The sequence below is a fragment of the Epinephelus lanceolatus genome, chromosome 19 (genome assembly GCF_041903045.1).
Source record: "Epinephelus lanceolatus isolate andai-2023 chromosome 19, ASM4190304v1, whole genome shotgun sequence".
Lineage (NCBI taxonomy): Eukaryota > Metazoa > Chordata > Actinopteri > Perciformes > Serranidae > Epinephelus > Epinephelus lanceolatus.
The window spans coordinates 15,880,807-15,941,754 of record NC_135752.1 but is presented as its reverse complement, the minus strand read 5'-3'; the positions used below and the strand labels follow the sequence as shown (position 1 = coordinate 15,941,754).

The window sequence follows — 60,948 nt, the reverse complement described above, 5'->3', positions numbered from 1 at the left end:
ATTTACCTCTGGAATGTAGTGGAGCAAAAGTCTGATTAAAGCTGTATAAAATGGATGACTTTTACATACTTTCACTTGTACAAGTTTTTTGGTATTTTCTGTTACTTTATACTTCTACTTCATGATTTCAGAGGCAAATATTGTACTTTCCACTGCACTACACTTATTTAGTAACTAAAGTTACTTTGCAGATTCTGATTAATATTATAAAATGTAGTCAACTTATCAGTTTTAATGCGTTACTATTGATTAAGGCAAGACTTTATTGATTCACAAGCTACCCAGCATTATGTAACATAATTATCAGATTTACCAGCTGCAACATTAAAGTAAAAATTAACACAACAATAATTATAATCTAATATTACAGTATAAATTATTCTGAAATTGAGCATTCTACATAATGAATATTTTCACTTAAGTACAAATTTGAAGGCAGGACCTTTACTTGTAATCGAGTATTACTAAATACAAGGTTTGAGTACTTCTGTCACCACTGGGTCTCTCACCACCACCAGCACCTCCTCCCCCTGCACCCAGCACCCTGCACCCAGCACCCTCCCCCTGTCTGTTGATATCACAGCCCGGAGAGGTTTGAATCCAGTCTCTGGCCCCAGCCGCCATGCTGAGCTGAGAGAGAGCGACCAACCAAACTTTGTCACGCTGCTGCTGCTGCTGCTGCTGCTGTACCGACGCACATCTCCGTACACACCGGGACAAAGAGGAAACCTTCTCCACGGTGAGTAACGACACAAGTTATAACTCCAGTGCACAGTTTGGTCGGTGCTAGCAGAGAAGCGTCGGGACTTTCCTGTTTCAAATTGCTCAGTTATTTCAGCAGCTTGAGCCCCGCTGTTCGTGTAAATGCGTGCTGTCGCGGACTCGCTCAGCTGCACTTGTTGCACTGTAGCCCAAACCCCCACCGAGACCCAAAAGAATTTAAAAACATCGCTATAATTGACGTTTCTCTCCGTTTTCACGTCGCAAAAACTTTTAAAAAACTTTCCCGCGACGTTGTAAAGCCGAGGTGCGTAAAAACTAAGATGTTAACGGACGACTGGCTGCTCCAAGAGTCCACGCACTCGCTGCTGTCACCGTCCTTGAAACGCAAAATACCTCCTGAATATAATATTACGTGTTCACCAGCCGTGCTCACACAAATCTTTTTAAAGATTAAACTCCCCTTGCACTTTGAAAATGCCATTCTGGCACTCAGAGGTCACTCAGGGGTTTCTACCCTTGGCATGCATAAATCAAGGGTGCTCTTTGACTGCAGCAACAAAAGACTTTTTATTGACAGCACTGAAGCACATAGCCACGTTACCACAGTTTATATGAAGACTGGCTGGAGCATCAAACCATCCAAACCCCTGCTGCATACACCGCTGTGTGTCTCATGATATGTTTGTGTAGCAGCCTGGAAGGCATCTTGAGCCTGGGTAGGAGGGCAGGCCAGTGCAGCTGGGAGCCATCAGAGGATGATCATAAACCTTTCACCTGCATGCATGTCTAGTCTAAGTTGCTGTGGTGCTTTGTGGACTGGAGAGAGTAATAAGAGGTTATGGAGCTGCTGTCTGTCTCACCATTTGCCCTCTGGCCTGGCTAACTCAAGTCCCTGTGTCTCTGTGTGACTCTCTTGGCTCCTTGCAGTATAATTCAAAGTACACCATCATCACCGTGGTCTGTCTCTTGACCTTCTTAAACCCTGCAATGAAGTCAGGCTTTGGAGAGACCGAAGGACAGATGGGTTCCTTCACAAGCCCCACTTCTAATGTGAATTGATTCGGATTACAGCTGAAACAATTAATTAGTTAGTTGATTGACAGAAAATTGATTTGAAGCAAAAATGCCTGACATAAGGTCATTCCAGCCTCTCAAATGTGAGACTGCTTTTTTAAATTCAATTATAGTGAACTGATTATCATTGATCAATCTGCTGATTACTCTCTCAGTCAATGAAACGTGCTCTATAACATTAAAAAGTTCGAGCAAAATAACCATCACAATTTCGAAAACCAGAGAGGGCAACTCCATTTAGCTTATTTTGTCTGAACCACTACCCAAAGATGTTCAATTTATTGTCATGTATTCACATTTAAGAAGTTGAAGAGCGTCCATTTCTGCTTTGAAAACAAGTTTCAATTGTAATTTTATGTCCATTGATTAATTGTTTGAAGGATTACTTCACCCCCGGAATGACCGTTTAATATTTACTCCATGTTACGTTGATTTTGTGTTTATCTTGCATGCGTCTGGTGAATGAAGAATCCAGAAATGGAGAAAAATCTTGATGAATTTAAGTCATTTGCCTCATTGTGTAACACAGCAAAACTCTCACACAACTTGCGCAGTGTAATGCACGTCTCATTTATTTGGAGTGGGAATCACCAGAGGCTCCACGATTCAATATTATCACAATACTTTAATCACGATACAATATTATTGCAATTTTAAATGTGTTGCGATATGCTCAATATTGCGGTAAAATCTTAAGAAAAAAAACTTTAAGAAAAAACTTTGTCACCATCTGTTGGATCTAATAAGAAAAAGTTTTCAGTCTGCTCAACTCGCCTCAGTCATTATTTTTTTGCAGCAAAATGTATGCATTGGACCAAAAAGCAGCTGATTATATAACTCAAGTACTAGGCTCTCAAAAGTTTAATTTGTATTTATAGAATTGATAATTAACACAATTGAAAAATTCATACTTGGCACTGTGTGACGATACAATATTGCCACACAAAAATATTGCGATACTTTTCCTCCCACCTCTATCATTTATTCAGTTGTATGCTTGGTACTTCCAAAACAACACAGAACAGCCCTTTTGACCCCTTTGGTGTTTTAAAGGGTTAGTTTCATCAGAGTCATACAATAACACAAACTAACTAACTGATTGAGGCAGAGGTAGCCCAGCAGCTCACGTGTTCGGCGAGGTAAAATTACATTTTTTGTCAGTGGAGTCTGGCTCTGAAGAGGATTATATCGCACAAGTTGAGTGACAGTTTGTTAATGGATGTCTTTATATAGTTCGGTACAGGTTAGTGAACGAAGACCCCTTTTACTTCAATTCATCAAGAATTTTCTCCGTTTTTTGGATTCTTCGTTCACTGGACACATACGAGTTTTCTTCACGAATACAGCCTTGTGAAGCAGAGGAATTGATACTCAAATGGTCACTTGGGGGTGAACTATTACTTTAATCACCTAATTGTTTCAGCTCCATATTGATTATTTGCTGAAATAATTTTTGAGGCTAAAATGCAAAAAAATTGATGATTTCGGCTTCTCAAATGTGAGGATTTGCTGCTTTCCCTTGTCTTAAGTTAAAGAATATTTTGGGAGGTTTGGACTGTAGGACATACAAAAAAAAGCTAATGGGAGACGTCATCTTGGGTTCCAGGAAACTGTGATTTATTATTAATCAAGAAAATAATCTATAAATTGATTTCTAATGAAACGTATAATTAGTTGCAGCAAGGTTCCTGATAAACATAAGAATTTGTGAAATTGCAGTGTTTGTCTTTCCCACACACTCTTTTTAACATTTGACACCGGCTCATTATGAGCCTATATATCAGAGTCAGAGTCATATGAGCCACTCATATGATTAAAGGACTGAATGCTCCTCACTTAGGAGTAAGGAAACACCCCTCATGTTATATACAGGCTTACATTGCATAAGCACTCTGGAATTTTATAACATGCCAGCTATTTAGTTTTCCCCTTAAATACAGCTGTTGTATTTTCTAAATCTGTTTTCCACTGCTTCATTAGCGGCCCTCCTCTACCGCTTAGCGTCTCACCGAAATGCATAGGCTATGACATCCCTCAGTAAGTAATTCTTCTGCCTCATCGACTTTGATTCCACAGGTCCTCAGCTAGGTCATATCAGGCATGGGGGCAGCCACCCGGATCTTGTCAATATGATGGGCTGGCTGGCGCTTCAGTGGCACCCGGGCAAGCCAGAATTATGTCAGCCAGACCCTCAGGGGGGCCCGCAGAGCTAGCCAGAACAGGATATTGCTGTGTGATCATTCACCAGCAGCAGACAAATCATTAAACCAGTGGCTGCGTGCCGCTGAGAGGCTCAGGCATTTCTGTCTGTCACACTGACTTTCCCCTCAGGTTAGAGGTTGTGTTTGCATTGCAAGGCTGTCATTGACTCTTGCAGGGTTTGGAACTGCCATTGGAAAGAAGGGTAAATATGGTAGATGTATTGTTTTGTGTGAAAATAGATGCAAATCTTTTTTCCATTCTGTTTTCACTGCACAGTCTTTAAGGTAAACTGGAGTCTTTCTTTTTGTAGACTTTCCCTTACCTGTTTTTTATAGGAGGAAATTTTTGTACACATGTTGCTTTCCCGGGACTTCCCATTTCAGGAAAGCTAATTATGCTATTTTTAACACGTGTGTGTCTGTGTTTGATTTGTTTAAATTCTATTAGTGGAGAAACTGAGCTATCTTTAAGTCGCTGTTTGTCTTTTTCCCACATTCATTGGGAGCACAGGATTCACATGCACTAAATGAAATTACACAGAACACTCCTGCTTGTTAATGATAACCACACGTAAGCATGCAAACTCGTCTGTAGAGTCCTCTTTTTAAATCAATTATCAATTTATGGGTGGGAAATGGGAATTTAGTCAGGAGCTGCGTTGCTGAAAGAGAGCTTTGTTTTAAACTTGAACTTTGTGCAGAAATGGCGCTTGTTTTGGATGTCAGGGGTTATTTACTTGGATGCCTTGTTTGGGTCTCAGACCAAGCCCTGGCTGTTTGTCAAATTTCTCTCTTGTAAAAAAAAAAGTTAGGAGCATTGAATTGGTACTGGAGTGCATCCAGTGTTGCATATAGGAGCTCACAAATAAGCACACACACTGCATTTTAGGTGTTTCTCTTTAGATCCAAATGCAATTATTCGACCACCTCAAAGAGACTTTTAGGAGACGTCACATTTCTTCACATGCTTACAGTGAGTGACTGTCAGGTAATTGAATAAGCTCTTAATGGATTTCGGGGGTGACCATTCATGAGCCCTCAGAGGCTTTCTTCTCTGCCCCTCTGCTGAGTTTGGTCGTCAGCCAGTCTCCTCGGGTAGAAAAGGCTGAAATACCTGCAAATGGTACAGGCAGTAGCACTTCACCTCCTGCTGTGGAGGTCACTGTAAAAGGTGCGATGTCTTTGACACGGACACACACGACCCCTTGTTTTTCCCTCCTGCTCATTAGCAATCTAATTATCAGGAATCTGCCCGGCAGTCGACTCTGCAATAACGCCTCACTTTAAAGGGACAGTTCACCCCCAGATCAAGATATACATATTTTTCCTTTTACCCTTTAGTGCTATCATTAATCTAGATTGATTTGGTGTGAGTAGCTGAGTGTCGGAGATATCGGCCATAGAGATGTCTGCCTTCTCTCGAATATAATGGACATTGATGGCACTTGGCTTGTGGTGCTCTACAACAATGTCTCTTTCCAGAAATGATGACCTGGTTACTCAAGATAATCCACAGGCCTTGTTGTGAGCAGTTTTATGTAGGATTTATTTTCTTTCTACCAAACTACACCGGCTAACCATATCACCACGCAGAAGAAAGCGTGCATCTACTGCTAGCTCACCTAGCACCACTGAGCTAGTTAACATTACAGTTCAATGAGGATGATGCCATTAATATCTAGGCTACATCTTGCGGTCATCAGCATGAGCCTTTCATCTTTGAGTACATGCACTCCTTATTTTGCATTGTGATACAGTTGATGGGTGTAGTTTGGCACAAAGAAAATAGTTCCTACTTGAAACTGCCAACAACAAGGTCTGTGGGTTATCTTCACAAACCGGGTCATGGTTTCTAGAAAGAGACATTGCTATTGAGTTTTTCAGTGTATTTATTTATTTATTTGGTGCTTTGAGCATTAAAAGCTGAGTGCCATCTAGGCCCATTATTTGGAAAAAAGGCAGACATCTCGATGGCTGATCAAAACAATCTAGCTTGATAAACAGCGCTACAGGTAAGCAGACAAATATGTATTTCTGATTTTGGGGCAAAATCGTCTTATTTCGAAATCATACGTACTACATACTGAAGGGGCCTCCCTAGTGTAGTGGTTGGAGCACTTGTCTTCCATGCGGAAGGACGTCCATGGCGTTGGCAAATGCATGCAGTCGCAAGAGGCTCCCACTGCCGAAAAAAATGGGATCAGATACCGTGAGGAGTCTTCAGGATAAGAGAATAACTCCGGAATCTGAGCCAAGTCCTCAACGAGGGCACATCTCAAGCTCGTTGTAGACGGGAGGTTCCAGATGTAAAAGCGGATTCATGCACTATATGCTGAAAGATGCACATGACAACAGTTTCCTTAGAGTCTTTTAGGAAACAAGCTAGGTGAGGTTGATGTATGACTTGCAGCAGCCTCATTGTTTTGGTCCTGCAGGAGTTAAAGGGTAAAGGTCAGGGGCCAGTCTGCAGTGCTCTGATGTTGAGGTGTGCTGTGCTGGCTCGACGAAACAGACATGTGGGGCAACCCCCACCTCTTCTTGAAACACACACAAACCTCCCCTGCCACACCCTTAGTACCCCAGCACCCCTCAGGCTGGAATAATTTCCTACTGGCAAAGAGAAAAGCATCTGGCTCCATATCAGCCGCAGACAGTGGCATATGTCGGCGCTTTATGTGTGCGCCCATGTGTTACTGGCCATGCATAATGCATTGCTGCATTCCTGGGATGTCTCAGCAATATTGTCTCGTGATTGAACATTGGTTTCAGATCAGCCAATACAAAAACAAACACTGGATGTTGAGCTTGGTTTCCTGTTTGTCTTTGTGTAGCGTGTAAGGTGACAATAAAGGTAAAGAACGGTCCACACCCTTCAAGGCTCAGTCGCTTTAATAGTTTCAACAGTTCAAGCATTAGCGCCAACAGGAGTATAATTGCATTTATGAAAGCAGCACAGGAACTCAGTGAAGATTCCCAAGATGCTGCACCCAAAGCTATGACTGCTTTTGCTGAGAGTGCAGGAAGCTTACTGATGCGTTGCTGCAGCGCTATTGACAGCTTGCTTGATGTTTTGAAAAGGTTCCCAGCGTTGTGTTGCTGAGAGCAGGGAGCTGGAAGGGAATGGAGCAGGGAGCTGGACTACATACAGTACATTCTGTTACTGTGGAGGATATCACTGTGTTTCACAGCTGAATGGAGAGGTGCTCTCTGTTGAAACTTGTGTTGAATCTCTATTAGACTGCACAAGTTTACGCAGGAGGTCTCTGATAAATAGGCGACTGAGTGTATATATCACCCAAGGCTAAATACAGTGCTGAGAGAGAGCAGCAGCTGGACCTGCAGTCCCCATTCACAAAAAAAGTCCCCACAACAATAGACACAACCTCACAGATGCAGATACACACTACCCCAACCTTAACCCCCTCCCCCTCATCTTCCTTCCCTTCACTCGCCACCCCAAATTCCCCCTCCCCCTCCTCAGCAATTGTGTGCATTGACGCTTTCCAGAGGCGTGATCTCTGCACCGTCGCTCCCCACTGGCAAGCAGCGTTTTGACTGCTGTGACAGGGGAAAGGCAAACCTGGGCGTTTTGTTATACACTCACATGAAGACAGCCTGCCACTGACATGTGTTTAAGTGAAACATCCCTTTAATGCAAGTGCTGTCCCTCCACCCTTTGCAGCCTGTTGTGCTTTTTTTAGTGTTTATCCTGCAAGATAGAAAGAGAGAGAGAGAGAGACAGAGAGACAGAGAGACAGAGGGAGATCGAAGGAGGGAGTGACAGAGAGAAGGAGCATGACCGGGGAGTAGAGAGGGAGGAGGTGACAGACCGCTCGTGCTGGATGATCATATTCTATTTTCTTTTTTTCATCTGTCATGCAAACCGTCGCTGACTCTCCCAGTAATAACAGTGTGACTGAGGCAGGTTGGAAGAGCCTCTCATTCAGCGTTCTCCTCTGTCAACCTGCAGGAGCTCTCCTGCTCAGATTATGGTAAGATTCACGTCGCAAAACAGCTCGTGCAAGTGTGTCGACTGCTGGCGTCTCACAATGTCAACACCTCGTTCCTCTGCCATAGCAACCAGATATGTTTTTATGCTTACTATGTGCAGCTGAGAGGGTCTTCAGGACAGGGAGTGCTATTTTTACTCAAATTGCGTTCAGGAGGTAAATAATTCAGTGTTGTGGTGGATGGCATGTTTTCATGATGCAGTGAGTGGGACTGTGCTGTGCTTTATTTGTGAGAATACCCACATATCTCACCTAGATCAGCTGCTTTTTGCTGCACTTTTATGAGCTAAGATTTCAGATGTTTAACGAAGACTGTTCACTGTTTGCTGCTTTGTTCACAGTAAAGCCGGGCACACACTATATGGATTGAGCCTAATTTTAGAGCTGAATGTCTGCCAGATTGGTTGTTGTTTGGCGTGCAGTCACTGGATCACGAAGCCTGATTAACCATCAGATTGATATCTGGCAAAATTCTTGTCAGTTCCATGTTCTGATTTCCATCATATCTGCTGTCAAGAGATCCGCTCCAAACTGCGGTGAGCTTGTTTTAATATCACTGGAGTAGTGTTTCACATGCTGTCGCTCAAACTACATAAGGTTGACACTGCTGTGATATTAAACTGAATTTAGACCATATTGTCTGCATTTTCCAGACATCTGCGGCTCCACTTTTTTCTATTTTTCTTAAAGAATGCACGAAGTAACGCTGCCTGTCCATCTTTATGTCAACATGCAGGATGCAGCCATCTTGTTTTAATAAACTTTATTGCAATTGTCTCTAGACATAACCAAGTGTGATCAGCCAAGTCGTGGCAGGTCAATGATCCGTGCAGTGTGAGCATAAAATTCGCAGGTCTTGCTGACAGAAATGCTGATTTAAAATGTGTATAAGTGTGAGTTAAAAGAACAATAAAATCACACGGTGTCTGCCCAGCTTTAGCTGTGGAAACAGTTTGGGTTTTCTTGGCAGGCTGTTGTCAGGAGTTCATAAATCTCCCTCAAGAGAGGAAGGAGTGCCCTCCGAGGTTGGACATTTCAAATTTTCCTCTACTGTGCCATAAGTTGTTCTCTCTAACTGGGCATTGAAACACTTTATAAAGATGCTTGGTTTAATTGTTTGTGAGTGTTGGGCTTATGTAGATCAAAGCTAGCTATCATGTGTTTCAAAGTGCTATCGCTGCACTTCAAAGAGCACTGTTCTTCTGCCTCTGAGTACATCTCTATCTCAGCTGTGCACTGCTAGAAACCATTCTCTCTGTTGGCATTCACATGGCCTTTATTGAAACCACCAGCTGCAGATTTCTTGCAGCACATTTTGACTGTTGCACTCTGCGTTCAGTATTTTTTTGAGTGCCAGCATCCAGGCTGTGTGTCATTGTTTGCGTGAGAAGGCATCAGTGTAATTTTGGGCTTTGGGTAAGGAACTCCTGGCTTTGCAGGAAAACACTGCATACATCATCACAGCAGCGTGCATGGGTGAGCACGTGACATTTTTCATATAAAGCTCTCATACTTGGGTGGATTGCCACATTGTGCAAAAGCATGGACTTGCATATTTCGACAATTCGGTAATGTATGGAAATGTCATTTGGAAATAGACTTGTTGTGCTTCTGGAGAGAAATGCTGTGACATTTCATCCATAACATTCTTGTGGCAACTCAACAAAGAATGAGCCCAAGAATCTCCCCTAAATCTTTCAGATTTCACCCCAATTTGTCAAAATTTCTCAGATGGTAACTGTGACGTTGGAGTTTTTCCTCCTTAGAAAATATTTCCCATAAACACAGTGGCTGAGAGTCCAGAGGAAATGGAACTCAATTGATTACTAGAGATTACTTGGGTGTATACAGCTAATGCCTGTTTCTCCGCTGAAGACAGGCGCATGGAAAAAAGAGCTTCCATTAGGCAGGAAAATGATGAGACAGACTGACAGGTAAACACTAGAAAAGAGGTCTTCTAGATACAGAGTTCAGAGTTCAGGGGTGATGCAGCATGGAAGAGGGGAAAAGAAAGCAGGGAAGACGAGGCACGTCAGCCTCTTGAGCCAAGATCCCCCCACAGACAGCCTGCCGCTGGCTGGCTCTGATGCTGGTGGCTGTCTGTCTGGGTTTGGGGCTGATAGGATTGGGTGGGGTTTACGCTCACTCCTCTTTCTCCCTCCAGTTGTAGCTGACAGCCATAAAACCATTAAGTCCTCTTTGGTTAATCAGCGGATTACTAACTGAAATAGACATATTTCGGAGGTAAAACATGATTTAAAAAGCTTTCCTTTTCTGCTTCAGGTCTATTTTGTGTATCTAACTGGGTATCTAACCTTTATCTGCTTATGGAACATAAATCCCACTCTGGCAGGTCACAATCTGTGTAATGCCAGTCCATTAACACATAACTGGGTATGATCTATAAATCTAACGTGCTGCTATCGTAATCTCTGAAAAGGCAGATAAGCTGAAGAGCTAATACCAGTTTTGGAGGTTGCACATCAGCCAGCAGGACACAGGATGCGCCTCAGCTCATCGCCTCATTAAAATTTCAAAATGTGAATACTGGCAGTGAACAGCTGCTGATTTATGTGCATTCCCAAATATGCACCATTAGCAAAGGTGTTTGTTTATAGATTACCATAAATTACGGCATCTGTCACACCCTCCTGATAATTTATATTATCTTTTTATTAGTGATGATTTATGGATGATGCAAGCTTTTGTGCCGGGTGATGAACCAGCTGCACTGATCCAGCATTTGTCATCAGCGCCTCTCAGTCACACAATGCATTCTTCATCTCTGATTGGCTTCATACTGTCTGCCTGGAGGATTTCTTGGTGCACTCTATTTATGCTAGCTAGCTGGCTGGTTGGCTGCCTTGGTAACTATGGTAACAGTATCCCCCAGAAAGTTGAAGAGACCAGGGCTTGCTAGGCTAATTGTGAGCAAGTGAAGCGTGTCTGCAAAGTTAGCTGTAGTCCCAGCAGCCTGGACCGCGGCCTGTTCGGGGGATTTTATGCAGCAGCACAATCAAAGCAATTTGCTCAAACATTTCTTTTATGAAGTATTTGTAGCTTATCAGAGGACATTTAATCATCTAGCTACTTGACCTACATACTTATAGAAGAAAACAATGTACATAATTCATGAGAAAAAGGCATAAACTTGGAACTAAATCACCATTACAAACACTTCACTAATAGTGTGCAATTATGTTGCACACTAATTATCATCAATTATCAACCTGCTTTTCAGTGTTTGAATATTTATAATGATAATTACACAGTTACACTATCGATTACCAGAAGATTAATCCAAAAGGAATCGATTCATGGTTTTATTCGTCTTCCCGGCAAAATTGGCAAACATTTCCTGGTTCTTGCTTCTCCGAGATCAGGATTTGTTTTTTCTTTATCATTAATGATAGTTGACCGAACATCTTTTTTTTTTTTTTTTTTTTCTTTCATCCAGAGGTCTAAAACCTAGCTTTTTGGATACATCAACTTGGGCTATGGCAGGCATTTGTCACTCTTTTAGCGAAATCCTAAATGACTGAGTTGCTTTTTTTCCACCTGGACCTTTATGCTCTGCCATTTCTCCTCTACTCATCATGCTCTAACCTGTGACAGGCTGTCATGCTACCATAACTGTTACACATTCACATTTATGTTGTTTTTTTGTCGAACTGCAAGCAGCACGTAGGTTTACTTTACCAAAGGTTAATGACAAAATCACTTTATGACACTGATTTCGTGTGGGCATGGCATGAGAGAAAAGTTAGAGAGATCCTGTGCTGTTACCGGCAGAGCCACTGCATGAGTTCCCACTGAGCAGTAACTTGCCAAAAGAGTCCGGGAGAAGTCCAGGGCTTAACGACACCACATTTTATGCTACAATACTGAAGCCGCTCCTCTTTTTCAAGCCACTGCAGAGTTGGTAATAATTTCCCTTTCAGCCATATTTGTTGTTGCTGTGGGTAACAGTATGACGTCAGTTTGTCAATAAGTTGAAATATCGCTAGTATCACGATATGAATTTGTCATATGATGTTAAAAATTGTGCCAGAATTATCGTGAACGAGATGATATGGCACACCCCTATTTCTCACTATTAGTTTAATAGACAAAACAATTAATTGATAATGAAATTAAAGCTTTAAATTATGTCACCTTAACAGCCCTATTTAAACTGCCTCTTCACTGTCTCTGTATTATGCAGGTGACCCACTGCTGGCAGATTTGAAAAGTAGCTGCTTGCAGTTAGCAGCTAACTCAAAAAAGCTGATGCTATTGCGTTACCTGTCATGCTCGTCACGCCTCTTTTGTCTCTGCAATGTCAGCATGCTATGTAAACTCCCACACTGGGGCAGGATGATGTTGCTGTTATTTGTTTGCTTGCAAAAATGCAAAAGCAGTGTAAAAAAAGACTTCGTAGAGGCCCCATGATACGATCACTGTGTAAATACGGTTATTGATATCATCTATTCTTGTCTGCCTACAGTAGGTGTTAATGATGAATGATTTATTCTAATCTAACATTGCTTTGTTTCTCTCTTGTAGACTGGTGTTGTGACATTTGCCCTGGGCCTTTCCCTCAACCGTTTCCAACTGTGTGAAGAAAAGTGAAAAGGAGTTTTAATGAATCAGTATTCGCTAGCCGACGCGATGACAGACAAGTAAGCAGTTTATCTTTTTTCCAGAAGTGTGGTTTGTGTATTTGTGTAAAGAGCCCACTGTACTCTGTGGCTCCTTTGTATAGCGTGAAGTAAGAAGATGATGTTGTCCCTGCGATTACACTTCTCTCGCTTTGCACAAGATTGTCTCCTGGAAGTGTTTGTGTGAGTGTGTTTTCAGTGCAGAAGTGGAGGAGAATCGGGGGGTTTTGGCAGCACAGAGAGAAGTGTGTTGTGCTGGGGGGTTGGTATAAAGACAGTCTGTTTTACCCCCGAAGACGTATGACATTTGCATCAGGGCTGATTTGCATTCTCGTTCACTGTGCTGGTATGTTGCTGCTGTTAGTTGGTCTTTATTTCCCTGACAAAACACAGTCATTTAAAAGGTTTGGAGCCTTTGCTGTTCTACCTCTTCCTTTGCTCCTTCTGTGTTCTCCCTTTTATTTCTTTTTTTGTGGATCCTTGTTCCCTCTTTTCATTTTGGACCTGCTCCCTATCTCTTTTCTCTTTTTGTCTCTTTTGTCAACTTTGCCTTTGTCTCCCACTCTGCTGTTTGTTGGATTCGATCTACACAGAGAGGACGGAGAATTTAGGTGCAGTAAGCAAAATAATCTGCTGTCAGCGTTCATAATAAGCGGAATAAGTGGTGTGGGCCAGTCAGCTGAAAGGGATAGGCGCAAAATACACGGCGAAGGCCAAACAAGGCCAGGCCTATTATGTGCTTGAGTTACAGCAAGTGAAAGGGGTAGTTAAAAAGAAAAAAAAAAAAGTTCGGCCAGCACCAAACCTAAGAAACAGGTTGTTTTTAGAATACTGTGATGGATTGTAGTGATAATGGATGCATGTGCAGGGCTTAGTGGAGAGGCAGAGGAGGTTTGTATGCGTACAGGAAAGTATAATGTTGATGTGAATTAGTGTTTGTATGCACTTAGTCAACCTTCAGCATCTCTCCATTTATTACTAATGCACCTGTTTTGAGAAAGAGAGAAAGAAAAGGGGGGAAATCTGGTGAGTCACTCTGACTTTTATGCAGCAGGCCTCAGGGTAGCACCCGCGGCTAACACCAGCACAATATAATGTCAGTATAAAATATTTAAGTTGGTTAGTAGAGCTGGATAATGCTATATTTGCCCAGTGGGGAATTTCTCTTGCAAATTAGAAGGTTGCACCACTTAAGCCATTCCCTTAAGAGCATGCATTGCAATTTTTGCAGAGCCAGACATTTAGGCTTTGGAAATTTTTAAGTGTTTTGGATGCAACATAAAAGGCAAACAAGAAAAAAAAGATGTTCTTGGAAGCTTTATCCTGCAAACAAGATGCAGCAGTATTTTTTAATAAGGCTCTGCTGAACCAAATCAAAGCAAAGTGAAGTGAAGGTTTGGAGTTTCTAAGTAAGTGATGATGTTGTTGACAAGCTGTCCCGTCGGATGAAAGGTATCCGAGCAACCGGAGAGGGGCGAAAGGGGGTGGGGGTGGTAAGTTTATTGTGCGCTTGATGCTAGTCCATGTTGTAGGATGATTGTTTGTGGTGGAAGAATGATAAATGTAACGCCAAAAGGAAGTGAGGGGAAAAGTTGGAGGACGTGCCCCCCGACGGTGATAGCGAACAAAGCCTCCCTCAACATGGGACTACTTAAGATTCATACAAAGGCTGAAGAAGACGGCCTCTTATTTTCTCTCTAACACACACACACACACGTATTCCTCCCGTTTTTCTCTCCAGCTCACTCATGAGCAAACATTTACACATAGCGGGATATCAGTGGACATTCCTGTAGATAATGTGCATTCCAGTCGGTGTTCCCAGATACATGCTAGCCTGCAGACATACCTAGAACAAATGAAATACTTTGAACTCGCAATTTTCCGCCACTTCTAACAAAATGCATACAGAAAGTGAAATGCACAGTCGTCTTCTTTTTTTTTTTTTCTCTCTTCGGTAAAAGAGTTTGCGCCTGTTGTCCATACAGATGTCGCTTTTGATTCAGGAGCTGATAATCCAGCTGCAAATGTGCCCTCGTACCCTCAAAAATGAACATGTTTCAATTGCAGGATTTTAAGTTCAACCTCCTATTGTACCAGGATGCTCCGAGATGAGGAAAGTTTCTAAAGCCAGATTTGCTCCGCAGTGCTTGTAGACAGGGATTCTTTCTGTTGAAATTCAAGCCCGCGTTAATCCTCTTCAACACACTGCTTTTGTGTGTGTATTTGTGTGCGAAAGTACAGAGTCCATGCACCCTCCATCCAGGATTTGGATGAACTGGAATTTCACCCAGTTGTTGTGTTATTTTGCCTCTCTCAAAATGATTTGCTCCAGGGTTCACTGTGTTGCATCATGTTTGAAAGTAGGACAGAAAGACAGTGTCCCAAATGCACAGAGGGAATGTAATCATATGAAAATATTTCACATGGTATATTAAAAAACATGAAAAAAACATTGTTTTTCTGAAATGCATTTGTAAGTGTAAGTTGTGGGTTGCACTGGGTGTCTCTGATCACTGGGGAAAACACAAAAAGGAAAGAAGGATGGAAAAATGCATCGTTCCATAAGCCCCCAAACCATACTCATGTTTCTTTATGTAACGGCTCCATTCTTGTTTTCCATAAGGAGAATCCTCCTCCTACTCATTCCTCCTGGTTCCTCTCTTTGTCCTCTCTCCTCAACCACTGTATGAATTTGCACGCTCGAATATCCTCTCTCATAGCAAACCCTGTTTTCTCTCTCTTCCTCTGTCCCTCTCGTTTTCCTTCCCTCCCCCACCTGTGGTGGTGCACGCTGACAGCCCTGTCAGAGACTTGGGACGTTTATAGATGGACACTAAGGGTGGTTGCATAGATGACTGTGTGTGTGTGTGTCTGTGTGTGTGGTGGGGGGCTTTTACTGGAATGACCACACTGTCATAGAGATGGGAGGCCTTTTCCCAGTCTACTGTATATCTGTTTTCTTTGTGGAGCTATCTGTGTCAATTAAGGCCCCACATATGTGTATTCATGTCAGCCTCAAGGGAGCAAGGATCCAAAACCGCCATCAGAAGCTGGTTAAAAGCTTTTCTACCTGTCAGTAACACAAAGCTGCAACATGTATTCTAGTTAGAAACCTGCTTAACTCCCAAGTGTCTGATCAGAAGTTGCACCCTAGAGACATTTGAAGACTGAATAGTAGGATGTGTTCAGGACACACATTTAACAGACTGCCCTTCTTTGTGCAGTCCACTCTGCAGTTTGACATTTGGTTTGTAGAATAATTTTTGCATTTTTCCTACTTTGCATCAAGCACCTGAATTTAGTTTTTTAAACATGTTCTTAGCTCTTAACTGCATCTCATATAACGATAACTCCACGATGATGTTTAGGGTTAGGTCGGTCCACCACTTCTGATCCAAACTTAAATATCTCCATAACAATTAGATCGATTGCCACATGGGTGATTCCCCTATGAAATGTAATATGTCTGGACAGCTATTGGATGAATTGTCATGAAATCTGATACAACTAAAATATGGTCCGCAGAGGATGAATCCTTATGTTTTTTTCGATGATCCTCTAACTTTTCATCTAGCTCTGCCAGCAGGTCAAAGTCTGTCAAATTTTTTGGTTTATGTCCAGAAACGTGCAAAAGTGACGTTACTGTCTGCATAAGCTGTACTGTGTACTTTCAAGCTGCAGACTTCTACTGGGCATGCGGACGTGCACACAGTTTCATTCATAGTACATTTGAGGGTCCTTGTCCTGATCTACACTCCATTCCAGTTGTCCAGGGCTGTCTTTGTTTTTTTTTAAAGACTAATTATATAAATGTGGGTACTCAAGGATCTCTTCACACAACCTCTCTTCAAAACAAACATCCAACATTTTTTAATCATCTTCTTCTACTTGGAAACCAGCTGGAGGTGCAACTGCCACCAACTGCATTTGAGTGTAGAGCAAGAGATTATATTTTGTAACTGAAGCATGCGCAGTCAGAGCACTTGATATGTATACAATCCACGCAGTCACAAGTAGGGGTCATGTGGGCATGGGCGGGTGACGGCATTTATGTTACACGGACCAAAGCAGAACCTCACAGACAGGGAAACTACGAAGCAGGCTTAAGCCACACTGAGCCACTAGCAAATGTTTAAGAAAAAAAAAAAAAAAAAACAGGAGCCGCTGGTAGCCGAGTGGTTGCAGTGCATGCCACGTGACAGCAACACCCCAAGTTCGCTTCTGGCCTTAGGACCTTTTTGCACGTCATACCCCTCGCTCTCTCCCCCTGTAAAGAAAGAAAAGAAAGCCCATAAAGCAGAACAATGAGTTACAAAAGCTCAAACCGAGACCTTGTATCAGCTCAGGGGAAAATCAGGTGTCACAGTGGAGCGAGCTCAATAGCCCATCCTGGTATGTTTACCAAAGGCTGGGTTTCTGAAGTAGGGCCTTTTAATAAATTTGTTCTGGCTTTAAGAGTCTTCAAAAGGCCAACGTTGCCCAGTCCTCATTCAAGTCCACTCATCAATTAAAAAAACCCAGACCCCTGACATCTCCACTTCCTCTTTGTGCCCTCTCCAGACCGCTGTGTCACCAAGGGCGTGGTTTGGGGGCACTGTTGGGCTCACACCCAGGGCCGACACCCACTCAGACGTCCTGAATTGAGACATGTGAAGGCGTGGTGTCACCGGTGTCATTTGGATTCGTGGGTGCATAGTAAAAAGTCTGTATCAGCTGTCACAGGGTTTTGTGGGAGCCGAGGGAAGCCAAGTCAAAGTGCTTCCTAAGGATGTCGAGGGGGATACACCCTTTGCCCTACGGCTCATCAATCTTATGCAACTGTCATCTTCTCCCAGTGGTCCACTGATGCTGTCAGAGGAGGGAGAGAGGCTGGGACTTGGTGCGTCGTCGTCATGTTTGTGCTCACTTGCATCCATGTTTTTTTTCTTAATGTGCGACTGTGCGTGTCTGTGAGTGAGGAAGTGACAGGAGAATGGGAAAGTCTGGAGGAAGATGGAAAAACAAAGGGTGATGCGGTGTGCTTAAAGTGGCTACACACTGCAGCTTTCAAGCATGGCGGTTGACCTTGATCTACAAGAGTAACCATCCTGAAACTGATAGTAACCATGAAACTAATCTGAAGCAATATGCTATTATTTATGGTCAGCTAAAATCAATATTTGATGAAAGAAATAACCAACAAGCGATCCTGATATGGAGAAATATTCCGAACCACAGCCAAGTTATTACAGGATGCTGCGGTCAGTTAATAACATACAGTTATGTCTTGGCTGAATGTGATCTGATGTAAGCGAACAGCCCATGATTGTAGTCTGGTGTGTATCATCTCTGCTTAACATAATCTGATTATTCTTTTATACAGTAGAGCGGGGCTGGTGGGGGCTGCGTTACAGTAGATTACCCCACCCAGCAAATGCTAATGAATCTGCATATTTGGGTTCATTTGGGTGACCTGAATTCAGTTGTCTGGAAGATTTGCCTTGTTCTGGGGTGGTATTTGTTGCTTCGTCAGCAGCATCCATTGTGTCGTATTTAGTCTGTTATTTTGGGATTTTACCAACTTTTTAAAATTCTTCATGTATTGAAAGACAATTTAAAGTGTTTTTTAGGATGTAGAGATAAGGCATTGATTCCCTGTTAAAGAGTACCAGTAGGAATAGACTCAAACTGAACTATAGTCGAGGCAAAGTAAATATGTAAGCCCATGTTTTCCTCTCACACAGAGCTGGATTGTAGGGGACTGTGGGAATAAAGCTTGTGTACTTGTGCAAGGAGAATGTATTCAGCCTTGTTGTAAAGGTTTTCATTTTGCTCAGGGAAGCAGTCTAAGGGAACAGACTGGAAAGTTTTGTGAATGGAGGCTCAACCATCTGTCACAATGGCAATAAGATTTCTACCTTCCCTCCCTTTGACTTATAAAATCTTGTTTTCATGCACTGAAAAGAAAAGCTAAAGAATTTCCCAGCTGACTGTTCTGTTATCGCTGATGCAGATTATTCCCCGAAGTCTTTGTTCTCGTCTCGATTCATTAGTGATGCACAACTCCAGTGCTGATGCTGTACAAAATTTTTAAGGCCCTGAAAGCATTTTTTTTTCCAACAAGCTTCTTTTTGTGAGTGGTGCGGTCTTAGATGAAATTCTGCCAAAGCTAAAACAGTTTTGGTTGGTGGTAATCACACCACACTGACACATTCCTCATGAACCAGATTAGCTGATTTTGTGAGTGTTAAACTCTGAATAGATAATAACTAAAGATCATTTTATCCATTCTGGTTGTGGCTCTAGGGATGGCAATATCAGGCCATCAGTTGGTTGGATATGGTGATCTCTGACATTTCATCTAGCAGCACCAACAGATTAAATCTTTAACTTATCCAGTCAAATTTTTCAACATCTACTACAGAGACAGGCACAACATATGGCACAGACATTCATGGTTCCCAGACAATGAATCTTAATGACTTTCTTGATCCCCCAGACTTTCCCTTTAGTAACACCCTGAGGTTAACATCTGCTCATCTATTCTGGGTGAAATGTCTCGATAGCTAATTGGTTGCTTCCCTCTCAGGATGAATTCTGATAACTTTCAGCCTGATTAAACCTGGTATTAACAAGCGTTTCGGTGGTCTGAACGAGGGATGTCAATGGTCAACCTTTAATCTGTTAGCTGCAGAAAATGTCTTTTACCAGTTACACATACCAGTCTGTAGGTTAATTTTGCCACTCTTCATATTGGTGCACATTCGGCCATTAAGGTTTGTGACACTGTCCTGACCTAACAATGTTACTGTGGAAACATTGTGCCTACCCTCTGGTCTTACCCCAGCTTGCACCACTAGCTAGCTTATGTTAACTCCCTCCCAATCTTGGAGGTGTGCAGTGCAGAGCGGCCAAGACATCAGTGAAGACCGGCGGTTGGGCAGTGGGCGTGTTACCACATGTTAACGCAGCTAGCGGGCTGTCTGTTAGCAAAGCTGACAGAAACCAAAATAAACAACACATGTTTACAACACAAAACATTAAACTGTCATCACCTCTAATTTGATAGTGCTTTTAAATGCAGCCCTAAAGCTCGCTGAGTCAGAGGCATGCCGGTCCAAAGGAGAGGCTTCCTGTATTTCATGTCCATCTTTTTTTTCTTAAAATTTATTGGGTTAGGTACCAGTTGATGGGTGTTGGCCTTTCAAAAGCAAAATTAACCGAAACTGTCATTCCTAATCTGAACACAAGTGGACAGCAGAAACACATGGGCATTCACACCCATGTCTTTCATCTGTCTCCAGCTGACCACTTGGGATCACATTTCGTCACTGCCTGCATCAGTTAGGGTAGAAGGTCAAAGGGCCCTGCGCACAGTTATCATTTCCACACTCTAGGGAGCTGCTCGGTAGTGTGCTTGCCAGTCACTTTAGCAGACCAAAGAGATTTATTTTTGCTTTGGGGGAGTTTAAAGACAAACTTAATGTCAAGTTGTTTGACCCGTCCTGCAAAGTTGTAAGTTGAAATGCATAATGCGACATTTCTCTGCATTCCACTATCAAATTGATAATCTCATAAATTGTGCAACATGTTCTCAGAATAAAAGTTGTGCAGATTTAAGGCTTGGCCCCGACTGACCTCTCTGCATAGGATTAACCCACATAGGGCAGATAGGGCAGATTGGGCAGTGTTGAAGGCAGGGTGCCTTCATTTTATTTACATCTGGTTGATCCTCAGATGTGGCTGGCCACAGCGAACAGTCAGTCCTCTGTGGTGGATAAAGAAGTGGTAGAGGAAATGAATATAGCAGTCACAGGCCTCGGGTTCCTCTGATCGTATTAGCACAAGATAATGTTTATGGTTTGGCTGCTCACCATTCATTTGTCCTTGGTTATAAAAAGTTAGCACAGTATCCTGACAGACATCATATGATATCACCAGCTTAGCGGTTGGTGGATATTTAAGTCGCTATATAATTGTTTTGTCCTTCCCAGAATGCTTTTATACCTCACTTGTGTATGTGTGTCTGTGTGTATATGTGTGTAGGTGATACTGCTATATGTTTTTGTAAATGTTTTGTTAATGTTTATTGTGCAACATGTGTTTTCATTGATTCATTAGTGTATCTGTCTAACCATGGTCTAGACAACTAACTACACATACACCAACTGCTCTCTCCCTCTTGTAGGCTCGCGCACACACACACACACTTCATGACTGTCTTGTCTGATCTTTCTGTCTTCTCCCCCCCTCCCTAGCTTGAGGATTTTATAATTCTCTCCAGAGGAAGAGCGTCGCATCTTGTAAGGAGCCACAGGTCAGAAACTCTACTCCTCTCCCTCCCTCCCCCCCTTTTGTTGCTGTGCAGTCCAACACTGAGCTGCTCACGGGCCCGCATGCTTCAACACGAACGCTGCATGCTTCTCCAACCCCCCCTCCTCCTCTGTTACCACCTCGGGGCTTTACTCCTGTTTTTATTCCCCCTGCATGACCACACCTGGGCAGTCCGCCTTTGATTTGATTCCGCTTGGCTTTGGTGCTTGTGGAGAAAAACGTTTGCAGTGATTTTCCTTTTTACCAATCATTTTGTTGTTTGTTCTCACCGTGTGATTTCCTTCCCTCTTTAAGTTATGATCCTCTTGTTTTATATCTGCTTTGAAGCGAGCTGATGGTTTATGTTGTCTTATTCATATGTAATAATGTTCATAGTGACATACACAGTGTACAGTGCAGCTGCCTGCTTCCAGTGGCCTTTTGAACAACCAGCTTTGCTCTGCAATTGACCATTCGCTAAACAGTGCTTGTCCAATCATAGCACCAATCACTAAGCACAGCAGGCCTGTCCAGCATTGAATTTCTTCGAATGCTGACGCAGTGTGAAAGTGGCTTTAAACTGGAGTTTGTACAGTGGTTTCTTTTTTATCGCCTTTCAAAAAACAATGAAAATAATGTTTCAAACAATGTGTCTCCCTACAATGTTAGCATTTACGGCTAACCAGTGCACCTAGCGTGACCTAACGTTATTTCCAATGGCAAGGAGCATATTTTTAGCCAAATACGTCATCATGTTGGGTTACACATTATGTTGCAAAAAGCCTTGTATAGGAGCAACACTTTCACCGCGTGGGAGTTGGTGTAACTTTAGCAGCTCTGTCCTGCTCTTAATTCAGTTTGGGGAAGTTTACACTTCAGCTAGGAAATAACTTGTTACCCAAGATAGCCTTGTGTTTCTTAAATAGTGTCCCAAATTGGTTAAGCCTCATCCTAAAAGCCTTTTGCCTCCAAAAGGCTGTGAGGGTGAGATAAAAGTGAAACATATTATATGTCTTTATGTATGTTTTTCTACAATAAGCATCCAAACAGGGTTATAAAAAAGCAAAATAACCTTTTTAATTACTTTTTGGTTATAATACTGCACTATTATACTAGCTCAGCATAGCAATACATGAACATCAGCTGTGAGACTTTTGGAATGACATCATCTATGTAGCCATCATGTGCATATTTAAAGGTATACTATGCAGGATTTTTCTACAAAACGATATATACACTCACACAGAAGTAATCCCTCTCAATCATCACTTATAACCCACTACAAGTGTCTCTGAACCTCTGTATTATATTCCTGTTTTCTGTTCGGAACATTTGTGGGCGTGTACCCCCACAGATTACAGATGAGGTCATGGCTTTATTAATGGGTAACAACCAGGTGCCAGACCATAAGCAGGAGGCATCCAAGAGGAACAACACACACACACAAACACACACACACACACACACACACAAAAAAACCTGCACATATAGTAAGGGTAATCCCCAAACAAGAGTGAATCAAGGGGTTGACTTAAGCTGGTGAGCGTGTTCACAGCCAGTAACCTTTAACCCTTACCCTTTATGACCCTTTTATAAGTTCCTCATTTTGAAAAGATTCAGCTGGAAACAATAAAAAGTTAGCGGGACATAGTGTGTAAATAACAGAGTTAATGATAGTTGATTAGTTAGGCACACTTAATAAAATACACTGGTGACGTACACCAGTTCAGCCAACAAAGTCGATTGTCACTGACTAGAAATTAAGAAACCTGCTTTTATATACCCTTTTGTGAAAACAGGGACCCCTGGCCTCAAAAAACTTTGTATTTCAAGTTGTAAACTGTGTACGTGCAGTGCAAGAATTTACATGACAAACATAGCAACAGTAACTAAGGGAGGAGGGGCCTAGGGGAGGGTCACCTGATGCCAACACTTGTCTCCCAGGGATCAGTGTTGCATCTTCTCTTCAATTACTTTTATGATTAATTTAATGTCTCCAAGATATTTTGCTGATTTTAAGTGACCTAATTTTCTTAAACGCCTTCAGTTATTCATTCATTACCACGAGGACGGAAGTGCGCCCTAAATCTGCCCACCAGATCACGAGAAAAACAGTGTGATAAGTGTTTTTTAAGTTTCAGGCTTGGCTTTGTGTCGTTCATCCCTCTGTGCTGTGAAGGAAATGGTGAAATTAGTGTTTTATCTCTTGGTATGCCAAGTTCACGAGGACACACTGTTAGTGTTGTGGCAGCCTGTGGGTGATGGGGTGAGTTTTCACACAGCACTCCAAAGGAGGTTTTTGTCTCTGCCGGGCCAAAATTACCACCATGAAATCGGTGCCTGCTGAGAGAAAAGCAGAAGAGAAAGGATGCCTCCTTAAAGGCAGAAAGGAGAGGAGGAAAATATAGCAGGGATGTTGGTGATGTTTACAGCCCCTTCAAATGTCTCCTGGCTGGTGGGAAAACCCAGTAACTGTCATTTAAAAGACTGTTTTGTTCTTTCACTGCACCGAAACAATCAGATATTTGCAATGCAGCTAAAGTTGATCAAATACATATATTTTTATTCCAAGTCAGATGATTTGAAACCCAGACCAGGTGATTTATTCCACCCGGGGAGCTGAAGTCACCTGCCCTTGGCTATTGCCGTTTTTTTTATTTATTTATTTATTTTTTTAAAAACTACCACCAATGCGACTACCATTCACCAACTTGTGACCGCAAGGCCTTCAGCTGGGGACCACAAGGCCTTCAGCTGGGCTTTCGCAGCTTCCCAAAATAGTCCCACATTATACGCCCCAAGGCCTTGCTGGCATCACGGTAGCCTCAAGGAAATGACATCAAGTGAAAGGTTTATGACTTAACTGTGAGCTGCGGCTTCCATGTCACCCGGGATATATAATGTGCCAGCGTTCGCCACAAGATAAGTGATAAAAGTTTTTAAAGGCAGCAGTATCACCTACAGTATGTGGGCCCTTGTCCGGCTCAGTTTCTACAGGAAATGCCTTTATTTATCCGTTTACTACTACGTGTGCATTATTGGTGATATTGCCATCTTGCAACAAAGATATTATTGTCATATTGACATGGAGAAAAGGCTCTTTGTGGGAGAGTAATTGCCTCAGGAAACTGCTTACGTTGCTGCCTGAAAACTGTATTTATCAGTTTGTTTAACAGCTTAAAGGGAAATTTTCAAACCTTTTAAATGCACAAGTGGCGTCTTTTCGAGGTGATCCTCAAAACTGAAGTTTCTTTATTGTTATTTTTGCTGTTGCAGATGTCAATAGTAAAACTCCTCCACTTTCCCCTCTTCTTTTTAATTAAAAGAAAAGGCGCATGGTGATTATGTTTTCATGTCAGACTACAGAGGGACATTGGGTCCTTGGACGGGGAACACCACACAGCAGCCCTTGTTCCTGTAGTTAGCTCACTTCACTTGCCTGTATGTTTATAGGGAAGTTTTTCAGATCTTCCAGAGCCACGTGACTCAGGGAAAGGGCGTGTTGTTTTTAAAAAGCTTGCCATCGGCAGACTAAATATACCCTTTACTGGACCTGACCCCTCATTTGCCTTTGCTGTGGCCACTTTAGGTCGACATGCTAGCTCAGCAGGGGCCCTACAACTAGTAATTATATAGGAGGGTTTCCATTTAACATCCCCTGTGTAGTGTTGCCTTCACACAAGCTCTTTTCCTCAGTTTAGACATTGGGGTTGTCATTGATGGTTTACCTATATTTTAATTCGGCCTACTTTATTTTTTGTAGCAGTTTGCAGCCATCAGAAATGAGCATCATGCTCTCCTTGTCATCATTCAGCTTTAAATGTAGCTGCGAATTAGTGTCGTAGATCATGATGTTAATCCATGATCTAGCTTTTTAAAACTTTTCCTGCCATCTGTCATCCAGCAAGCTCACCATGGATAATGTATGATGACTGCTGCATCAGCTGTTGCAGTTTTTAGATGATTTTTTTTTTTCTCTGTATGACCAGCAGTCAGCTGTGCGGTGGAGGTTATTCAGCTGTTCATTGGCTTTCAGATGACTTTATGTTAACATGATGTGGCTTTGACACGCTGGCTTTGCACTTCACAACTGAAAGCTGATGTCTATCTTCAGTGAATTCCTGATGGTTGGGCCGTGGACCGCAGCTGCAGGTTTAACTGTTGTGTAGATTTATCCAAACAATGGGAGAAATTTAGCAACTATTCTTGAAAGTTGGGGGAAATCCACCGATTTGACACAGCTAAGCCTGCTTGCAGTACTTCTACTACTACATATGTGAAAAAAGTTATATAAAGCCTGTCATTGCTCCAGAAAAAGCTGCAAAAAATTGCCTCAAGTGACTTATGTTCAGCCAACCAATAAGTAATCATCTGTTGCTGTTGAAAACTACAAGTTTGAAAATGGAAAAGAAGTTCAGGGGGTGTGGAGTTGGAAAGAAGTGCGCTTACTAGACCTCTGTAGCTCGCTCCTCATCTCTGCTAAAGGCTAGCGGCTCAAGAATACTTCAGGCACTAACTAGCAAAACACACCTGAATCTCCAACTGAACTACCTGTACTCGAGTTGCATTATGGGCAATGTAGGCACCAAGTTTTGACAAAGAAGATGAAAGCTTGGAATCAAAAGACATTATCCCTGGTTCTGCTGCATCAAATGTTATGCTTTTTCTTTTAAAATGTGCATTGTGAGCTCCACATTGTTAACAGGCAGTGCTGGAGGAAGTATTCAGAACCTTTACTTAAGTAAAAGTACTAATACCACCTGAGAAAATACTCTGCAACAAGTCAAAGTCCTGCATTGAAAATGTTTCTTATGTAAAACTATGTAAGTATAGTCAGGAAAATGTCCAAGGTATTAAAAATAAAAGTACTAAATGCAGAAAAAATGTCCCCTGTGACTGTTATATATATTTCATTATTACTCTCTCATGCATTAATGTAAGAGCAGGATTTGTATGGATTTCTCTGTTGTATTTTTTTTGAAGGTGGAGCTAGATTTAAATTATTTTGTTTTGAGCTGCAGCTAATGATTATTTTCACTGTAATTATGTAATTGTAAAGGAGCAAATTCATACATTTGGGAATCTGGAACAATAAGACATTTACATTAAAAAATGCAAAAACTTTTTAAATTACCAAATATTTGTTGATTTACTTTCTGTCAGTTTATTAAAAAATGTGCAAAAAGTACAAAAATTGAATTGGTAAAGTAGCTACAGCTGTTAGATGAATGTATTGAAGTGAAAATACAATATTTGCCTCTGAAATGTAGTAGAGTAGAGTACAGGTAAAGAGGCATGAGAACTAAACATTAAAATAAAGTAGGTAGCAAGTACCTCAAATTTGTACTCGAGTGCAGTTTTGGCTGGGCGATATGGACAGAATAAAATATCACAATATTTTTGACCTAATACTTCGATACCGATGTTGAGACAATATGTAGGTTTGACTTTTGGTGCTTTCACCGAACATTTACACGATGAGATTTTGACAAATAATCATCAGTAATGTGGATATAATAACTCAGTTGTCAAAGGCAAATAATGAACCTGCTGAGTTTAGAAAATCACATCACTTTATTGTATTGCAGCCTTTAAAACCAGGATATGACAACAGTTGTGACTTAACAATATCCAAAATCTAAGACGATTTCTAGTCTCGTATCCCAATATCGATATAATATTGCTATATTGCCCAGTCCAGCCCAGTCCTTGAGTGAATGTACATTCCACCGCTGGTCATAGAAGGGCGACGTCAAATCTGTGGATTAGTCTTTTAAGATGTGGTCCATGTGGGGCACGAATACTGGAAACAGACTATAGCCTTGATCATCAGATTGAAGTTTAACAGTCAGCTGGAGCTGTAATACCAGTAGCTTACCCCCTACTGAGAGACAGTAAAGCCTCAGTGGTCAATACTCAAAATGTCAAAAACATCTCATCAGCCTGCGGGGGGAAACGCAACCCAAAACTCTGATGCAGCTGGCAGTATTTTAAGATGGGCTCTAGGTCCCTGTCTGGTCTCATAAGAGGGATTTGATGCCTGCAGTTGGCATTATCGTGTACACATGTGAGCGTGCTCGAGTCTCTGCCACATCTATAGCCAAACTCCATTAATCTGCAAATGACATTGGAGCAGACATCTGTCCCCATCAGTGTGTCATCCTCTGTGGTCTCAGGATTTTGTTTCAAGGGAAGGCTCTCTGGTTCACTCAATTTCTCATACAGGCCTGGCTCCAAATAACCCTCTATACCCCTGGAGGATATAAGAGCACGCCTTAGAGCTGCTGGAGAAAGAAGCAGTGACAGTACTTTGAGTCTCACAGATATTGAAGCTCTCTTTTTTGCTATGGCAAAACAGATCTACAGATGTATATTCTAAAGAAAGATTCAGTCTAAGGCTTAATATATATGTTAAATTACCAGCACATAAGAGGAGGGGAGTTAAAATGTTTTTCTGACCCATGACTCTTTTTCCTGGTCATTCATTAGATTTCTTGTTTTTTAAATATATGCGACATGTGCTTTTATCAAGTTCTTGATTAAATTATGCAGTAATCTCCCATGACAGTCACATGATCATTATATTACTACCAGTTATGAAGTCAAAAGTAATGATAGGTTTATTAAAAAACTTTCATCAAAGCACCCTCAATAGAAATAAGTTGTCACTGCTGTGTTATCAGCATTCCCACAGCTGGGTGGGTACTGTACAGATGGTCCAGTTGATTACGTCAGCAGTCATACAGCTATGAAACTGTGGTATATGCACTTATTTTACCACTTGTTTTTTTTATTTTCTACCTTCATGAAGGTTATAATGTGAGAGGTGTTGATTCAACCTTAGGATCATGTTGGAGGATGTAGTTTGTGGTACTGTATGGCATTGTGCAGCAGGGTGTTTCTGTTGTTAATGCCGCATTTATAGTGCACGGCACGACACTGCTCTATTTGACTCAGTCTTTTTTAGTCTTCCATCACCAAAAGTTGTGGATAGTACCTGGTACTGTCTTTGGTTCCAGATTTTTCGAGGTTTCAAGCAAGCTTAGACAAATCAAGAAGGAGTGGAGGTAAAATACTGCAGGCTTCTGGGACACAGGAGATTCAGCACAAACCCACTATTTTTGAATAGCCAATTTACCGCCAGTGGCAACCACAATTTGTTTATTCCTTTAAAACAAATTTTACAAAATGGCAGCCTGCAAAACACTACGTGGCACAATTTACGAAGTGCAAGGGTTCCTCTTTTTGGTTGCCGATGAAAGGATTCAACTAGTGCTGTGTTCAAGATGGTGTCATGGCAGTTTAATACAGCGTTGCTATGGTGATCAGCTAAGAATCCCACCTACACTGAGGCGGCACTATCCACACTGGAAAACGAAATGGAGAAAAGGACATGGTGCCAAAAGAGAGTCGAGTCAGGCCGAACCATATGGTGAAAATGAGGCATTAGTCCCCACTCTTTGATATAAATGATCTGCGATGGTTACAGATTGTTCTAATGTCGTAACAGCTGTTGTCACACATAAGAACAATTCCTTCTCGTCATTGCCAGTTGTTATAGACTTTACATGGAGGTGCGAAGTAGCAACTTTACCAGGGCAGAAGTTATTAACACCTCGAGGAACGTGAACAACTTAGAGCAAAGTTAAGTACGCAGCCCAGCATGAAAATGCCACACTGAACTGCCCAAAGAGACATTCTTTCCACAAAATGAACTCCGCAGCTCATTTCCCATTACACAGTTTGTTTGTGCGTGGTTAGGCCCGTTAGTATTATAGCAACAGACGGAGCAGAAAAACAAAATGACTAGCAGCCTCTTGGCGGGCTGCAGCAAAAGGAAGAAGAGCATCTCTGTGCATTGATGCTGATGATGAGTACATGGAAAAGAGAGCCAGTGAGGGGAAAAGAAGCGAGGGGTTGGGAGTTGTTGGCAGGCGCTGAATGTCCAACTCCCTCACATCACCCTTCATCACACTCTGTATCCTCACCATACTCTCAGCTTGCAGGATGTGGAGCTTCTTTTCTGCACCCTCTGCATTGAAAATGAAGTGGCAAGTGGTGAAAACGCTCTGTGGTCCTATGTGACAAGTCATCCTAAGATTTCATCAGGGAATTGGATTATCTTTGAGTCAGATACGGTTGGTTTAGTTTGTATAGCTGCAGTTCACTTTAACGATTTTCTATTGGCCCAATCGTTTTTAGTACTTTTACAGACGACAGCAAAATCAAATGACCAACCAACCAACTTGAGCCCTCTATTCATTTGAGTGAAGCCAGTCTGACAATGTAGTTGAGATGCCAGTCTCCACTTAAACCAGATTTTTGGACAACACAAGGGGTTAAGAGGAGTTAAAAGCAGGTTTTGATTTACTGTTGAGCGTCAGATTTCTCCTATCATTAGTACTACTGCAACACCAAATGCATGCATCGTCTATATTTTAGGTCGTATCGTACTTCAATAATATTAGGTCAAAAGGTCAACCTTGTTTCACAACTGAATATAAGACTGTTCTGTGTGGTCACTGTATTCACGTTGTTTCAATAACTGTGATGATGACCGAAGGGTTGCAGTGGAAATGGCTTTGCTAGATGTGTAATCGAAAAACTGAGCCTTGTTTCAACATGCTCCATATTGTCTCTCCTCATGACAATCTCCACCAGCATCACAAACTTGTAGGAGAAAAACACAACCCATACTGCCCAATCATAGCACTTGCAGTCACCACATGTTGTAACCATAGCTGCCGCAATCTCAGTGTGTAATTACATTTTTGAGAAGGTGAACACACTATGGTGTAGCTTAGGTGCAGCTGTGGAGCCCATGCACGAAGCTGCCATAGTTATGACATGACCCCTAAACACAGAAGTGTAATTGAAGCTTTATAACCAAAGGACCTACAAGTATACAAAGCAAAATTTTGTCATTCTAACAGTATGGTACAAAATGAGTTCACTGATTAATAGTTGAGACTTTTGCTGTATCAACATGAACCAATTCTGTGTTTTTGTAGCATGCATTAGGGATGCACTGATCTGACAAAGTGGATTGGTATCAGTGTTTGTACAGGCAAAAATGATAATCATAAAAACACGTTCTTTGTCTTTGATGAAATTCTGTGGTTTTGATATCAGTTACAGCACGTGGGACTGTAAAATGAAAAACTCATCGAACAAGCACAGGAGAGCAACCAGTGCTGCCTCACCAGTCAGATACAAGCCCCTTTTACACTGCCAGATTTTCCGTGAATGTTGGGCCATTTAGCTAGCAAGCTGTGAGCGTTTAGACACACAGAGCCAGATTGGCGAGTTGGTCCAAGGTGCCCAATTTTCCGCCTCGTAGGGTAGTCATATTGGTGGAACCCTTTTTAGTTTAAAAAGACCTTCCACAACGGGAGGGGTTGTTGATGACTTCTGGGAGGAGCAGTTGATGACGCCTCATGTGGGACCTACTGGTGGTGGATAAACAGGAAACAACTGATAGCAGGAATGAGCAGCTAGTAGCAAGAGGAAACGCAAACCTGACAGACACTGTAAAAATGAGCAACTGGGGAGACAAAGAATTGCATGCCGTCCTTGTCTTTGCAAATGAAGAGGCCATTAACCATCAAATGACGGGGACGGTCGAGAACGGGCCGACTTACAAGAGAATTGCCGAAGGACTGACTAGCCGCGGCTTCCCTCCCACGTCACTATTTACGTCACATGCTGAGCTACACGTTTTGTTACTTGCTCACACCCCCCATTGCCCCAAAAAGGCGCATTCTGCATAAACAAAAGTAGGTAGGAGGCATTTTGCCGCACTCCCCAATTTTGTTTTTATACTGCCAATGTTGAAAAAATACTGATTGGGCTTTCCTGCAAATTTGCACAACTCCTGTTTAAAAAGGGGTAGATACACATTCAGGGTGGACCCTGCCACTTCTGCTTAACAGCAGCATGAGTGTTAGAGCACACACTCACACACTTACTAATTGTTAGACATTTTCATAACTTTCCAGAAAACCCATTTGTATATTATTCAGCAGGGCTTCCCCACTTACAGTTAACCTAACTCAGTGTAACTGTAAACTGTCAGCTATTTCAAAACACCTGCTGGGACTCAAACGTTTTTGATATACTGCAGAATGAACCGGATTTGTTCTCGCTGTAGTCTGTTGACTTTTCATGCCGCATTTAAATTTGACTTATCTGCACCCAGCAGAGGGAAGTGTTTTTTTAATGAAGTTTTCTCCTTTTAAGACAATCCTATGGATACATGTTAGACACCTGTCAGCCTTAAAGCAAAGATTGTTTGCTCTGAAGATGCCTCTCTATATCTTTTTCAGTATCCGTTTGGTCTCTACAAGGACTCTTTCCTCGTTTCCTTTAAACATGCTACATTTTTTTTAAAGAAATGACTTACAGGGAGGACTGTAGTTGTGGTGGGTTGCCTCTGTTGTTCAGCAGCCATTGTGGTCATGCTTAATTAGCTGAGAGTGTGTGCCAAAGGGAAAAACAATAATCAAATAGTGTATAGCTGCAAACCCCACACCCAGCGGTTACATCAGGCTATCAGTGATTTTATTATGATGACCGGCCTCAATCGTGATTAAATGTTTGGCACACCCCTGATGATTTGTTTGTGTTGCATAAAGACATAAAATCACTTTCCAGATTAAGTTTTCTCTCTCGATTCTCACAAAAACATTCACAGTTATAGTCCACAGATAGGCAGAGCTCCAGCCACCCCTCCCCCTCTCTGTCCCCTGTCCTCAGTGGGCAGCCTGCCAATGCCTGTGCCCAGTTAACAGCACAGTGCTGGGAACCCCAAGGCCCCAAGCAGGTGTCAACCTCCCTGCTCAGCCAAAGGAGCTGAGAGAGGAACACAAAGGGCTCAAAGAGACCTGCCAGCATGGTTACCGTCTTAAATATCCCAGGCCAGTGTGGCCACTCCTCTAAATCTCTCAGCAGCATAGGGTAGCTGCCAGTTTGCTCTTTCTGCTACTGTAACACTGACTCTCAAAGGGGTTTGAAGCTTTTTTTAAGCTCTGCCCTTAATGGGGGCTCAGAGTGGTGAGATTGATGGAGGGCGTCAGGAGTGCACAGATAGAAGGATGAGTCTAGTTTGAAGCTTTTATTCATGCGGCATGCAGCTAGAGGAAAGGAGCCAGAAAGTAGAAGCTAAAAAACAAAGAAATATCCGTCTGGGGTTTTCATCATGGATTTAGTATTGTTATCTCATCCATTCACGCTGTGCCTTCGTCACACCCTTTCTTTCTCCCTGCCTGTGTTTAACAGTTTCTGCTGCCGTCGTCAGACAGTTTATGGATCATCTTAACGGGATGCCTCCACGTCCAGATCTCATGGGCTTGTGTGATCTTTGAAAACAGTGGCTTGTCTGAGGGCTAAGCTGTCCTGGCATTTAGATTGGCAAGACTGTAAGAGAACTGGACGAGAGGGGAAAGTGATGCCTTTCTCTCTCCTTCGCTCCCTCTCTGTTCATTGTTGCCTACTCTGCAGTGATGATGTGGATGTGATGGGGGGGGGGGGGGGGGGGAGGCTACCCTCATCTTCAGTAAACAATAGGTCCTTGTGTGTTTGACCCCCTCTTCAGCAGAGTGGAGTCCATGGCTCGGGCTGAAGCCGGGATGGAATTCCATCTTTGCCAGATTTAGTCGGTGGAAACCCCTCACAACAAAACCCCAACACTCCCAGTGTTAGGAGGGTCATACCTCAGGGGCAATTTATTCTTATTTACAACCACATCAATAATCAATTATCATCCTCTCCCTTTTTCTGGATCTCTGGTGGCCCCCATTGATTGTCTGAACGTGCTGTGCCACATGATCCATCTCCCCCTCGGCTGCCTAACTGATTACTAACCTATATTTGAGTGGGATGAGCCACAATGGTGCTACTAGGTCATTAAAAAGTGGTTGACAATGATTTATTTGTCCTATAATTGTATCTTTTGTTGTGTGATTATGGTTAGAAAATCTAAAACGAGGACAAATGAGCTATGGAAGTAGTAAAAACACTCTAAATTTTCCTTGTAAGATCATATCTTGTGTGTCATCTTTATTCGCTTGGTCTCTCTTCAGCAGCTTTGAGTGAACTCTTTTCAGTGGCTTGAATGCTGCTAATCAAATCCATATTACTGGGTCACAGTGCGGCTGCTTGTTGGTTCCTATCAGAGAAAAGTTTTGTTATCTCAATCCTAGTCTTACAAGACATCCGATAACCTTTTTATCCCCTTCTTCGCGTGACCGGCCCACCCATTTTGCGGAGGTGTGCTGCGGGTACGTCAGCTTCCTTTGAGCACGTTGTGGGAAACCAGAATAACCTGCTTTGTGCCAGATCACTTTACATCCTCAGAGAAGCGCACACAGTCACCAACCAGACCCACCTGTCCTCTGTCTGTTACAACATTAGCCGTCAGAGTCCTCTCCATTATTGTAAAAGCCAACGTCATCCGGGCTAAAGGAGAGTAAAGTCAGGCTACAAAGCTAGAGCCAGCTGACACGTCCCACACTGCTCCTCTCACATGATTGGATCAACAGGAAGCACTTGAGCTTTACAATTGCATTATGTCAGTTAATCACTTTCCGGGTTAATACCATTTCAGAGTTGGTCATATTGACAAAAAAAAAAAGGTAATCGCTCTTCCGTCCATGTCAGAATGAATCTGGTTGATAGTCATGAAAATTGACCTTCAGATTATTTTGCATGTGGCCTGCATTGCAGTAAATTTGGCAAAGGTTTCATGTATTACAAGTGGGATTGAGAACAGATTTAGAGATTTGTTTTAATATTTTACTTAAGCTTTAAAGCATGAGCTTTTTCCCCCCTCCAGCTTTTCTGCTGACCTAAAACAGGCGACTTGAAATAGGGTTTGTTAAACCAGAGGATATCACCATTTTAGACAAAAATGAGTGACTGAAAGCACAAAAATATCATTAGTTATGGTCATTTAATCTTCTATATTTGAGGCGTATCACTTTCAAGTTAAAATCATGTACTCATCCTGAATTTTATTGCAACAACTGTGACATTGTTCTTTATTTTATAACATTTCATGATTAATGACACCATTGGTAACAGTGTTTACTATCTGTTATAGTAGCTTCTCAGCTTCTGGGAAGACTTTTAGCAGCAGAATCTGCATCGACTTGCACTTTAAAGCCGTGTGCCAAAGACAGAAAAACAAAATATGAGAACTTGAGGCTTTATTGAACATGATCCACCTCCTGAGGTGTGTCTGGGTAAGCTGAACAGTCACACACATAGCACAGAACGGACTAATGGAGTCCTTATCAGGCCCATCCTGAAGTGAATGCACCAGAGAGCCGTTTAAAGGCAGAAAGATCACGATGCTCCACAAATTGGATGAATTGAAAAAGACACCCACATGTGATAAGAGCTGATAGCTACCAGGAATGCTGTCACCATCATCATCGTCACCGTTGTCGTCATCATCACCTGAGGCAAACGGATATACAACAATAGTGCAGCACAGAGTAAAATGTTTTCAAAAAAAGGGGATTTTCTTAAGCCGAAGGTGTTAAGTTGTTGCGTAATGCACACGCCAACAATGAAGTGAGGTGTCATGCAGCGGTCACAACATGCACCATGTTAACTGCACTGTTAATTGTTTCAACATACACATTTATGGGAGTGTCAGGCCGACTGTGTGTGTGTAGTTTTTGTGCCTGTTACAAACACGAGTGGGAGTTTTTCAGTCACTGTGACTTGTGTTAGTTCAGGACCTCATCATGTGCTGCAGCCCTCCCTCTCTTTCCTCCTCACATCCTGTCTGTCTGATCCTTCATTCAGATGAAACTTCACATCCATCAGTTCTTCAGCTTTGTTATTTAAGTGGCTCCAAGTTCCTGAAGAAACCAATCAGTTAATATAGACCCTTCAGATGTCCATTGGAATAAAAGAAGTATGAAAATTACAAATGTCAGAGTTGCCTTTGACCAGTAGCGTGAGTTTACTTCCTTCGGTTTGCAGTATGTCAAACAACACGAGTGATTCATGAGCATGATAGTGAAAAGGACACCAGGAGCATTAGTTCCTAATTTGTTGGTGACTTTTGCAGCTGACTGCTGTGTACTGTGTACACCCAGTGTTGGAAAGTAATTAGGTGCATTTTCTTACGGTTTTAGCACACTTTTTGAGCCACTTAACTAGATACTTTGCAGGTTCAGATCGTCATTACAAAATATAAATCGACAAATAAATTTAAAGTCCGAAACCCCACAGAATTTTATTGACTGTCATGTAAAAGAAACGCAGGAACCAACAAACACTTTTTGCTTGAAAAATGACTGAGGAAAGAAATTGATTAATTTTCTTTACACTGACTAATCGTCGCAGCCACCTCTAGAGTCAAACAGTGAGCAGAACTTCTCTTTATTCTTTAACATGAGAATGTTATCTGTATCTCATCTGAGAAAACATGAATTTCACACTTGCTTCTATTGAAAGAGAGTTGTGCAGTTTCCGTCCAAAATATCTTCCCTCATCGATTTTATTCAAATGTGTGTGACGTGCTTCACTAACCTCCCAAAGCGATACAAAAGCGGATGAATCAGTCCTGCCAGCTTTCAGTATGAGGGAAGTGGATTTGATGCCTGTCCCTTTTTAGCGCCTGTGCTGCATGATAAGACCAGCCTGTGAGCAGCCCGTTCATTTCTACATCCTTGTAAAAACATTTTTTTAATTTTGGAGCATCCTGCTTTACCTTATTGCTTTCTCTTTCTGCAGAGGAAACTTCACAGTTCCGAAGTTACCAGAGTCTAATATGGGATTTGGCGTGCTGGGAGTGTTCCTGGGGCTGCTCCTAGAGGTCTCCACCCATGGACCCCACGCTGTGCCCCGAACCTCTTGGAGACACCAAGGTAAGCCTCAATGTCATATATATACATTATATAAGTAAATAATTCAAAATAATAAGACAAAATACAAGAAAGAGAGGAAGTTTGTATACCATGTGTCCTTTTATACAGTAAATCCCATCCTTACAAATCTAAACCACTTCTTGTAAATGTAGAACCTCTGTGCTGATTTAAATTGAAACTTTGCTCGAGTCACTGAGACTCTGCGGGCACTCAATTTGGGAAGTCATACTTGTTAGTCTTATCTGGTATTCATCAGCTTGCACAACCTTAAAACAAGAAACAAGAGATGCTAATGCAATGTTCAGTTTCACCACTGGCAATGCATAAAGAGCGAAGCATTCACACTGTTTGGATAGATCTTTGTAATACCCCAAAGTATCTCAGGCTACCCTCAGTGTCACCACAGGTCTCAAGTGAGAGCATTTAGGCGTCAGGCGGAAGTTCTGTTTGCATGCTGCCGTTTACAGAAATAGCTCCAGCAACTCTGTGGGAACCAGCACAGCTCCAAGTTTCTGCGCTCACTGCAGCACAGTCACTGTTTCAGTCCGTCAGTGAGGGTGTTTGCTTTCATCATTGTGGTGTTTATGTCCAGGCACCTGCAACCCGAACCCACTTGCACCTGGCACAACCAAAGCCAGGCCGGACACAAGCGCTCCGCTGGGTTTGCCATCAATCACGACCCGAGAGTCTAGCGAGTCTAACGAGAGATACACTCACGTAACATGTCTCACGTAGAGAGGCAGAAACATGTGTCTCAAACATCTGTCTGAGGGTCTTCACAGTATTCAGAGTTGTGCTTTGGTGGTTTTATCTCCAGGCTTCACCTTTTGTTGACTCAAGGTGCAACTTAAACCTGTACTCGCTGTTTTTTCTGTTGTTTGTTTAGCAGAAACAATCTTCAAACATAATACTGACATAGTTCTGGCCTATAAAGTTGTTATGATGGAGAGGGAGCAACATTAGCATTCATTTGGGGTCTGCTTGTTTTTGGCCGCCTCATTCATATAAGTCCAATATTCACTCTTCTTTTTAGCTCTGCTTTGGTCTCCATTAACTCCTGAAGAAAATATCTGCCTCCACTATGATCACCAGCTAGTCACTAACCGTGTCTGTCTGCTGCTGGATGCTGAACAAGCCCCCAGGAACAGCACGGATTTTAAAGCCAATTTGACATAGTGGCCAAACTGTGGAGTTACAACTTCTGGGTCAGTAATGTGTTAATGTGTGGCCGAAAATACTTTTTCCCAGAGACTTACGTTGTGAAAGAGACGTTTGTTCATCAATTGATACATTTTTTGAGCATGACAACCCCTAAGAAATGATTCAATTCACTATTGGTATTTTGTCCGTTCAGTCCAATAACATTTCTTAAGTCTAGAAGAGCTACACGATGCAATCACTTTTATCCCCATTCAAATTAACGAAGGGTTAAACCGGAATTTAGCCTCTTGGCCAGTGGGAAGTGTCTGGTTTGCTTGTTCTATGGGCCCTGGAAGATCCTGATAATTTCATAACCCTAAAGATCAAGCATGAAAGGTGTGGAGAGAATGATATGCAGCAATGGGCTGTGGGTTGTAATTGAACCTGGGGCCGCTGCAGCAAGGACATAGCCGTGTGTACGTAGCCGCGAGTACATGGAGCACTCACTCTATCATGTGAACTACTGGGCACCCCGACTTGAGTGATAATTACTCGTGGCTTTGTAACTACAAGGGATCCCTTTCATATTATACACAGTCATTTGATCTATTGTTAATGTAAAAATATTGACTATGGCAGCTTTAAGTTAAATTCTCAAACTCTCTTCAAAACCTGGCATATTTAAGTTTTGGTTGTTCTGGATATGGATCATGTGATACCATCCAATGTTTTTGTGCTCAGATTTAGATCTGATGGAGTTTTCGGAGCCTGACATCTTCAACTACTCCACCTTGTTGCTGAGTGAGAAAAGAGATGCACTCTACGTGGGAGCCAGGGAGGCCATCTTTGAGCTCAGCAAGAAGAATGTGACTGTCAAAAACAACAAGGTATCAAAATACCAATATTGTGAACAGAATATTGTGAGAGAAAAAAAATATTGTTAAATTTTAATTATCTTTCTTTTTTCTTTTTGCCATTTTAAGGTTCAGTGGACGGTTGCAGAAAACCCCATGATGATGTGCACACAAAAAGGAAAATCAAAAGAGGTTAGTTCAGTTATTCATATGTTAATTTAGTTTATCTGTCTTAACCTATGTGTTATAAATTAACAGTCAAACAATAAAATATCAATTTGTTCTTAATTTATCAATTGTTGCGTTCCAGAGGGATTGTCTAAACTACATTCGAGTGCTCCAAGTCGTAGACGACGAGCGGCTGTATGTCTGCGGCACGCATGCCTTTCAACCTCAGTGTGACTACTTGGTGAGTCAATGCTCAGTCCCACTAATACACATGTGCTCAGGCTCGCCAGTCATCACAGCAACCTTGAACTGAAATGTAACTCCTCTTTCAGAACCTCGCTGACTTTTCTCTGAGCGGTCGACCTGAAGACGGCCGGGGGAAGTGCTCCTTTGACCCCTCACAAAGCTTTACTACTGTCATGGTTGGTAAGTCGAAGCCAGTTTTATGTCATTTCACAAAGAGCTCTTTTGGTCGGCAGCCCTGCGGTAAAATGCATAATAATCCCCAATAATCTCTTGGGGTTTTTTTGGAAAATGGACTGGCTGGACAATAATTTTAATTTTATTTTATTCCCTGTTTTTCTCTCAGATGGAGCGCTGTACTCAGGGACAGCTTATAACTTCTTAGGCAGTGAACCAATTATTTCCAGATACTCTCCCTCCCAGTCCCTGCTGCGGACAGAGTACTCCACATCATGGCTCAATGGTGAGTTAGGACAATATGTGAAAAATGAACATTTTGAATTAATGTAAACTAGTGCAGTGCCTGTTCACAATGTGCCTGTTTGGGACAGGCCCCGAGCTTTCCCGAGAACAGCTCATCCAAACAACTTCGAGCTCAACACTGTGCTTCCTTGGGTCCTGAGCATTACACGTGCCATGACATAGTCACGTCCCCTAGCAATGCTTGAGTGTACGTGTCATTTGGGTGCAAAAGCTCACACAAACATTCGTCTGTGTTTTTAATGTACTGCAGCAAGTGACAGAGCGAGCTGCGCCCAGCATGCCGTTCAGTGGTATGACAGCTAATAGGGGTCCCCTCCCACAACACAGCATGTACTTCTGGAACACTTCTAACGTATTGCTCATAAATATGTCCTGTAGATCTCGAGTGCATCTACAGATGGCTCATATAGCGCCGCTAAGCTAGCTAATGTTACAGCTCGGCCGAGGAGGACGCACTTAATGTTTACATCATCTGTCACGACCATGAGCCTCTCGTCCATGAGTAGATGCATGCTTCCCTCTGTGCAATGATTCGCTTGGCGGGTGTAGCTCAGTAGAAAGATACATTTCAACATGGAACTGCTCACAGCAAAGTCTGTGGATTATTTTGAGTAACACTTGAGTCATGATTTCTGGAAAGAGACATTGCTGTTGAGTGTTGCAAATGTATTTTTTCGGTGCTTTGAGCACCATGAGGCGAGCGCCATCTAGTTCCATTATATTAGACAGAAGGCAGACATCATACGGCCGGTATCTCCAACAATTGGCAACTCACACCAAAACAATCTAGACTAAGATACAGGAAAGAGGAAAAATATGTATTTTTGATTTTGGGGTGAACTTTCCCTTTAAGACATCCTACTGTGCAAGCATTTGCTCACATACACAAGTAATATTATTGAGTGTGATTGTCACTTTCACCAGTTAAAATGACATAACGCTACAGACAGCAGGTCATATCAGCGGCCACTACTTAAGGTTAATTCTGTGAGTAACTTAATATCAGGCCAAAATGAAATAGTTTAAATTGTGTATGAGGTAAAAGATACTCTGCTCTGAAACACCACTGTACAACTGCGAGTGGACTTACTGATACATCTCATCATCATCTTCTCGTGTCACGTCGGTTTCAGGGCTCAAATTCTCCAGTTAAACTTTCGTTCATATCACATCAATAATTGAAGCTTATACACTTAATATTTCTGAACCTTTGGACCTACGGTAATTGGTTCAAGCAGCTCATGAAAAATAAGGTGTGTCAAATTAAGTGGTCTACAGCTGTCATCAGAGTGTCAGATACATATTTAATCAACATTTGGGTCAGTGAATGTATCAGATCAGACTTTGTACGTATTGAGGGAGCTGGATCAAAAAAACTGGATCATGCCATCCCTTGTGTCTTATTTTTAAGGTACAAAAGAAGTTTCTAAAGGTTTCTATTGAATTATGTGCAATAGCACCCTTAGGAGCAGGAATACAATGAGGCTTTTACAATAACAGATCAATCATCCAACTCTTCTTTCAGATACCCCCTTTCACCAATACATTTCTCTCTCCTCTCTGCTTTCCTTGCAGAGCCCAGTTTTGTTTTTGCCGACGTGATCAGTGAGGGGAGAAACAGAGTCGACGGCGAAGATGATAAAATCTACTACTTTTTCACTGAGGTGTCAGTGGAGTACGAATTCTTTGGCAAGCTGCTGATACCCAGGGTGGCGCGCGTCTGTAAGGTCAGTACACGTCACATACCATCTGCACATACCAGCAGCATCCCTCTTTAGCCCTTATCCACCTGCTGTCTGTATGCGTGTGTATTCTCTGTGTATATCCCTCTGTCCATTATCTTATATCTCTTTTCTTATATCATGATACAGATCAACTACAGTGAGTAAGTTATGTGTGCCCTGCCCACATAGACTTATAAGACACCAAAAACACGGTTGCAGCAGTGAAACATTTGTCAAAAAAACAACTTTTGTCTTCTCCCAAGGTTTAAAAAATATAATATGCCACAAAATAGTTTCCTATAAGTGTTTTTTAATAATCCGTTAAATCATTTTATAAATAGTTTTATTAATTGAATCAGTATATAATTAACACAAAAACATGAAGGATTTCTTCAGTCTCACCTAAATCACATAATAAACAGAGCATTTGTTCCCTAAAACTACCTACACCTGAAGCACTTCTTGCTTTGAGCGAAAGGTAATAACTGAACACAGCTCGGGGAAAAAAAAAAAGATGATTTTGAAAAGTAATGGGGACATGTTCCCCCTCATCCCCAGTGGAAATTACACCCTCACACACGCTCATACGCCTTCCAATTCCTCTCCCTCCCTCTTCTCATTTCTTTTTCCTTCAGCCTCTTTCATCTCCCTCTCCCCACAATGTGATAAAGATAAAGCTCTCGTCCACAGGGTGACCTCGGGGGACAGCGCACTCTGCAGAAGAAATGGACGTCCTTCCTAAAAGCCAAGCTGGTGTGCTCCATGCCCGAGCTCAACTTTGTTTTCAACGTGGTACATGACGTCTTCATCCTGAAGGGGGCAGACTGGAGGGACACAGTCATCTACGGGGTCTTCACCTCTCAGTGGTCAGTGACTCGGGTGGGATCAGTATTTGTCCGAAAAGGAGGGATATTTCAATGTAATGCAGATCCCTAAATGTACTATTCTCCCCTCTCCCACATCCTTGTCCCCCAGGGGCAACGTCGGCTTGTCAGCAGTGTGTGCTTACAACATGACAGCTGTGGAAGAGGTCTTCTCCAAGGGCAAGTACATGCAGAAGGCCACAGTGGAGCAGTCCCACACCAAGTGGGTGCGATACAACGGCATGACTCCTTCCCCTCGTCCTGGAGCAGTAAGTGCACTTTAAGGCAGCTCCAATGATTAAGACTGAGCTCAGTGTAAATCTTTTGTGTAGTCCGAAACCAGGAAATGCTTTATTTAGCCAGAATGTGAAAGAAAATGAATAAATTGGATGTGAACATACTTTCCAATAATTATTTGATGTCTCCTGTCTGCCTTCAGTGTATTAACAACCAGATGCGACAGCAGAACATCAGCAGCTCTCTCCACCTGCCAGACAAGACCCTCCAGTTTGTTAAGGACCACCCCCTGCTGGAGGATCCCGTCCTGCCCATCGGCAACGGGCCTCGCCTCATCACCAAAGACGTCAATTACACTCAGATTGTCGTGGAGAGGGTCCGCGCGCTTGACAAGAATATTTATGATGTCATCTTCACTGGAACAGGTAACAACACATCAGTTATTAAGTTATCCTCCTGTTTAAATGTTTATTAAATAGATTTTATTATTTTAATGCAGTATCTGGAACATGTAAATATTAAGAAGATTTTATCAACCATACATTATTTTTATGAATTATTCAGTGATCTGTCCAGTACATACTTTTAAAATGCTCTCCCTTAGTGTAATTCACCTCTATTATGATTAACTTTAGTCCAACATTTGTTTATTTTACAGTATGTAAAGTCGAAGATGTTGTGACTTTTTACCATTTACTTTTACTACTTAGAAAAATTTGAAATTGATACTGTCCTCATCAAGTTAATTAGCTCCTGATGCTGATCTTATAGTACTGGTGTGCAGATGTAGTGCCCCTGTGTAATATTTATTCTAGTCAGCATTTCTTGATGTATGTAATTAAAGAGCTTTGTGTTATGAAAAAGCTGCCTGCATCACAACTGTTTTATATGTTTGTTTGTTTTTTTAATTAAATTACAAAGTAGACGATATTTAAAGATACTGTAAATATTCAAACAAATAAAAAAGCATTAAATGTAAATCACAAATCCTCTCAAAGGAGCTGCCTTTTCATAATACAAGTTGCGTTTAAAGGTGTCAAACTCTGGAAATGGAGAGGTAGAAAGTGGCCGATGGACAGTTTTAATGTTACAGTTCAAAATAATTGTAGACTTTTTAAAAGCCATGTCTCAACAGCAAAACGTGGCTACAACAAATCTTTATTGATCCATATCCCTCATAAATAATTACATTTGTTACAATGGGTATATAAAACTAAAATAATGGAGTAAAAAAATAGAAACTGTCTCCAAAAAAGATGCAAATAAATAAATTTATATATAGGGCAAACAAGCCTGCATAAAGTGCTGCATAAACAAAATAAGAAAAACAAGGCAAGTGTTAGGAGAACTGCTGCATCAGGCTGCCTGCCGCTTAACACCTGGCAGTAGTGGGTCTGTTTACACCACCAATGACAGCTGGCATAGATGGAGAATGATGTGGGTAAACAAACAAGGGAAAGAAGCTGATCAGCCTTAATTAAGCTGATGAAATTCAGCTGTGTGGACGGATCACTCAGTACATCCTGTGTTGTAATCTTTTGTTTTGAAGAAGCCCATTTCTGGCTTCTCTCTCGACTAAATGTCATTTTACCATTCTCACCTTTCAGATAAGGGAGTCCTGCACAAGTCGGTGGTGTATGAAGGAGACGTGCACATTGTGGAGGAGGTCCAGCTCCTGAAGAACTCTGAGTCCATCAAGAACTTGCTGCTGTCCTCTGAGGTCAGTGACTTTACTCTAACTGTTAATAACTGTTTAAAGAGACACTGTAGCTCAATAGAAAATGTGTTTTGAGCTCAGCAGATACAAACTGCACCCAGACAGGCAGTCTGTCTTGGTAGTTTTTATTTGAAGTGTTTAAGAGAGGTGTTGATTCAACTGTGTGATCATTTTGGAGGATTTAGTTTGTGGTGCTGTTGACTGCGTGGTATTTTCCACAGAGGTGTTTTGTTATTTACCCTCACGCACATTTGCAAGTGTCTTTGCATGTTTTTCTGATGTGCTCACTCTGTTGTGAAAAAGCTTACGATAGGAAGTTACAAGGAAGATGGCTTGACTGTTAAAAAGCACAAACAGCAGATGAGACAACACGTTTATCTCCACTGTGGTGTGTTTGTGGTTATCTGGAGTTCGCATTACAGCTTCTGCAGATGGCAATTAGCTGAGTGATCTATAAGTGTATTTCTTTTGTTTTTGTCATGTTAACAACCTTGTGTTTCCACAGACACGCTCCCTGTACGCTGGTTCAGACTCGGGTGTAGTCCAGTCCCCCACAGCCTTCTGCGGCCGCTATCTGTCCTGCGCCGACTGTGTCCTGGCTCGAGACCCGTACTGCGCCTGGGACCCTCACACTGCTGCCTGTGTCAATATCTTTGACACTCCCAGCCAACGGCTTAGGTAACTCACCATCAAGCTTTTCTACATACCGGTACTCCACTCATGCATTATCACACCAGCTAGCGAAAGCAAAACCACCGTGGAGTGACATCTTTACTGATAGGCCATCCTGTTTGACCTGACTGTCTCACGCTCATTTCAGAGTGTGTGCATATTTTAGATCGCCATGAAAATAAAGCTTGTTTGTTTTTCCAGGAAGCTAATCCAGAGCCTGAATGGTGACGCAGACAAGTGTCCCTCAGGTAAGGTTCAACACGCTCATATACAGCTTAATAAAGACACTATAACATGGAGTGAAAGGAAAAAGTGGGCAATGTCAGTGCTTACTACACACTGATTATGGTGTGTTTTCAGGCCAAACTTTAACTGCCCAAAAGTCATTATTTCCCCTCTGTTTTGTAGCGTCACGTCTGACTCTGAAGGACTATCAGCGTGTCACAGTGAAACCAGGGAGCTCCGCTGAGCTGCCGTGCCTGGTGCACTCCAATCTGGCCCAGGTGATGTGGAAATCCAACGGCTCCGCTCTCACCGAGGCCTCTCGCTTCCACCTCATAGGCGAAAACGGTCTCCTTATTTACAGCGTGGCTCCAGAGGATCAAGGTCACTACGAGTGCTGGTCAGTGGAATGGGCCCCCGCCGCTGGGAAAAACTTCAGCCGCCTCCTGGCTGGATACGTCCTGACTCTGGATCTGCCGCCCAGAGCCCCTCACCAGGCGGGCCACGTGACCACCACCCTCGGCAGCCGGGAGCCGTCTAGCACACACGCAGCTGAAGGTAATGGTAAGACAGACAGAGCCCTACTAACGTCGGCCCTCGCCCCTCCCAGCTTCACAGCCACAGTCCAATTCACCTCCCCACCCCAAACTGACTCATCACTAACCCCCCCACCCAGCAGCACAATCAAGTTCCAACCAAAGCCGCACCTTCCCCCGAGCTCCAACGCTCCCCGCCCAGACAGCAGGGACCCAGCGGCTGAGTATTTGCAACACAACAACAGCACCGCCCTCCTCTTCCTCTTCCTCCTGTTTTTTCTCCTCTTCCTGGCCGCGTTGGCGTACAACTGCTACATGCAGTATCTTCCAGCTCCATGCCTGCGGATGCGAGCTGCTCTGTTGGGCAGTCACAAGAGCGCCCATCAGCCCGAGTACCTGGCCTGTGAGGCAGGTCTGATGGAAGCATCTGCAACTGACAAAATTAACATGACGGAGCAGCCGACGCAGAACGGCAGCCAGACCACTCAGAACCTCCGGGCGCTCCGCGACACTGGGTATGAGACTGAGCCGGAGTGTGGCAACGGCGGGATCCCCTCTCACACTTTTGGAGACGACAGCCCGTCCCAGGAGAAACCCTTCGATGTGGACTGTGAATCTCAGCCCATTGAGTTTGCAGATGCAGACGAGCCTTACTGCTAGCCAGACGCCTCTGATCTGCTCCTTCCTCTCAACATAGAGACTATTTATAGGGGGGGTCACACTCTTGCTGCATCTTCCCACGACTCACAAGTAAATGGTTTCCTCTATATGAAAGTATGTTCAGTGTACAGCATCACATAATAATCATCACAAAGCTTAAATCAGGCGTCCCGCTTGCCTGTAGAGATTTATCTCCTGTTGTCTGATTTCTGGCTTATGATGATAAAGCAAAAAACTGTATCCACAGAAGCTGCACCCTCTCAGCTTAGTCCAGCAAGAAAAGCTATTTCTTAAATTCCAAATTGGAAACATTGTTTACCAAATTGGTAAGTTACCTTGATGTTTTCCAAATTGGAGTCGTGTTTTTTTGTACAGCCTGGGTTAAAAATAATCTCTTGAAGCTTATCTTATTTCAAAGCAACGTGTCGGCTATTGGACTTTGGGTGAATGCTTCAACGTTACAGTAATTTCTCAGGGAAGATTTGCTCAGTACGTTCTAGCCTAGCTTTGTGCAGTGTTGCCATCTGCAGCACCTGGTATGTGGGCCTTAATCTCACCCAGCGAGGTGGCGATGTGGGGTTTGAAGGTCACGGAAAGAGAAGGGGACAAGCGACGACTTGCATGATTAGAAAAATGCTGGAATAAATCAAACCACTGTCTCGTGTAGAGTCGTCTTTGAGTGACAGTGTTGACTTTGTCTGTATTTAATTTTGTTTTCCTTCCTGTAAAGTCGACATTCCTATGTGGATACAACTCTGATGGTCCTGTGTATTAACCTGTACTAGTCATCTTCCCTTACGTTGTCTGTTAATAACAGAAATATGTGCGGTATGACGTGATGCTTGGTATCAATCATCAAGTTTTTTCTGAAACAGCCCTGGAAACAATCTTTTTTATCATTATTTTTAATCAAACCTTCAGTTTTGGAACATTTTCAGAGGATTATTATTTAAGATGAGTCACATTTGTGGAAATATCATTTTGTCTATTGTGTAAGTAATTGTCATCTTCTTCATTTGTTTTATTTATTGCAGTAGGTTAGTTTTTTTTAAGTCCATTAGTCTCCCTCTTGTCTGTGTTGCATGTCGCCCCTTCTTTAGATTTCCCATTTTCCTCAATACTCTCTTTTCCCATCACTCCCTCCCTCACAGCCTCCTCTCCTGTCGACACTTCATCTTCCCTGTCCTCCTCTGGAACTCCCTCTGCCCTCCCTTCCTCCTCTTCCTCTTCTTCCACCTCTTCCTCCGCCAAGCCCCACAGTGTCGGGGCGCGGGAGGCAGAGGTGAGACTGTTGCCTCCCCTGCTGAAGGACCAGGCCTGGGGGGTTCACGCCCAGGAGGCCTTCCTGCTCTTCTGTCTGGCCTTGGGTGAGTGGTGTCTGTGACTCAGCTCCTGAACTGGAAATTGATTCCTTCTCACTTTTTAACCTTCCCCTTTTTCACTCTCTCCTCTCTGCATGTTGCATGTTACCATTTCCCAACATGAACTAACCGGGAGTGTGTGTGTGTGTGTCTAAAATAAGCCTGCTTTGCTTCAAGGCGTCTGACTCATGGAGAACTGTTCATCTCCGTTTTAGGTGTCACATAAGATACCTTAATGAGTGAATGTTTAAAAAGATAAGTTTCGATATTGAACTGTCGACCTCTCGGTGATCTCACAGTTCTCAATTCTATGTAATGAAAGGTATAGTTTTGTGTATAGTATTATGTAACAGCGGTCTGACGTGAAACATGTAAAATTTCGAAGTGGGTCCTTTTTTTATCCAGGGTGTTACTGTAAGCTCAAATGTCTTACATCTCAATACTTTATCTGGATCATTTTTTGTGCCTGTAAACAAGTGTAAATATATTTGTATATATGGGAAAATACCATTTGAAGATGTACATAAATCTAGGGGACATTTTGGGAATATTGCTCTTGGTAGGGAGGCTAAATAAATCTTGTCAAATGTTTTCAACACTGGCTTGTTTTCTTAAATGTTTGACTCCAGTCATCATCATTACGTAGTGAGGATAACAGCGAAAGGGACAACAAAAAAACTACTGTATGTGACCGAAAGTTTAGGATCCTGTTGCAAAATACCAGAGGTGTGGACTCAAGTCACACTTGAGTCACAAATTTGATGACTGTGACAAAAAAAAAAAAGCCTTGCAACTCAGCTTGCACCACACCAATGACTTGTGACTTCACTTGGACTTGAGCTTTTTGATTTGAAAATACTTGATATCTTCCACTTTTTTATGTTTAAGTTCAGTCACCCTTATTAAACAAAAAAATGTACTAAGTTAAAGTATGCATGATTTTTGCAAATTTCATATCTTATTCTTTTGTTAAAATGACATTACATTCAGTGAAGAGTGCATTATGACTTGTTTTGGACTCGAAACCCAAAGATGAGGACTTGGGGCTGACTCGGAACTTGCCTGTCTTGACTTGGGACATAAGTGCAAGGACTTGAGACTTACTTGTTGTGACTTAGAAAACAATGAGATGGTCCCACATCTGGCAAATACTGAAAGCATAAGCAAAAAAAAAAAAAAAGTTTAAAAATTGGAAATCTTACTATGATTATGTAAATTCCTGCAAACTATGCACAGTAGGGCTGCAACGATTAGTCGACTAATCGATGACTAATTGACTATTAAAATAATCGTTGACTATTTTAGTATTCAACTAATCGGTTTGAGTCATTTTTTATAGAAAAGTACTATAAAAGAACCCCAAAGTACTCTTATTGCAGCTTCTTACATATTGGCAGCATTACACACTCTCCCATGATGGTGAACTATTAACCTTTGGCGTGAGTACGAGACAAGATATTAGATGACATAATTTTGGGGTTTGGGAGAGACAGACCGACATTTTTCAACTTTCCAACACATTTTTCGATAAAATGATTAGTCGACTAATCGAAGAAATAATCGACAGATTAGTCGACAATGAAAATAATTGTTAGTTGCAGCCCTAATGCACCGCTCAGTAAATCTGGCTTCATCAGCAACTCCGCCTTCAGACATTATGCAGACTTGTACACTGCATGTGTATTTAGTCGCCTCTAGGGCTTATTGCTGAAACTCGAACTCCACAAATGGATCTCAGGCAAGTATTCCTATCTCATGTACAGTACATCTATGTGACCATCACGGGGGTCAACATGAAGTCCTGTTCTGTCCCTCAGGTCCCAGTGATGTCCACATTCACTGGCTAATAAATGGGCACACTCTGGACACCCCCATAATGGAGTACCGCCTGCCGCTGGGTCAGAGGGAGGTTCTAGTGAGCAGCTGGCTCCGAGAGGGGCCGCTGATCAAGGACGCTCGTTACCACTGTGTCGCAGAGGCCAGCACAGGAAATGACATATCTGAGATTGACCTTCACCTCACTATTGGAGGTATCTGCACGTGATGCTTGTATGGCTCTGAAAATGTGTGCAGAACTTTATGGGCACATCTACCTTGACAATATGTATTTTCAGTATTGAAACCTATTATGTCTCCAATGTGAGAAATACTGTGAGTATTGCATGTAGAGGGTTAATACAGTGCCTGGGATTAGTTGCCATTATATCCGTAAAAGATGTTGTTATTTGACAGATGAGGAGAGCATTCCTACCAGGGATTTGAACCAGTGGAGAGGTGCGCTCACAGAGCACGAACAACTGCTAAAGAGATGGGAAAAGGCCTGGGTAGGTCTGTGTTCGTGCATGCGAGTGTGTTTTCTCCCAACTTCATAACAGTTATTGTGCAGTCGCCTGGGTCGACTTACATCACGGGCACCAGTTTTAACCTGCTCTGCATGTTTGGCTGTAGGCGAGTGGTTTGAACCCTCAGTGCCAGTTTGTTTTCCAGATGATCTTTACTTAACAGTGTTTTCTACGATCTGAATAAGGTGTTTATCAGGGTTACTACACTAAATTACCAGCTGCTGCAGGAACAGCTGGTAATTTACTACACTAAATTACCAGCTGTTCCTGCAGCTTTTTTGTTAACTGCAATTACATTTAACTACATTTTGTGTTCAACATGATCTATTAACCATATCCAGCTAACTGTGTTACAGATAACTAAAGATTACTAATATCTTGCGAGGCTTCTGACTAAAATATTGAATGTCTTATGGGGAGCAGGTCATTATTAGATCTATCAATCTACAGTAGATTTTGATTCACAATTATCGTGTTTTTTTCTATTTAGATTTTCTTTATTATAACTTTAACATTAAAGGGGATTCTGTCTCCATAGTTAAAGGTAATGTTACATCATCCATCTGTACCTGTAGCTGTAAAGGTTTGGAGAAACATGCATACAAGTTTAATTCAGTTCAGTTCAATTCAATTGTATGTATATATGTAGAAAGGTAGAAATTTCAGGAAGAGCAACTGAAGAGGGATCCCTCTTCCAGGACGGACACACGTGCAACAGATTTCGTGTGTGCAGAACAGATCAACATAAATAATTTACAGTCATCCACATGACCAAATGATGCATAAAGAGACAGATGCAGAGAGAGATGCAGGGCAAACAGTGAGGACAATAGCTACAATAATATTGGTTTTAGTTTACAGACTCAGATCCAGTCTCTCTTTGTTTCATTTGAATGCAGATCTACTACTGCAATGCAAACTCCCTCCCTGCAAAGCAGTTTCCAAGTTGTAAACTAGCTTAAAGGGACAGTTTCACCCCAAAAATATTCTTCCATTTTTTTCCATCTTACATTTAGTGCTGTTTATCAGTCTAGATTGTTTTGGTGTGAGTCCCTGAGTGTTGGAGATATCAGCGATAGAGACGTCTGCCTCCTCTCAATTATGTCTTTTTCCAGAAATCATGACTGGGTTACACGAGTGCCATCTAGTTCCATTATATTTGAGAGAAGGCAGACACCTCTATGGCTGAGATCTCCAACACTCTGCAACTCACACCAAAACAATCTAGACTGATAAATAACACTACAGGTAAAAGGAAAAATAAGTATTTTTTTTATTTGGGGGTGAACGGTCCCTTTAACTTAAGCTATTCAGATACATTTTCATTATATTTTGAATTACTGGTAAAATCTTAGATGTGGCGGCAGATTCAGAGGTCTAGAAGCAGGCTACTTTAACCTCTGTTATCAACATTTAAAAATAATTTGCATTTCTGATAGTGACTGAAAGCATCTAAGTGTATTTGGTGAGATTTTAGCACACTACAGATCAACCCTTAACACTTCATGTGTCTATCCTCCCCTAGTTGCACAGTACAACTCTGTTTTTCCTTCCACAGGAAAGCTGTGACGGCCACTGAGCCCTCTTAAGACGTCATGAGCTTCACTTGTGTTGGCTGAACCACACCTTTTGACACTGAGACTATCATAAACAGACGGAATACGATGTCTCAGTGTCACTTCTTACGGAGAAGCTTGATGGAGCGTGCAGCAAAGAATTCACAGCACCTGCCTTCTGCAGGGGGGGCTCACCTGGCTGTGATGATGGTGTTGGGACTCCTTCCAAAAACTGACAAGGAGATGAGGGTCATCGGTCTGAGGGCGCATGGGCTGCCTGTCTTCCAAACATGCATTAATTTCTATTTTTACTGATGAAAATGAACATCCTGAAAGCAGTGCTTGTATGGAACAATAAAACTGATGGTGTATGAGGAGCACTGATCTGAATTTGTAAGTGATGGAGCATCTGTGGCCTGTTTATACTTTATTTCACAGAGTTCTCAGATGTGTGCTCCGTCGTTGCCTTCTAAAGCCTCAGTACGGCCCTTCAGAGCTATACTTGCAGTTTGACATTTTCACTTGAGATTATACAGTGTCTTTAATATTTATTGGGTATTTATTTTTTTCCTTCCAGAGAGTCAAAGCCCGAGTTTAGTCACAGGATTTTGATTGCCGGATTGAAGAAGGTTACTGTGGGAAGTAGAGTTCTTTCCAATGACAGTATACCTCTGATGTTTGACATTAAGCAAGATCATATCACCAGGAGTGAAATTCAGCTTGAAACCCCAGCATCCAAAATGCCATCCTTGGCATAGCTTGGATTTTTACAGTCTGTACCTCACTGCTGTCTGTCTGCAGTTAGTTTTTGTTCACATTAAAACTACCTACTTGCTTTTGAAGCACAAATAAATGGAGTTTATCTGTTGCTTACATTGACTTAAGGAAAAGTGCATCACATTTTTGCCATGTATGAATAATGCATGTTTATATTTTTTACATCAGGTGATAGATTAAATATTCACAGACCTGTTTGACCCATTTATAAACAAGTTATTACCCCTGCAGGATCAAAACCAGAGTGGCACAGTGCCATGTCAGCCTTTTACACCAGAACACTTTCTACCATCTGAATTATTAACAGACCTCTGCCGAGCATTTCTCCTTGGAAGCCAGTTATGATATTTTCAGAGGGTACGATGTCCTTAACTGACAGCTCATTTCCTTTCTAGATGTAGGTTGTAGACTTCATCTGAGATGCTTAGGCCTCATACATTCATAGAGGAATGGTTATTTAATATTCTATATTTAATGCAACTTGGAATAATGAGAAAAAAGTTCAACCTAATGTCAAAATTAAGATATTTATTGTATAACAAAACTGCAACTGAGGAAAAAATAAGTTGATTATAGACCAAGTTTCTGAAGCTCAGTATTGCATTGTAATGCTTTTATATTGTTCATGGCTTTACCAAAAACTTGAGCTATAGCTCCCTCCTGTGACTAAGTAAAGGAGCACAAGCAGAAAAAAAAGAAGATAGTTCTTTGTTTATTACGTACGTCATGACTCAAAGTCATGGCAGCAAAGTTATTTAGACATTGTTATGTAAATTAGGTGCTTTTTTCAGCAGGTACTGCCTAATACTGGTTTAACTGGTTTATTTCTGGCCACACAACAACAGTATCACAAGGCCAACTTGCTGATTCTGGCATGATGTCACAAGACAGTTCTCTTCCTACTGAATGTATGAAATCAGTGTTGTGAACCTAATGCAAACCCCTGTCACCCATTATAGGTCAGAAACAGAAATATCTTTTTTTATTTTAAAGATAATTGAGGCACTTTGGGACGTAGTGTTGTTTGACAGCAGCAGGATGAGTAGGATCTAAGATCTTTATACAAACTGAGCTTTTATGCTGAGAAAATACAGCTAATTTGGCACAGTTCATTTGCTACTTCAATCATGAACATTGTTTTAAAACAAACCAGCAGCGCATTTTGTATGTTGAAAGCTAATGGTGTATGTGGGGCCTATAAGAGTTATTACCTACAGTACATGAGTCATGCCTTATGTTGTGGATCCATCCTTGGGACTACTGCACTCCCAGATTTCTCCACTCGTCTTCAGACATCAAATGCACTCATGGAATATATTTCCCTATTTTTCATTTTCCTAGGCAGAACAACATGCCTGGTATGCCTAATTAAAATAAATGATACATAAATAAAATTTTAAATTATAAATAAATAAATTACTATATTTAGACTTTGATGACAGGTTTAAGTCAGCGTGCTGTGAGGTTTGAAAATACAGCCTTAACAAAAATTATAACAGCTGCACCAACAATGGTCAGCTAAATATGCATACAGGAACAGTACTAATTCCATACCTTAAAAATCACAAACAGTTATGATTAGAAAATGACTAGTAATGTGTGTTCTCTACATCTCTCTTTTCTTATTTAATTGACTTGACGAAGTTGGCAATTTAATTGGTTTACTAGATGCAGCTGTGCATGGCTCTACCATATATCCTGCATTTGTGAAGGCTATCCTCTTTGGTTTGTCAGAAGCAGTTGTGCTCCGGTCTTTAATGGAGGTCGGAAGGTTAACCGGAAGTACATTCACCAAACCAACCAGTCAAATTTCATCCTTGAAGTCTTGATTCTTAAAAACAGAAATACGCCGTTTGAAAACAGGTCTGATAAAGCACAAATCTCATCTTTGTGTCGCTTGCCCAAGTGAGTTATGCAGTGCGACGTCTTCTTCGACTCACAGTGGTGTGCTAATAGGCTCATTACTGCCCCCTGAGGGCGGGAAACACACTGGTACTGACAGGTGTCGACCGCAACTGTAGTAGAGGTTTTACCTAGCAATGGCCGCAATGAGCCTATTTCATTCTTGTCAACAAACTAAGATAAGCGACCAAGCGACTCAAAGGTAAAATTTATGCTTTATAAGAAGTGTTTCTATTTTTTCCCATCCTTCAAAAAAAACAAGGCTTCAAAGTTGAAGACTAAGAGGTTGTTTTGGCAAATGGACATGTTTAGCAGCCATGTTTGCAGCAAGAAAGTCAATGGTATTAGTGACACAGCTGCTCACCTGTACTCATAGTAGTCGTCATTATACCTGTCCGAATATAATTAGTTGCCAGACATATTTTCAGATAGTCTTCAACAGAAGTGACAACTCGATACTGCGATTAGCTTTTTACTTTAAATTGCACAAAGGCTGTCATTGGATGATTTAGCTCATGTGACCAGAATCTCGCGTCAAGATAACTTTAATCAGTTCACAGGTGAGTAATTATGCTAACATTTTCAAATTATACTGTATTGACGTCTTTTTGTGTGTAGCTAGTCTATGTAAAATAATATAAAAGTCATATTGATCTGTTGCTTTATGTTTCTAAAGATTTTTCAAAATTATTTTATATAAAGTTTGTTAATGAATTGCAGAAATGTCCTATTTTGGGGGGATTGTAGTGTTAAGAGCATAGATCATGGCGTGGTGCATTGTCCTGCAGGGGGGGCAATTGCCATAGCAGAGTGCTGTTGCTATAAGGGAGGGTACTTGGTCTGCTAGGGGCACATAAAGTGGCATCCACATCAATGCCAGGACCCGAGGTTTCCCAGCAGAACATTGCAGTGTAATAAAATGATCAATGATACTCCCTTCACTCGCCAGTGATTTTAGTGTTTTGGCAGATCAAGGTATAAGAGGTGGGGCCCTGATCATTACTATGAAAGTTACTGAAGTTATATGAAGCCAAAAGGTTAGACCACTCAGTTATAAAATTATCCAGATCTTCTGCATCATTGGGCCCATAGAGCAAGTGCACCACAGATGTTTGCGAGCTGAGTGGCTAACTTTGTCTGGCCGAGCAGCTAACTTGCCCTCCGCAAACTTAAATGAGTATAACATAATTTTATCCTGCAGCTATTCTAGGCTTTATAAATGTGTATAATTCGTCATACATGAAGATGTGATGCAACTTGTAAGCGAGGAGATGTAACCCTCGCCATTTGCCTAACCCATACCGTAATTGCCCCTCTTTTAACCTAACACTTCATAGCTAGCTGAATGCTAATGTAGCATTTTCTTCAGGGCTTCCACTTCTAGACCAAGGGGTGAAGGAATCATGGATTGACATGCAAGTGTAGTGGGTGAGTTAAGTATCTGGTAGGCTGCTCCAGCTGCAGCTATACATACTCAGCTTTTTTGCTTTATGCTCCACTGAGCAACATTTAGAATGAACTGGGACTCACACCCAACACTGTATCCAGTTCTCTTTAGACATCCATGACATATTCAGATTAGGACTTGGTGTTACAAAGAGGAAGTTTCAGCACACTTTGTGCCAGAGCATACAGGTTTCGGCTGTGACCATGGTAGAGCCGCCCCCTGACACATCATCAGTTGTGCACCTCAACATCATCGGGTGTTTTGGCCTTTATCACAAGATACCTTTATTGCAGCAGGCTCCCCACAGGCTGATCAGGGCTGGGTGTGTGTCAGAAGGTTAGCTCATCTGTGGTCACCTAGGGGCCCAGACAGGATCCTTTCTCTTCAGCCATAGCCAATGACTGCACCTCTTAGCTGTACTAGCCAGATCCTACATCACTTTCCTCTGGGCCTGCCGATTAATTCCGATATTCCTTGAGGAGCCTAGTGGTGGATCTAGCGACGAAGCCTCTGCAACCCACCACGATCAGTCGCACCTCAGCTTTGCTTTAGTCTTTAGTCGCTGCTTTAGTTATGAGTTCAGCCTAGCGCAATCTCTTGCGTTCAAACGGCTCTCCTGGCATCCTCCTAAGGGACAGTTAGTTCTATGAGGAAAACGCGCTGACAGGACATCAACCAGAGAACCAGGTCTGGTTATAAGTTGGACGCTGCTATCTCGGGTGTAACTATGAGACACTAGCCCAGGTCAGTGCACACTTCCCAGTCTTTGGCTCCATGTTACAGGCTTGACTTGGGATGCAAGAGGCTTGCTCCTTGTTTGTCTCCCTCCCAGATAAACAATGCAGACTGTTTGAACTTATCCTGAGGTTTGAGAGACATGGTGTTGGTGGTTACCCTCTTGGTCTCAAGCTCAGCTGCCAAGCACTTAAGCACCTGGTTGTGCTTCCAAGTGTATCTTCCCCGTGTTAGACTGGTCTTGCATTGTACCAGGATATGCTGAAGTGATGCAGAGGCAGTGTGAGTCAATGTGGCCCGAAATTCAAAGTGTTTGCAAACTACAGCAACCACAACCCTTGGCCCTGAAAGGTGCAGAACTTTTTAATTTTGCTTGGGATATTTTTGGCAATAAATGACAGCTGGTCAGGATACAAAAAATTCACTTTTTCATACATTAGAAAATGCAAAATAGTTTATACTAAGATGTTAGAAAACATGGGTCATTTGGGCTGGTTGCCTAATCACAGTGTATATGTAGTTGGTCTATTTAAACACTACCAACAGATATAGATTTAGACTAGCCTATATGTCTATCACATAAGAAAATAGAAAATCAAATAGATACCAGTTTATTCTTAAACTTTTCGGAAAGACTTCCTTTACCAGTACTTTCTGACGTATTCCACAGGTCTTTTACTGCACTTGTACTGTGTTAATATTACAGTAACAATAAACTCATGAGGTGTGCTGTATCCTTAAAGAGGTTTAATTAAAATGGCAGGTTGTTGCGTGGGTTGTTCTATAAGCAGTATTTTGTTAGCTGACGTACAAAAATGGATTGGAAAGTGTAAATGTGTCTATAGAAGCTATACAGACACACACACACTCCCATGAATACACTAGATGTGTATTATATGATCCTCTTGCATCTGCTGCCTCTGCTGCTTTTTTAATGAACCATTCACAGAAAGCTCAAATGATGCCCCGGACATGATTATGAAAATGAGCTCTCAAGGCTACTCATTGTCCACACAGGAAATTCTTACATCACTCTGCTCTCTTCAAGTAGGCTATCAATATTGTTTCCCTTTGCTATTCATTTGATCGTGTTTCATTGAGCTTTTAAGAAACATGACACACAATTGTATTACCGCAGGCGGCGATGTTATTGAAATGTGGTCACAAACAGGCTCATATTAGGTCACGGATGTGGGGCAAGAAAAATGACACTTGGTTCCATTCAGTGTGAACATATTGTTAACCAAATGTTGTGTAACTTTTATTTATATTTTTGTCAAATATAGAGGTGTCCCTGGCCCATTTAATATGTATAGACTAACTATATACGGTATGGTAATGTGATGTAACCCACAGCTAAACAAGTAGATGGTTGTGTTTTAGCGTCACAATGCAATAATGGAGCAATAAAGCAATGAGTTGACAGCAAACAGGTGCTATGGACGGTTTATTTAATCAAAACTGAACTTGCATTTAGTCATTTGCAGTTTTACTTTATAAAGTCTTATTTTTGCAACAAAAATAGAAATTAAAAAGTGAGTGTATTATTGTTAGTGCAGTCTTGTTCCCATTTTGAATATTATAATGCAGAAAACTATGAAAATGTACATGGTCAGACCATTTAGTTCTCCTCATTCCATCCACAAAAAAGTCTTATTTAAGATTTCTCAAATGTCTTCTGCATATTTTGATCGTGGATGTACAAAGAGAACTGGATACAGTGTTGGAGGGCCCCATTCATTCCAATGAAAGTTGCTCAGTGGCACATGAAGTCAAAAAAGTTAAAGGTATAATATGTAGTTTTTCCACATAAAAATTTCTAAAACGACTAAACCAATATTATATATTTTGTTTAGTTGTGTACTTTGATTATTAGAAATGTTTCCAACAATTTTTCAAACCCAGATAAATATGAAATATTAATAACAGTTACGGACCGTGTCATTAGGTCGCAATGGCGGCGTAACTCCAGTTACCATAGACATTAAATGAAGGAGAAGAAGAAGAAGCAGCAGACCGGATGAGACGTCAGAGAATGAACGTTACTGTTGCTAGGCTAAGCTAACTCGTCATGGATCATGATTATGCATTGACGGTTGCTGCACCTTCTGACACCGAAGCTGTCCCAGTAAACAAGCCAGTAAAACGGAAACGTACGGGTCAACCAAGTGATCCCAGAAGAATTTGGGATAAGAAGAGAGCTAAATCCAGGATAAATATTGGTGTGGCCTTTCCGAGATGGAGAGAGCTTCGTGAAAATCTAGGACTACAATTCGACGTGCCCGCCGGGACACCAGCACTCCGGCCAGCGGCCATCGCTACGGAGCGGTGTGGAGCGGAGTCTGGCTAACCACAACATCTAACAATAGGTTTCTATAATGCTGAGCTGATGCCGGTAAATGAACTGCATTTATAAAAGAGGCAGAGGAATAGCTAAACATAAGATGCACTGAGCAAGAGAGAGCAGCAGAGAGGGAGAAGCCATTGCTAACTGTAAAGCTAAGTAACTAGCAGTTTGCTCAAATAACTAGCAGATTGCTAAAGCTAAAGTAAGTAGCATGTCTGAATAGAGTGTAAATACCTGAGGTTAGCGAGACAGTCGCTAAAAAAAGAGAACCATGACTTTAACACACGGAAAACCAGACATTATAATCAGTTTATAAAAAAACCCCGGACACTCCGGACGGGACGTGAAAAGTGGACATGTCCAGGCAAAAGAGGACGTTTGGTCAGCCTAAGCAACGTTACTACTGATAGTTAGATCAGAGTTTGAAGATCCGGTGCAGGTACCAGATCAGCTCAGGCTGCTACACCGGCCGATGGACCCCATTTGCATAAAGTGAAACATAAAGTGAATATAACTTCAGTAATATACCTCGTCCATGAGCATTTCTCTGCTGCTGAAGCTCGCTCTGCCAAAAAAACTGCCACGGTCGGTTTCAGTTACACGAAGTGAGGAACGTTAGATCTGTATCTGTTATATAACTACAACTCCCATGATCCCACGCTACTTCATGACATCATCCAACTCCGTCTTCTGTTATTGTTTTGGTTTGAGACCCCTAGCGGCAGAAAATTACATATTGCACGTTTAAAATGCCACCTATAGAGTAACTTGATCTCCCACTTTTGGGGGCCCAAAGAGCAAGCACATAAGAGACTTCAGCTGGCCAAGGGGCTAACTTCAAGTTTAGCCTTCTGCAAACTTAAATGGGGATGAAATTATTTAATTGTGCAATTTTTGAAATGTTATTAGACTGAATGGATCAAATCCCAAAAGTGAAATGAATCATTTCACACTGATTTATACGATGATTTTCAGATGTCTCTTTTACAATATAGGAAAAGGTATTTTTGGGCCTCATGGCAGGTGATGGACCCTGAAGTTGTAATTCCACGGTTTGGCCACTATGTCAAATTGGCTTTGAAAACCGACACTGTTCCTGAGGGCTTGACTTTAATACTTGACTTTGGATTTCTAACTGTAGCCTCTTAGCGGAGTATGGCAGTGTCGGTCAGATGGTTAGTCAGCCACTGACGCCCAGGCTAAAATGTCTCAAAAACTATTGGATGGATTGCCGTGACATTTATTACAGACATTCTTGGCCTCCTGAGGATGAACCCTAAAGAGTTTGGTGATCCTCTGACTTTTTCCTCTTGTAATATCAAGAGGTTCACATTTGTGCTTTTAGTGAAATACCTTAACAACTATTAAATGGGTTTTAATGACATTTGGTCCAAACATTAATGACCCTCAGGATAAATTGAAGTCAGTTTTGATGATACCTAACTTTTAATGTAACACCACCTAGCTGGCCACCAATGCTGTTAGATGTTGATATTTGGTTGAATTTAGGTTGTGTCGTCGGGAGACCAAACTTCAGTGTCAGGACAATGCCAGCGTCAATTTGACAGTAACCAAAATCCAGTGTCTTCCAACTGTCTCACCAAACATCATCTTAATGTAGAATAATGACATTTGGCAACAAAGTATGGAGAACAAAAAGCAGTTCTGCAAAATGTCATAATGTTTATGTCCACGCTATGTTAAATTCTAACTTCATTAAACATTTAAAATATTATCAACCAGTTTTTCATTCCAACCGAAATTTAAAGTCTGTCCGATATAAGAGTCCAGCGTCTTTCTGAGGTCATATTGGCTTGTTTTGTTTGTTTGTTTTTTTATATATTCCACTTTGATTTTGGCAGCCTCATCATTTCACATGCAGTAGCCTATTTATAATCATAATCATAAATACTTTTTCAGAAATATTGTTGTGCTGCGCAAGAGCCATTGGATCATTTGACTTATCGTCTGTGGGTGATTAACACATGTCTAAGGCTTGCGTGGTGTCTCTTACAAGTCCTCCTGCTTCTGCTCTATTGGGGTTTGTCCCAGTATATGACAGGGTCCCCTTAACAGAGCTGTGTGTTGTGGAGAGAAAAACTAACTTGTTTGAGAAGTTGTCTGCTTTTGATGAGTTGTAAGTGTGATTGTGGAAGTTTGACCTATGAATGCTACTGGGATACCTATGCAGGTGTGAGAGTAGCCTCTATCACTGTAATCAGAATGATGGTCTGCTTGAACAAATTAAAGCATTATTTTCCTTCTGTCGAAGTGATTTTATTTCCTCACAAAACCTTGTGGAAGCAGGTTTGACATTTTCATTGCAGCAACCCAATGAACTATACCAGTTATACCTGCTGAAGACAAAAGCCCAACAGTCTTCCAGGTCTGGTTTGGCACCGGTGCTTTTAGACTCTGGGTGGGCGACTGGGGTTAATTTTTAATTGTAAATGTTACAAGTCTCCTCAAATATTACAAACCTAAATTATGAGCCAAATCCCTGGAGCCAACCAACCCTAACCCTTTATCTGCTGTCGGTGAATAATGCATTTAAAAAATAATAATAACAAAAAATGGTCACATTTTACCAGTTGCCTGTGTCTGCCCTTTCTGTAACATTGGTTATTTTGCTTCGAGCTAGTCTGAAAATAACTCTTGCTTTTTTGAATGTTTTTGGTAACCTGGCAACAGTAGTCAAGTGGAGAAGTGTCTGCTGCTTTCCTTGCCAATGGATGCTCTTTTCCTCTGTCTCTCCTTTCTCATTCACTCTTAATGTATGTCCGAAAAATGAGATAGAAAACAGATATTAAATCATATATTTAACTGCAGTGAAACACATTTTCTAACTCAGTATTAGTCATTAGTACATCTGTAAAATACTATGAACTTCAGATGATCATCTTGACGACTTCTGTGTCACCTTTTATTTTGTAAATGCTCTAGTCAATGCACAAGATTTATGTAATAAGCAAAAGACAGATTCATATTTATGTTGTCAGTGTTGACATGAGCAGTGCGCTCTTATTTTGAAAGTCACTTACTTGCGGGTTGCTAAGATGTTTACAAGAATTTCATTCAAAGAGGATAATCCTGATCCGGTTTGTGGCATCTTATTTATTTTTTATTAGATGCTCTTC

General features: G+C 41.8%; 1 protein-coding gene across 8 annotated transcripts; it reads left to right on the top strand.

The window, feature by feature from the left end:
- The first annotated feature begins 593 nt into the window (after nt 1-593).
- Nucleotides 594-51,456, top strand: sema4d (sema domain, immunoglobulin domain (Ig), transmembrane domain (TM) and short cytoplasmic domain, (semaphorin) 4D). Of its 8 annotated transcripts, none has more exons than XM_033646937.2 (20): nt 594-739; nt 12,554-12,669; nt 35,692-35,825; nt 37,707-37,852; nt 37,949-38,011; nt 38,130-38,228; nt 38,320-38,413; nt 38,577-38,693; nt 40,289-40,440; nt 41,128-41,303; nt 41,413-41,569; nt 41,740-41,962; nt 43,145-43,257; nt 43,760-43,932; nt 44,128-44,174; nt 44,335-44,706; nt 46,496-46,711; nt 48,523-48,735; nt 48,938-49,029; nt 50,606-51,456. In XM_033646937.2, the coding sequence occupies exons 2-20, from the start codon at nt 12,632-12,634 to the stop codon at nt 50,624-50,626; spliced, it is 2,646 nt and encodes an 881-aa protein (XP_033502828.1). In that variant the 5' UTR covers nt 594-739; nt 12,554-12,631; the 3' UTR covers nt 50,627-51,456. The 8 variants fall into 8 exon arrangements, with proteins under 8 accessions (XP_033502828.1, XP_033502827.1, XP_078018408.1 ...); XM_033646936.2 differs by having other exon boundaries at nt 44,335-44,712; XM_078162282.1 differs by having other exon boundaries at nt 44,335-44,712; nt 48,938-49,033; nt 50,606-50,748.
- Nucleotides 51,457-60,948: the final 9,492 nt, after the last annotated feature.

Coding starts and splice junctions, on each gene's coding strand:
- sema4d (XM_033646932.2), top strand. CDS start 12,632: ATGAATCAGTATTCGCTAGCCGACGCGATGACAGACAA. Junction 12,670..35,691: donor GCCGACGCGATGACAGACAA/GTAAGCAGTTTA, acceptor CTCTTTCTGCAG/AGGAAACTTCACAGTTCCGA. Junction 35,826..37,706: donor AACCTCTTGGAGACACCAAG/GTAAGCCTCAAT, acceptor TTTTGTGCTCAG/ATTTAGATCTGATGGAGTTT.